General features: G+C 34.4%; 2 pseudogenes; both read left to right on the top strand.

Annotated features, from left to right (window-relative positions):
* The first annotated feature begins 35317 nt into the window (after nucleotides 1–35317).
* Nucleotides 35318–43063, top strand: LOC107921721 (uncharacterized; annotated as a pseudogene).
* A 3570-nt stretch (nucleotides 43064–46633) lies between these two features.
* On the top strand, nucleotides 46634–52465 carry LOC107920977 (cellulose synthase-like protein E6; annotated as a pseudogene).
* Nucleotides 52466–72089: the final 19624 nt, after the last annotated feature.

The raw sequence follows: 72089 nt of genomic DNA, 5'->3' as shown, positions 1-72089 counted from the left end.
GTGTGGCACACAGCCGTGTGGTACAAAAAGTGACCTTTAGGTCCTAAAACGTCCCTGAACATTTCACATATGCAAAACATGACCTAAAGTGCTATAAAGCCTATTCAAACTGCATAATTCCTTAATGTATCAATCAATTTACCACACTTTTAAACTATACCAATATGCCACAATTGACACATCAATAAAGCAACAAAACATACATCAATTCAATCATTCAAGTATCCAAATTGACTCAAATACAACCCTATAAATATGTACCAAATTTGTCAAGCAATCCAGTCATTATAAGCATAACATTCATCATTTCTCAACTACTTATTTACCACACCCATTTCATATCATACTATCGACTCACCATTCAAGCATTTAAACATATATACCCAAACCATTCCATAAGTTACCATCAACATGGATCATTGCCATCACACATATATACACACAAGTATTAGCTTTTCCAAATTAACCACTTAACAAAGTTTCCACCAAAATTATCATTCAAAATATAAATCACATTCAAGATTGACCAAAAACAATCACCTATATACATGCCACAAAATTGAACTTTAAACAATTAGAAGATTATTAAATCAACAACATGATATGTGAGCTTCTCGACAATCCGTCTGACATGTTCCGCAAGTTGACAATCTACAAGAAAAAGGGAAATAAGGGAGTAAGCATTACAAATGCTTAGTAATTTTACATTTATTAAAATAAAAACTTACCTCATTTTATGAATTTATACAACAAGTTATTTAACTTGACGATTTTGCCTAAATCCGATAACCCTATATCAACAAAGTGAGTTCATCCCCTAACCAATTCATTTAATAATTTGAACATTTAGCATTTCAAATAATTTTAAACCAATCGCATGAAAATCAACAACTCAATACCATTTAGAACATTCACATCAACATTTCAATTCACAAATACAACTAAAAGTCTCAATAGTATACATGTATCAATGTATACAAGCTTCAATTAATCAATCTAAAGATTATATCGTATCATTTCATTTTGTTGTCAATAGTACATCCAATTTCAATATAATGGAAGTCATTATTCCATTTTATTGTTCGAATTCTGCAACAAATTCATATATTTATCACGTTTCCATTTTGGCCCTTCGGTTGGTATATCCAATATTCATATATATCGTTAATAAACTTTGTATTACCATATCACAATTATCAATCCAGTTTATATCTCACAAGTCAAAAATCACATTATTTTCCATTTCATATCTATTTGCAATCTCAATTATCAAATAACACTTTTCAATTTAGATTTTGAATCTCATGATTGCGAGGACTCTATCATCATCGTTTCAATTATACTTATCTAACTTTTACCATTTATTCCCCCTATTAACTCGACTCGGACTTGGATGGATACACGAATCCAACCAACATATTAGTTGACACCTAGTGCCTTATCGGATAAAGCTGAAGTAAATAGTTTGCGCTCAGTGATCGTTAGTAAATTTGACACCTAGTGTCTTATCGGTATAACCAAAGTAATTTTGCACCCAGTGCCTCATCTACTCGTAGTCGAAGTAACCTTAAACTCTTTGTATCCTGTGGCATGCCAACTATATCCGACTCTGCCTGAACAATTGAAGGGTAACCATTTTCAGTTTATATTATAAGTCAATTTCTCAATTCAATTATATATGTTCAATAGTAGTTCTTCAATACATATCAATATAGCAATATAATCTTCTCAATACAAAATAAATTTTGTATTTACATCAATATAGAATAATCTCAAATCAATTCAATTTAGTCCTTACCATAAACAATTGATCAATTTCATACCAGCACAATTCAAGCAATTATAATCAATTATCAATTCATTTTTACTTCAAATATCAATTCATCATTTAAAGTTATAACCATCAGCTTAACATTTTTCTATGTTTTAGTTCAAAACTCATCCGCTGTACCAAATTTTGCACAATTCAAACTATTATCAAACAAATACAAATTCACAAATCAAACATAAAACAATTTAAGTACAATTATAATATGTGAACTTATCTGATCAAAACAACAACAAACAATTCTCTAAGGACTAATCAACAAAATTTTTCATTTCTCTATTTTTTTTCAATTTGGTCCAATTTTCAATCTATTCAATAATTCAATTCAATTTGTCAATTCCAAACATCTTATTTCATCCTATTATAAGCATATGTCAGTTTAACTTTATTGTTTGAATGCCCCCTAAATTTTTGCATTTTATTCAATTTAATTCCTAAAACTAAAACTAATATAACTTTCACATTTGAACTTCATTTTTGTTTTTGATTTCAATTATGTCCTTCTACAACTCTAAAACCTAAATTTACAAAAATCTCATGATAATCTCATCAACTTTTCATTTTAGCCCCTATATGCAAAACTAACAAAATTTACTTAAAAAATTAGTCTTTAAACATATCTAAGCTTATAATCAAACTATTAAACATCAGAAAGTTCAATTTTTATCAATGGTAACTTTATAAATCTTTAACAGTTTTGAAAATGGAGATACAAGTTAGCTGGACCCAATTGCAATGATCTCAAAAACATAAAATTTATTAAAAACGGAATTGGAAAAGCTTACCATGCAAGGTTACCAAGCTTGGTCGAATCTTGGCTGTTCAAAAATGGCTTCCTTGGTGTTTTAGTTTTGGTTTGAAAAAGAAGAAATGAAAATGGATGATAATGACACTTATTTGTTTTACTTAATTATAATTTTTACTTTATAATTGATTATTTTTAACAAAAAATACAATTTTTCCAAGCCACAACCATCCACTTTAAATAAAAATGGTCAATTTGCCACTTGGACGCTCAAATATTTATTAATTTATCCTTTCAACAAATAAAAATTAATATTGATTAGCTTTTATGGTTTTTACGATTTAATTCTTGTACTTAAATTTGACTATTCAATCACTAATATTTTCGAACCAAAATGCAATTAACTTATAATATGGGTCAATAAATATTCAATGGAAATATTTACGAGCTCAATTTTCAAAAATGAGATTATGATATCTCATTTTCCAAAACCGCTGACTTTCGGTATGAACCACTTGTACTTTAACTAACTGGCCAATTAATAAAATTGAGCAAATCACAATTCGCTATATCATTATAATTGACTTGTAAATATTAAATAATAGTATTTACGGGCTTACTCGTCAGAATTGTGGTCCCGAAACCACAATTTTTGACACCATTAAAAAATAGGTTGTTACAGTTATTGTGTATTGGAATACGTGCTTCTCTTCTATTGGCTTCTTAGACGACATTATTGGAAGGTATTCTCATGTGCTAGAGACATTACAAGGCACTCACCAAACTTCTGGAGCACGCTTTTTCTCTTTCACCCCTTATAAAAATGTGCATTTAGTTTTTGGTCGTTATACTTTCATTGTTGAAAGATCAAGAATTCTGCAATTTCATTAAGCTTTCTTTTGTTTTCTCAGACTCCTCATGTGAACATTGGCTTCTTCAATTACTTTCCCTTTACAAAAGCGTTGTGATTGCTTTTAGGTAAGCTTTGTCTTTTCTTTTTCCTTTCCTCTTTTCGTTGTTTCTCCATTCATTAACTATAATGTCAAGATGGGGTAAGGGTTGTGTAAGTTCATTGCAAAGCTCAAAAAGTAGTGGTAACTGGGCCTTTGGTGTATTGCAATACTTAGGAGAAGGAAGTTGAATTGTTATTTAGTTGTTATGATCTCCATATCAATAATTACGAGTTTGAGTTTATTTTTCCTTGAGGTTACAATACCTTAAGTGAGTTACATGCAACTATTGATGAGAGTCCTTTTTTCTTTCTATTGTTGTATGTGTTTGAGGCTGGATTCCACTTGTTGTTACATTCTTTTTTTGTGGAATGCTCCATGCATATTGTGTAACTCTTAGGCAACTTATAAGCTTATTTTGGCGGAATCTAGTAGTCGTGTTTTAAATTGTCGTATTCACAAGGAGCCTCCATAACTTGCTCCCTTTTAGAACCTTTTCAAAATTGACTCTTGTTGAACAAAAGGAAGATTAAAGTATGTAAGACATTTTGTATTTACCAAGAGGGGGCCTAAAAGAGAATTGGTCTTTGAACACATGATTAACTATTATAGTACCAATTGTTGGGTCTGGTGCCCTAAGTGTAATATTTTCGTCTATGTACACTTATAATTTTTTCGAACAGATTGATTAATAAAATTATTCAAGATTACATTAATACCTTTTGTATATTGTCCTCACTTGATTTTTACATGTAAAACAAAATAGAAGCAAATATTAGCTCAATGGTTGTCTAATGTTTAACTAATATTAAGCGATATTACGTGGTTGGATCGTAATACCGAAAGACAACTTATATTATTAGATGAACCTAAACATGTCTTTAGTCTAATCGGAAATGAGAAAATTGATTGAAATACCAAGATGTAGTCTATTAAGTCAAATTGGGGAGATGCATTGTATTGGGCATCGGAGTAGATGACTCTCAGAAAATAGAGACATAGATGTGATTGACGAAACTGACAGTACATTGGACTACACCCAAGAAGAATAGATCTTGAATCTATTTATGGATTTATTCATTTGTGTAGTTTATGAATAGATCCTGTCTTGAGTGTCTTTTTTTTCCCTACCGATGTGGCTATTTAGTTGGTGCTCGTGTCACGGGTTGCGAAATAAAGCTCGTGAATAATGCATTCTGAACGTCCCATAGAGGTCAACTGATTAAATGTGACTCATTTGACTCACTTGAACTGGCTTGATTCGTGGAACATATAGAGAAACCCATCTACTTGAAACCTCGGTGGCCCAGTGAAACACTCCAATAAAACTAGAGTTACCAGGGTAATTATTGTAAATCATAAAGGATAAGATTGTATAGAGTTTAAATCCATTAGAACTAGACCTGTCCATGGGCCGGGCGGCCCGGCCCGGCTCGACGGCCTGCCCGAAATATGGGAGGGTTCGGGTAAAAATATAGGCCCGAAATATGGGCTTGGGCAAAAATTGAGCCGGGCCTCGGGCAAAATTTTTTTGGCCCTGGCCCAGCCAGAAAATATATTAAATATATATTTTAAATATAATAGTTTTTTATTTAAGTTTCATTTACTTTCATTTCCTTATTGGCCAACTAATTTATCCAACTAATAGTTTTTTATTTTAAGTTTCATTTACTTTCATTTCCTTATTTTTAAATTATAATTGTTTTTTATTTTAAGTTTTTTTTATTTGTCCAACTAATTTATGTATAAATAAGAAATAGAACAGATTTGCTTATTGGCCAGGAAATATCAAAATAGATATAGAAATGGAATAAATAAATCCATGTATTGTATGAGTTTAATAATACATAACTCCAGTTAAAAGAAAGAGACCCACTCAGCTTACTAACAATTAATACAATCAAGTTTGTTACAAAATAATAATAATAAAATAATAATAATAAAACATCAAGTTTGTTTTACTAATCAAATGTTAGATTTTGTTACAACAATTAATACAAAATAATAATAAAACATCAAGTTTATTTTACTAATCAAATGTTAGATTTTGTTACAACAATTAATACAATTATTTCAATTAACAATTAATACAATTAATAATTTGATAATTTTACTAATCAAATGTTAGATTTTGTTACAACAATTAATACAATTAACAATTAATAATTTGATAATTTTACTAACAATTAATTTTAATAACAATTAGTTTTAATTTTATTAAAAAAATAATTTTAATTTTAATTAAAATTGAGCCGGGCCGGGCTAGGCTCGGGCCCCATATTTTTTCTCCGGACCGGGCCTGGACAAAATCTCAAGCCCGTATTTTGGGCCAGGCCGAGCCTGGGCCTTGGAGGCGGGCCAAAATTTTTTCTGGGCCCGGCCCGGCCCATGGACACCTCTACTTAGGACTCTTATCTTGTCAATAGGTACTAATATCAACTGTTGATGTAATTCGATTTATATCGTTGGATCTAAGGGAGCTTAACTATAAATAGAGGCATTCCCCCTAATTTGCAATCACTTAGTTGTAATCTTTCAAAGCAATAGAATATTTAGAGAGAATTTACTCAGACACTTGGGGTGCGCTATTTTTCTGTGCCTTTTTTGTTCGTTCATGGCTTTTTTTTTCTTTTGAGTTGCTTTTGCTTTGTTTTTTGTACCTTAGAGAATTTCTGGAACAATTCAAAAATTTTTTAGAGTAAGGCTGACTTAGGCGAATGTGAAGTCAAGAAATCACTAAGGGCCGCAAGGTTTGCCAAACTAAAGTTCTAGCCCTGTGACACTTGCGCCACCGACCTACCTTGTTGTTGAAAAAAAGGGGTTTGGAAAACTCAGCAGAAAATAAATATGGGGGAAAAACCAGAGTTTTAATTTTTTTTTTCAAAACAAGATCTTGGTTGTGATATCTAAAACAAGATCTTGGTTGTGATATCTAAAGTACTAAACACTTAACCAAAATTGTAGATTTTTTATTCGTCTAGGATAAGCACTTCAACCAAGTAGTCTTCTTCGCTATCCTCAAGCTCACGTCTGTTGAGTGTGGGCTCGCTTCAAATAAAAAGAAATTTCACAAAAATTACCAGTGGGGTAATTTTGCAATTTCTCTAAACTTTTGAGTCAAGTTATAAAACAAAAAATATCACTAGAAATTTTCTAGAATAATCTCTTTAGAGAATTTTCTCTTTACAACTTTCTCTTAAATTCAAGTTTGTGTAAATAATGACCCAAGACTCTCTTTATATAGGGAGAATTTAGAGAGTTCAACTATAATTAAACTTAATCATTTTAATATTTAAATTGATATAATATTTATTAAGATAAATACTTGATTAAATATAATATTAAATTTTATTAAAATAATAAAATGTTTATCTACAAGATAAAAATTAAATAAAATTTAATATTAAGATAATCACTTTAATATTAAATTAATAAAATACTATTAAGATAAGCATTTAATTTAATTTAATATTAAAATATTAAAATAATATTTTTTGGAATAATTAATCTGAAATCAAATTCTCTAATAGAGTCCCAGTAGGAGAGTAACTCTTCCACTGCTCAACCACTGACGGCCAACCATCGTCGGCCACCAGAAAGCCGTCGTCGTAGTAATCGGCACCACCGTGTTCGGTGATGCAAGTGTGACACCCTTATCGCACCCTGAGCTGGTTCGGTCCGGGTCAATGATGACCTGACCGGTCTGGTCTAGCCACCAGTTGGACCGTTGGCCCGATTTCACATATCGAGCTTGGTTTGTCCAATTTTTGGGTCTTGGTCTCAGTTTTGGGCTCTTGGGCCCAATTTATGATCTTAGGTCTAATTTTCAAGTTCAATTACCCATTGGGCTAATTGTCTGACTTGAAAATTAACTTTAAAAAAATATCATATTAATTTTAATTGATTTGATTAATTTAATTTTACTTTATCAAAATTAATTTTTCTAAAAATCATTTAAATTTTCCCAATTAATTTTTAAAGAAAATTTTTTAATCAAATTCTCTAGTTAAACAATTCTTACGACCACCTAATTTAATATATGCTTTACAGCTTGACAATGCTTTAGACCTGGATTCGCCTGATATTGACTGACCGTTCCTACTGCAAAATAGATATCTAGATGTGTGCAAAGCATCGCATACATAAGGCTTGCAACTATCGAAGCATATGGAGCCTTACTCTTATGCTCTGTTTCTTCCACTGTCTTAGGTCAATAATGTAAAGAAAGATGAAAAACCTAATGTAGTCAGCTGAACATCTGTTTTTGCATCAGTCATTGCTAAACGTTCCAGTACCTTATCGATGTATGAAGCTTGAGATAGTGCTATCATTTTATCCTTTCGATCCTTAAGGATTCGAATTCCATGAATATAACTAGCTTCATCCAAATCCTTCATGCTAAACTGTTGAGCTAACCATAGTTTAATCGATGGCAATTCTTCTACATCGTTTCTGATAAGTAGAATGTCATCAACATACAAAATGAGGAAGACTACCTTTTTGTCCTTTATATACTTTTAAACACAATGCTCATTAGCGTTTTTCTCAAATCCAAAAGTCTTAATCGTTTGATCAAATATTGTATTCCATGAGCAGGATGTCTGCTTAAGTCCATAAATGAATCTTAGCAGTTTGCAAATTTTTTGCTCATTTCCTTTGACAACATAACGAGTGGGTTGAGCCATGTAAATGGTCTCATCAAGATAGCCATTAAAGAATGTTGTCTTGACATCTATCTGTTAGATCTCGTCACCAAGAGTAGCAATAATGGATAGGAGAATGCGAATAGACTTTGGCATGGCTACCGGAGAAAAGGTCTCATCGTAATGGACGCATTCTTTCTGTGTGTAGTATTTCCCTACAAGTCTAGCTTTGTGTGTTTCCACTTTCCCTTCTGCATTTATCTTCTTTTTGTAGACCCACTTACACTCTATGGGTTTAATCCTAAACGGTAAGTCTACAAGTTCTCATACCGTATTGGATTTCATAGAATCCATCTTGGCATCCATACTCAGATCTTGGCATCCATACTCAGATCTCATACCCTATTTTCAGAGCTTGGAATCATCGTCTTACATAGTCTCATCGTATGTGAGTGGATCATCATACTCATGATTGGATTTTGCATTATAGATACTACCATCATAGATGAAAAAGTTTGGTTTCTTAGAAGGTCTCCCACTATGATGGATTCCCCTATGCTGCAGATCGTTTGTAGGTATTTTTATAAATTTCTCGAGAATTGAACTTGGTGATTGTTCTACCACTCGTGAAAGTTCCTCAAGTACCACTTTACTTTGAGGCTTAAAGTTATCCATGTAGCTTTCCTTGAGGAAAGTAGCATGAGTAAAAACTTCAATTGTATTATTTTCGGATTGCAGAATAATTTTCCCTTTGTTCCTTTTAGATATCCTACAAATATGCACAATTCTATCCATACATCTAACTTCTTTGCATCATTATCCAAAACGTGTGTTGGACAACCATATATTCTAAAGTGATTTAGAGCAAGTTTCTTTTCATACCACAGTTCATAAGGTGTCTTACAAGAAGACTTGGTTGGCACATCATTTAGGATATAGCAAGCCATTTGTATCGCATATCTCTTGAAGGAAGTAGGAAGTTGTGAATAGTTTAACATTGAACGAACCATGTCAAGTAATGTTCTATTCCTTCTATCAGTTACACCATTCTGTTGTGGAGTACTTGACACAGTCAATTGGGATAAAATCTCACTCTCTATGAGGTAACCTAAGAACTCATAGGGCAAGTATTCCCCACTTCGGTCAGACCAAAGATTTTTTATGGATAGGCATAATTGCTTTTCCAGTTCTGTACAAAACTTTCAAAATTTATCAAAGGTTTTGCTTTTGCGGTGCATTAGATATACATCCATATCAAGAATAGTAGTCGATAAAAGTCACATAATAATCATAGCTTTCTCGGGCACTGATGCTCGTGGGACCACATACATTAGTGTGCACAAGTTTTAAAGGTTGGTTGACCCTTATACCTTTCGCATTAAAAGACATCTTAGTCATTTTACCTTCCAAGCAAGATTCACATTGTGAAAGACTAGCTTCCTAAAGCATACTTAAGGGACCATATTTCACGAGTCTAGTGATTCTTTCTTGGTTAATATGACTAAGTCTTAAGTGCTATAGGTACCCCTCATTAGAGTGAGAAGTTTTAAGGTTTTTTTTTCACTATTTTAGTTTGAAACACCAAGTAGTTATTATGTTTGATAAAGTAAAGATTGTTTTTCATCCATTCATTATAGATTAAAGAACGATTTCTATAAATATCAATCCATTTATTGAATACCATAGTATAACTGTCAAAAAGTAAAAATGCTACAAAAATTAAATTCCTCTTAAAATGAGGTACATAAAAAAAGTTCTTTAAAACAATCTTCCGAAAAAAATCAAAGTATAAAATAACTTCTTCCACTGCTTCGGTTGAAACATAACTCCCATCTCTGGTTCATAACGAAAGGCTCCTATCACGTAGATTTCTCGTTTCACTATGTAGCACCTCAAACCTGACCTAGACGTTATGGTCGAATCTGACGTGTCATATTGAAATGTCTTTCGAAAGATTGGGCTCGTTGGTAAAAGTTTGTTTCTAAGTTTAAAATTAACTCCTTTATTATTAATTAACAAAACAAAAATGTTTGTCTTGTTGTTAGATATTGTTTTAATAAGTTAGTCTAAATCGCGGAAGCTTTTTAAATTTTATTGTTTAAAAACCCATGTATTTGAAAACAATAATTATTTTAAAACTCGTTTTCTCCTAACTAGCAGTTTAAAATATGTAAGCGACAGCCCAATTAAAAATTTGAACAAACTTAAAAGCCTTATTACAAAAACAAAACCCAACATATAAATTAAATTAAAATAAAAGCAAGTGTAAGCAGTTAAAATGAGAGCGTGAGTTTATGAAACTTAGTGTGTAGTCCCCTACCAAATAGCCAGCCTACAACATGCAGTAGCAGTCTTGGCCTGAGCCCTATGCAATAATAGTACAGTGTGGGCCATAGCCCGATACAGTAATAGTGTGGGTATTAGCCCAATACAGTAATAGTGTGGACCTTAGCCCGATACAGTAACAGTGTGATAATGTAACCCATCCCAGTCAAGCTAACACACCACTCCGTACCACCAACACCCCATGTGGGGATAAATTTGACCCACTCAGCCAACACACCAATATCCCAGCAAAGCTGCGAGTAAAAGTATCGCAGTGAAGGTGCCAGTAACAGTATATGTGGCAAACCCACCAGTACAGTATACTTCCCCAATATCAATATCCCAACCCAATGTAGTATGTTATGTCATAAATCATACATGTATGCAGAGTGTCTTATTCAATCATAAAGATACATATGATAGAGAAAATCAATCATACATACATAAGGCCATACAAACATTTCGACTCCTAGGAGTATAATAGACATTTTACCCTATAGGGGTATTTCAGTCATTTTACCCTTTGGGGTATATCGGTCATTTTATCCTTCGAGGGTATTTCGGTTATTTTACCCTTCGGTCGTAAGTTGGGATTATCACTCGAGTGATCGTACGCCCGTGTGGTCTCAAACGTCGTATTTACGGCTTTTCAATTTCTACCGTTCTACAGTTACAGTAGGGTGTTACACACTTGTTTACGAGAAGAGCGCAAATCCCCATGTACTCCAACCTAGATCCAAACATGACCCAAAGTTAGTCCATTAATCGCTACGGTAAAACGTTCTCTTATTAACACTTAATCCAAAAACACCATCTTTACCTTGATGAACGTTGAGCACAAAGATTGCGACTACTTCAAACCACTTACAAACCACCACTCCTAGAAGGAAACCCTAAGACTACAACGAGTAACACATTAAGAGGAAGAAATCAACAATAGGCAATCAAAGGATAAAAACAGAGAGTATTCGGTTTTAAGAAAAAAAAGAAGAGAACAAGTTTACTCAAGTGAGGAGTATAAACACTTATCGATAGCAAAAAACACTTATAGCACTGGACTGTAAAAGCAACGAGGAGAAGATCGGTGCAGGGAGTGACAGAACAGAAGAGTGATACTCGGCGAAACTACAGACAATAAGGGGAGATAGCTTCTCGATCAAAAAGAAAATAAAAAAGGTAGAAATCACAGACAGAAAGAGAAGGATATTCGGTTAAAGAAGAAGTAGAAAAAAGAAAGAAGATTCAGCCAGCAGAGAAAAGAAGAGGGAAAGAGAGAGAAGGGAGAATTCGGCAATAGAATAGAGGGGAAGAGGAAAGACAAGAGCAAAAAAAGAAAGCGAACAGACCCGAGAGGTACTTCCCAAAACTTGGCAAAATTCGGCACCAAAAGCTAACAAGTGAAACACGAGACTAACCTAAAATCGAACCAGACAGAGAGGAAAACCTAAAAACCCCCCAAAATCGAATATCTTTAGAACCTAAAGACCAAATTTGATAGATGCTACCCATAAAGATCTTCCAAAAGCCAAAAATGACAATATTTTTCCAGAAGCCAAAAACGACACACACTCCCCCTAATCAAATTCCCTGATTTTCTCCTAATATCACTCATCATATCCTTCCTTGATTTACTCCACCAATTCCTCCTCAACTCCCCCAACAACTCCATTCAAATTCCATTCAAACTCTCTTTAGCTATGTTTCAGTCCAACTCCACCTTCTGCACAGCTCAAGCAGCAAAAAAAAACTCCAATGCCCAACCCAAGACCTGAACCCCAGACTTCACAGTTACACAACACGCCACATTGCCATTATACCACAAACTCTTTTTGTATCATAAAATAAAATCTAATATTTATAAGGCCTAAATACAAATCCAGATTCATTTAAGAGCAAAACTAAAAATTTTTTAAAAGCCAAGACTTGAACCCAGACTTCTCAAACACTCCTATACACACCCAAATCACTTAGCCATTAAAGAAAATAAGCAATTTGTGTTAAATCATGAAAAAATTAAAGACTTAAACTTTTGGGGCGTTGCAACTCTACCCCCTTAACGAAATTTCAGCCTCAAAATTTACCTGATCAGAATAGATGAGGGTATTGTTGACGCATCGCCTCCTCAAGTTCCCACGTGGCTTCTTCTGAACTGTGATTACGCCAAAGCACTTTGACTAGCGAAATATATTTCTTCCTTAGTACTTTAACCTCATGGTCCAATATCTACAATGGCTCCTCCTCGAAGGTTAGATCTGGCCTAACCTCGATCTCCTCAATTGGTTCTATGTGTGTGGGGCCAGAGCGATAACGCCTTAGCATAGAGACGTGGAACACATTGTGGATCTAGTCTAATTCTAGAGGCAACTCAAGTTGATATGCAACCGGTCCCACACGCTTCAGTATATGGTAAGGCCCAATGAACCTAGGGCTAAATTTACGCTTCTGCCCAAACCTCATTATCTTCTTCTATGGAGAAACCTTCAGAAAAATGAAGTCCCCTATAGAATATTCAATCTCGACATTTAAGATCCATGTACGACTTCTGTCTATCAGATGCTTCCTTCAATCGGTCTTGAATTAGTTTTATATTCTCTTCATATTAGAAACCAACTTTGGCCCCGAAACTCGCCGCTCACCTAGCTCAGTCCATCAGGTAGGAGCACGACACCTACGACCATATAACACCTCGTACGGTGCCATTTGAATACTGGACTGGTAGTTATTATTATACACAAACTCTGCTAGCGGCAAATAATTCTTCTAGTTACCTTGAAAATCTATTACACAACACCTTAACATGTCCTTCAATATTTAAATCACCCTCTCCAACTGACCATCTGTCTGGGGATGAAACACAGTACTAAAGTCCAGTCTTGTACCCAATGCCTCGTGTAACTTCTTCCAGAATCGAGACGTGAAGCAAGTATCTCTATCTGATATAATGGAACTCGGTACTCCATGCAGTCTTACAATTTTAGCCACATACAGTTTAGCCAAATTCTGTAAAGGGTAATCAGTACGGACCGATATGAAATAGGCCGATTTAGTCAATCGATCAACAATAACCCAAACCGAATCCTTCTTGGTAGGCGTTAAGGGCAGCCTACTCACAAAATCCATGGTTACTCTCTCCCGCTTCCAAAGTGGAATTCTAACTGGCTATAGTAACCCTGAAGGTAACTGATGTTTAGCCTTCACTTGATGACAAGTTAAACACTTACCCACAAAATCCGTAACTTTACACTTAAGACCAGGCCACCAACATAACTCACGAAGGTCATGATACATTTGATTCTCGCTGTGGATGCATAACATAAGGACTACTATGCGCCTCTCGCAGTATAGGCTGCCTGTAAAAAACGAGGAACCAATGACTCATCCAACAACTGTTTACCCTTATTCTGTTCAGTCTACGCTGGTCTAACTTGCAGCTCAGCCAACAAACTACCATCATCAAACAAGTTGAGACAAGCAAACATTGCTCTCAAATCAGATACAGCCTTACGGCTCAGTGCGTCAACTACCACGTGAGCCTTACTAGGGTAGTACTCAATCGAGCAATCATAATCCTTAAGTAGCTCTATCCATCTTTGCTGTCTAAGATTCAGCACCTTCTGAGTGATGAGGTACTTGAGGCTCTTGTGATATGTATAGATAATACACTTCTCACCGTACAAATAATGCTTCCAAATTTTCAGTATGAAAACTACCGCGGCTAACTCTAAGTCATGAGTAGGGTAATTCGCCTCGTGAGGCTTAAGCTACGGAGACACATAAACAACCACCTTACTCTCCTGCATCAGCACACAACCCAAACCAACGTGTGATGCATAACTGTAAACAGTGGATTCCTTCCCAGACTCTGGCTGTATTAACATAGGCGCCTCAGTCAGAGCTTTCTTCAATTTCTCGAAACTTTCTTTCTGCTTATCGGTCTAGTTAAACGATACCCTTTTACGCAGTGACTTAGTCAGAGGTGCAGTAATTAAGGAAAACCTCTCAACAAAACGTCTGTAATACCCTGCTAGACCCAAAAAACTTCGAATTTCAGATACAGTTTTAAGTGGTTTCCAATCCAGTACAACATCAATTTTTCGAGGATCAACCCTAATCCCTCGGCAGACACCACTTGACCCAGAAATGTCACTTCTTGCAGCCAGAACTCACATTTACTGAACTTAGCATACAATTATTTTTCCCTTAAAATCTACAGAATAATTCAAAGATGTGCATCATGTTCATCCTCGGTTCTCAAATACACCAAGATATCGTCTATAAATACCACCACGAATCGATCAAAGTAGGGCTAGAATATTCGGTTCATCAGGTCCATGAAGGCAACTGGTGCATTCGTCATCCTAAACGGCATCACTAGGAACTCGTAATGACTATAACAAGTCCTAAATGCAGTCTTATACAAATCAACCTCCTTAACTCTCAGCTGATGGTACCCAGAACGAAGATCTATTTTAGAGAAAACCGAAGCTCCTTGCAACTAATCAAATAAGTCATCTATCCTTGGCAAAGGATACTTATTCTTGATAGTCAATTTATTCAATTACTTATAATTGATGCACATACGCATAGTCCCATCTTTCTTCTTTACGAATAACACCGGTGTTCCCCATAGAGACACTCTAGGTCGAATGAATCCTCAATCCAATAGTTCTTGATTTGAGCTTTTAATTCCACCAACTCCTTTGGTGCCATCCTATAAGGGGTGATAGATATTGAAGCTGTTCCTAGTAGGAGCTCAATTCTAAATTCAACTTTGATGGTCGGAGGCAACCGAGGGAGTTAATCAGGAAAAACATCAGAAAAATCCTTAACAGTTCTGATATCTTTAACAGAAGGACCCTCAGAATCAGATGCACCAAGGTAGGCTAGAAATGCCTCACAAGCCTTGGGAACCAATTTTTCGGCCCTTAATGCAGAGATCACATTAGACAGAAAGTCCCTTTGCTCCCCAATCATAGCCACCTCATCATCATCAATAGTCTTTAACACCATACACTTAGCAGCATAATCGAAACTTGTACGATGTTTAGCCAACCAATCTATCCCCAAGGTTTAGTCGAATTCACCAAACGGTAACTCCATCAAATTCACTAGAAATATAACTCCTTGAACCTCTAGGGGTACATCTCTGAACAACTTCTCTACCCTTACTGATTGTCCAATGGACTTAACATAGTCATCTCATTAACAGTACTCTCACACATGATACCCAAAATGCCAAACACAGTGCATGCAATATAAGAACGCATAGACCCGACATCAATTAAAGTAGTGTAAGGTACATTATAAATTAGGAACGTATCAGTTATAACGTCTGGAGCGTCCCCATCCTCTCGACGACGAGCAGCATAGACCAGTGCTGATTACCTCGCCTCAATGTTACCAACACTTCTATCTAACATTCCACGACCTTGTCCTACACAATTTCTGCTTCAAACCTGCCCACAGCCTCTCGGTGGCTGCTGACCACCTCTCACTAGCTGAACAAAACCCTGACCTGCAACTTGCATCTGAACAGGCCTCTGAGAACAATTTTTAACTTGATACTCCATAGACCCACATCTAAAACATTCCCTAATCTTCTTCTGGCACTCACCCAAATGATGTCTCCCACAATTAGCACAAGGTTGTGGTCTTACAATGGGAACCCCAACTCAGACTGGCCCATCAAACCTGGCCTTCTTTTTAGGCCTTCTAGAAAAACTTGAGGGCTCTGAATCCTTCTTACATCTGGTCGTATTCTTCTCATGATTCTGGCGTTTAGAGCGCATCACATCCTCAGTGATTTTCATCTTTTCAACTAGGGCATTAAAATTTTGCTCTCTTTGCGGAGCTATCAGAACTCGCAACTCAACCTGGATGCCATCCTCAAATCGCACACAATGTTCATATTCAATCGCCACTATCCCACGAGCATAACGGCTCAGTCGCAGAAATTCTGCCTCATATTCTGCCATAGTTTTATTTCCCTAGATCAAACTTAAAAATTTTTTTCTTCGGGCGTGACATAACTTGCACCCATATGCTTTCCTTGAAATGCCGCCTTAAAGAAATCCCACGTTAACCGGTCGGCCTGAGTACCTTCTCTCACAATAAGCCACTACTGATAGGCTTATCTCACAGTAAAGACACTGCTCCTTTAAGTTTTTGCTCAGAATTACAATCGAGATCGTCCATTATTCTCTTTGTGGCTTCCAACCAGTATTCAGCCACATTAGGGGCTACTCCAGAAATACTCTTAAAATTTTTTGCTCCATTCGACCGGAGTCTTTCCGAAATCGGCCCATGGCCCAAAGCACCAGTATTGGTCCCTACGACCCTTTCTAGAATGCGAAGCATAGCTTGGGATAGTGTATCATTCCCAACCACTCGATCAAATGATCCTGTTTTAGTCACCGATAAAGTTGGTGCCTCCTTAGCCCCAATATTAGGCATGTGGCCTGACGCTGAAAACCCAGCCCTAGCACTTCCTCGGCCTCTACCGTAGCCACGCGTACCCTTTCCGTGAGTACCCTTAGTGCTCATATCGAGTAACGTATAATCTGTTTACAAATTTTTATGCATTAGTAAGTAATTCTTGTATTTATTAATAGATGTCTTATGAAAAGTAGTAGTCATAGTTTTGTTTTCGTAAAACAAGAGTCTCCTTACAGTTTCCAGTTTTCCTACAGTCTCAGTTTACTCTAACTAAAGAGTTTCAGTACAGTTCTGTTATTTATGGTAATCTCTCAATGTATACCAGTTCAAGCAGTCTACAGTATAAAGAAACTTATAGATTCGGCGCTAGAGACTCAGTGTATCACACTTGTAAACCTTCTAAAACACTTCAAAAATAGTTTTCAGAAATTGTAAATATTTTCAAAACCCATTCCACAGTCAAGTTTTGTAACCTGGCTCTGATACCACTAAATGTAGCACCCTAAACCCGGCCTAGACATTACGGTCGGATTTGACTTGTCACATTGAAATGCCTTTCGAAAGATTGGACTCGTTGGTAAAAATTTGTTTCTAAGTTTAAAATTAACTCATTTATTATTAATTAACAAAACAAAAATGTTTGTCTTATTATCTGATATTGTTTTAATAAGTTAGTCTAAATCGAGGAAGCCTTTTAAATTCTATTGTTTAAAAACCCGTGCCTTTGAAAGTAGTAATTATTTTCAAACACGTCTTCTCCTAACTAGCAGTTTAAAATAGATAAGCGAAAGCCCAATTAAAAATTTAAACAAACCTAAAGGCCTTATTACAAAAACAAAACCCAACATGTAAATTAAATTAAAATAAAAGCAAGTGTAAAAAGTAATAGTTGTGTGGCCACCTCCAAGTCCCTCGCAGCACCGAATCGCCTATGGCTCAGGATTACCTGCACAGTTAAAAGGAGAAGGTGAGTTTACGAAACTCAGTGTGTAATTCCCTACCAAACAGTCAGCCTACAACATGCAGTAACAGTCTGGGCTTGAGCCCTATGCAGTAACGGTACAGTGTGGGCCTTAGCACGATACATTAACAGTGTGATAATGTAACCCGTCCCAATCTAGATAATACATCACTCTGTTCCATGTGGGGACAAAATTGACCCACCCAACCAACACACCAATATCGTAGCAAAGCTGCCAGTACAGTATACTTTCCCCATATTAATATCCCAACCCCATACAGTCTGTCATGTCATAAATCATACGTGTATGTAGAGTGTCATATTCAATCATAAACATACATATCATAGAGAAAATCAGTCATACATACATAAGGCCATATGGACATTTCGACTCTTAAGGGTATAATAGTCATTTTACCCTATGAGAGTATTTCGATCATTTTACCCTTCGATTGTAAGTTGGGATTACCACTCGAGCGATCGCACGTCTGTGTGGTCTCAAACGCCGTATTTATGGCTTTTCGATTTCTATCGTTCTACAGTTACAGTAGGGTGTTACACACCTGCTTACGAGAAGAGCGCAAATCCCCACATACGCCAACCTAGATCCAAACATGACCCAAAGTTAGTCCATTAATCCAAAAACTTAATCCAAAAACACCATTCTTATATTGATGAACATTGAGCACAAAGATTGCGACTACTTTAAACCACTTACAAACCACCACTCCTAGAAGGAAACCCTAAGACCACAGCGAATAACACATTAAGAGAAATGAATTAATAATAGGCAATCAAAGGATAAAAATAAAGAGTATTCGATTTTAAGAAAAAAGAAAAGAAGAGCACAAGTTTACTTAAGTGAGGAGTATAAACACTTACCCATAGCCAAAAACACTTACAGCATTGGGACAACAAAAGCAGCGAGGAGAAGATCGCAGAGTGTGGCAAAACAGAAGAGTGATATTCGGCAGAACCACAAACAATAAGAGGAGATAGCTTCTCGATCAAAAAGAAAATAAAAAGAGGTAGAAATCAAATACAGAAAGAGAAGGATATTTGGTCAAAGAAGAAGAAAATAAGAGAAATGTGATTCGACCATCAGAGAAAAGAAGAGGGAAAGAGGAAGAAGAGAGGATTTGACAACAGGATGAGAGGGGAAGAAGAAATAAAAGAGCAGAAAAAGAAAGTGAACAGACCCGAAAGGTACTTTCTAAAACTTGGCAAAATTCAGCACCAAAAGCTAATAGATGAAACACGAGACTGACTCAAAACTAAAGCAGACAGAGAGGAAAACTCAAAAACCCCTAAAATTGAATATATTTAGAACCTAAAGACCAAATTCGACAAATGCTACCTTTAGAAGAACTTCCAAAAGCCAAAAATGACAACCTTTTCCCCCTCAGCCGAATTTTCATGCCTTGAATTACCCTAAACGACACACATTCCCCCTAATCAAATTCCTTGATATTCTCCTAATATCACTTCCCATATCCTTCCTTGATTTACTCTACCAATTCGTCCTTAACTCCATTCAAATTCCATTCAAACTCCCCTTAGCTGTGTTTCAGTCCAAATCCACCACCTGCACAGCTCAAGCAGCAAAATAAATACTCCAATGCCCAACCTAGGACTTGAACCTTAGACCTCACAATTACACAACATGCCACCTTGCCACTAGACCACAAACTCTTTTTGTGTTATAAAGCAAATAGTAATATTTATAAGGCCTAAATACCAAAGTCCAGATTTATTTAAGAGCAAAACTAAAAATTCTGCAAAAGCCAAGACTTGAACCTAGGCTTTTCAAACACTCCCATACATACCCAAATCACTTAGCCTTTAAAGAAAATAAGTAATTTGTGTCAAATCATGAAAAAAATTAAAGATTTAGATTTTTGGGGTGTTACACGCTGAACCCCTTTAAAGAAACACACACATGATTCATGGCTTCAAAATCAATAACCCAGTTGTCAATTGATTCTTCTACTAAGCAAGTTTCAACCACAAAGAGTTCTATACATTTTCTCTTTTTGGCTAGGTAATCTAAATACTCATAGCAGTTTGATCTGAAATGCCCTTTCCTGTTACAGAAGAAACATTTGATCTTTTTAGGATCTTTTAACTTCTTAGCCTTCTTCCTATTCACACAATGTGGAACCGTAGAATTAGTCAGTTTTTTCTTTCCCTTAGCTTTCTATTTCCCCTTAGAGGATCAGAGTCCCACAACTAAGTTTGCTTTAGGTTTTTCCTGAACTAGCTTGCTACCATTCAACATCAACTCATAATATTGTAATTCCTTCTTAAGCTGAGTCAAGGTAAGTGCCTTGTTCCCCAAATTTTAAGCGGCTTTAAAACCAACAAACTCCGTGGTTAAGGATTTGAACACTATTTCAATTTGCGTGTTCACGTCTAGTTCAGCCCCATTATCCTCCACTTTTGACAAGAATCCTATAAGTTTAATCATATGTTCTTTGACCGGAGTGTTGATTTTCTGTTGAGAATTCATCAAATTTGTAATAGTGAATTACCGAGCTAATGTGACTTGGCCTCCGAGCAAATCCTCTAAATTTGTCATGATCTCTTTGGCAGTACAAAAATTCTTATGTTGCTTTTGGGTCACTAACATATAACATCAAGCAATCAAGTCAGAATCTCTCCAACGATTTCTCACTTTGTGCTTAGCTTTAAGAGGGCACGTTTCGTCAAGAGCAAATATTTGTTTTTCAGAGCTGATAACTATCAGAAAGTTCCGTTTTCATTCTTAAAAGTTATCCCCATTTAATTTATTCATAGTAAGAATGCTAATAAGAAGAGTAGAAGACATATTTGAACTGAAAAAATAAAGATTCACTAATTACTATCGTTGTATTAATAAAATATTTTTCATTTTAGAAATATATCAAGGATGCAGTCTGATGCATGCGTCTTGTATTAAATCCTTGAAAAAAATTTTGTTGCTACGATTATTCTCACACCCATCAACCATGTCGCATTGGGGTTCTATGATTAGCTAGCAAGAGTATGGATTACATCCAATCAATTCGTGAATCTTAATTCTCAATACTCCATACAAACTAACGACCGTTTAATGTTTGACCATCATCTTTAGCTTAAATATTGTTTGTTGGGAAACTATTTAATAAGAGATGATCTTGAGTGTGTAACCATTGACTCAGCACCCATCATGAACATGCTTTTATTTGTGAGTCATCTTGAGATAGTCTCTTTAAAAGTTATGCATGACTAATTGTCCTTAAAAAGGAAATCCCATCTAGTGAACCCACTTGACAAAGTTTACCTTAGGGTGTAGCCAGGGTAGGAACCGACTCAAAACTTTATCATGCTATCACTAGGGACCTTTAATGAAGGCTGCAGGTCTTATTGAATGACCTTCTCCCACTTAATATTTAAAAAACATGCAAGGTTTTTTTATCTTAAATTTCAAGAATGATCATACGATAGTCATTGTGGCATTCTTACCTAATCTAAATGACATGCTTTCAATATATGCATGGCATACTATGACAATAATACCCATTCACAAGAATCAATCAATCTTAAAATAAACAATTTTGAAATTTTGATTCTCCACAGTTTTTCTTTTAAAGGAAAAATCGAAGAAGTGAATGAGAACCGTGCACCAGATAGGGCCCTAGGAAAAGGAGGTGAGTAAAATTTGACCGCCTAAAAACCAAGTCTTTCCTAGCCAGAGTCAATCCTAGACATGCACATTCTCATTACCACACTTCTCACAGTTATCGAATAACCTAAATAAGTGAATAGAACAATAAAATACATGTCTTTTCTCATTACCACACTTTCATATTTTTAATCGGTCAACTGTGGATCATCTCATATATATATCACAATTATAACATTACATAATATAATTATTATAAACAATTATAAAACAGATATATAATGAGATAGGTAATTAAAATAAAATTGTTAGCCAAGGTTTCCATGGTTATATTTCTAGAAAATAAATGGAAAATTAAAATATATAATTTTTCACCACAATGCATTCATTAGGTCTTCAACCGCCATCACATATTTTCCCCGTCATGGATTCTTTTTGAAAAAATTACATTTAAGTCCTATGTCTGTTTCGACTCGTAAGAATTCTATGAATTTTAAAAAATATAGCCCTACGTGGAGATGATAGTTCACGGTCTATTTCTTAAGAACCACAACCTCGACAAAAAATAATTATATAACAAATATATAATATCGTATTCATTTCTATATATAACTCAAAACATGCAAAAGATCTAAAGAATGTCACTTTCTATGTAATCAAGTCATTCAAGAAACTACTGAATGTTGCACGGTTTGCCAGATTAAAGTTCCAACCCCATGACACTTGCACCACCGGCCTACCCTCCATCTCCATTCTTCTCTCCCGCTTGGAAAGTTTGGAGCCCTTTCCTCTAGTTTTCTTTTTCCTTCAACTGTTCTTTCCTTTTTTTTCTTTGTCGAATCTTAGTTGTCTTTAACCATCAACGGACTGTAAGATGGTGCTGCTCGGCCCATTTAGGTCGAGGTTGTGATTGGCTTCTCTTGGAAGTCTCATTAACAGCCATTGATTTTTGGGTTCTTTGGTTCTCTCAAGCAAAATAATAGACCACCATCGATCTTTTGGTAGTCAATCATGTTTCCAATCTTATCCCATCTTAACTAGATCGGTGGCGCTGATGTTGTTGGATGCCATATTATTTTTTTGCAAGGTTGCCTTTTCTCAATTTTTTTATTAAAATGACTCAATTTTTTATTATTATTTATAAAAATGACTCACTTTTTCAATTAAGTACATAAATGACCTGAAATGAACAGTGAACATGGATGGTGCCAATGAGATTAGCGTCACCACCTTGCCACATCAGCCAATGATTGGTCAGTAGAATAAAACAATGTTTTTTTGGGTGGCTCTAATTAGATTCTCGTCACCGATCCTCTGTTTTTGTTTCTCCGTCTTCCTCCATTTGAATTGTCTTATATCTCTTTCTTTACCATTAGCCTTGATTCGAAAAAGCTAATGAAAAATGAAAGGAAGAGAGGAAGAGAAGAATGCAAGGCAAATGAGAGAAAGAGAATGAAAGTTTTCCAGAAAAGCTATAGGGAGAGGGAGAGAGAGAGTTTTTTAGAAAAAAAAACTTTTTTTAATGAGAGAGGGAAAGGTTTAAAAGAAAATTGAAAAATGGGAGAGGGAGACAGAGAATTTTCCAAAAAAATAAAGAAAACATTTCAGCATGCAAACATAATTTTTCATAAAAAAATATATTTTCTATTTAATGCTAATTAATCCCTCTATTTTCCATAAAAGGTGTTGGGGAAATAAAACTTTTTCTTTAATTTTTCTAGAAAATTCTCCGTCTCACTATCTTATTTTCATTTTCCTTTTAGACCTTTCCCTCTCTCATTCAAAAAAATTTTTTTTTCTTGAAAACTCTACCTCTCCATCTCCCTCTCTCTATAACTTTTCTGAAAAACTTTCCTTCTCCTTCTCTCATTTGCCTTGCTTTATTCGGTATATCTTTTCTTTTCATTTTTCATTAGCTTTTTCGAATTAAGGCTAACGACAGAAAAGGAGATATAAGACAGTAAAAATGAAGGAAGACGAAGAAGCAAAGGCTGAGGAGTAGTGATGCCAATCTAATTGGCACCAGAAAAAAATTGAAATGGGTGACGCCAATCCATTTGGCACCACCCAAAAAATTTCTGCCTTCTATGAAATTTGGGTATTTATACGGGTAATGCCAAATATATTATCACTACCCAAAAAAATTGTTTTTTGTTCTATCGGCCAATCATTGACTAATGTGGCAGGATCGTGACACCAATTTCATCGGCACCACCCATATTCACTATTCATTTCAAGTAATTTTTGTACTTAATTAAAAAAGTATATAAATTTTATAATTAATAAAAAAATCACTTTTATAAATAAATAAAAAAACCCCCTTTCTCCATCTTGACTAAATTCATGATTAAGTAAGCTATTGGAGAAGATGTGGGTTGTAATCCGCAATTTTTACTAGTCATAGGTGGCTTAGTGATGGCTTTTTATCTGATCTACGTGTTTGATTTGACAGTACGATTTCAACTTCTTGTTATGCATTTTTTCTTAATGCTCAATGACATCTATAACTGTCTTGGGTAAGCAGTCGAGATTAGACAGAGAATCGCCTCTCACACTCGTTGATGAAAACATATCTTGTGTGTTTAGAAACGAATAGAGGTGCTCATGGGTCGGACGGCCTGGCCCGACCCGACGGCCCGCCCGAAATATGGGAGGGTTCGGGTAAAAATATAGGCTCGAAATATGGGTTTGGGTAAGAAATTAGGCCCGTTTTAAAAACGGGCCGGGCCTCAGGTAAAATTTTTTTTTGGCCCGGGCCCGGTCCGACTCGGCCCGAATTTAATTAATATAATTTTTTTATTTTGTCATTAATACATTTCCCATTTCCCTTCCCTTCCCCATTTCCCTCCGACCCCAGATAAATCCCTAACCCCTTCCCTCCCTTTTTTTCCCTCAAATCAGATCCAACTCCACCTCCACTGATTCACGACTCCACGTCCATGACTCCACGACTCCATGGTGCTTCACTATTTCTAGCCTTCTTCGTCTTCTCAAAGGCGAGTTTGCTGTTAACTTTGAATTTGTTTTTTGCTTTGTGCTTTTTGATTTTCATTTTTATTCGAATCAGTTCCCCCACTTGCTTGTGACCGTAGATGTATAATTTCATTTGATGTATTTGTTCTTTTCTTACTTGTGACCTACTTTTCTAGTAGGAATTCTTCTGTCTACATACTATTATCGCTATTACAGAAATAGCTTAAGTGATGTTCTTATCAATATTGGTTCTCCTATGCTTCAGTAGCTATCCTTCTTTCTGTCTCTGCTATTGGATGTCATAGGTTAGCTTGCGGATTTTGGTTGGATTATTTTTCATTTGATGTATAATTTCAGATATTTGTTGAAAGCCCAAATGCTAAAACTTCAATTTTGATTTTATTATTATTATTATTATTTGGCTTTGGATTTATAGGTAGTTAGGTACTTTCAATTCTGGGATTATTCTACTTTCTGAATCACTGAATTGATTTTAGCTCCTAAAAAGCACATATTTTTAGGAACCGGGATAGTGCTTGATTTTGACTTTGATCCTTTACTTGAAGATTCATTTTAGATCTTTATTTAGTTGGAAACTGCTGAGAGATTGTGTTGCTTAAATCTCCCTTGCAAACCCTTTTTTCTCTTCTATTTAACGCATAAATTTTGCTTTATTTGGATGTGAAATCTGTTTGAAGATCTAACTAAAACTCATGTTTTTGAGTGATTTTTTTGTTTTTTTTTGTTTGTTTTATCCCAGAACTTTTTTCACTACTGGGAAAGAATACTTGGGTATGGAACTATGGATCAAAGATCAATGAGAGTAATAGTATGGATCAATTTTGATATTGTTATCCTTTAAAAGCATAAAAATGTAATGATATGATAAACTTTAAAATATTTAAGTTAAAAAGTTAAAAAGTTAAAAGTAATTAAATTCTTAGTTAATTGTTTGTAATTACTTGTATAATCATTTTTTATTTTTAAGATTTGATTGTTTGTAATTAAATTCAAATTAATTGTTAGTAATTAAATTCAAATAAGTAATCTTATTTTATTTTTTTGTTCATTATATACAAAAAAATTACAATTTGATATTTGATATAAATTCAATAACAATTAATTTTAATAACAATTAGTTTTAACTTTTAAGTAAAAAAAACCGGGCCGGGCTGGGCCGGGCCCGGGCTTAATATTTTTTCACGGGCCGGGCCTGGGCAAAATATCAGGCCCATATTTCGGGCCGGGAAGGGCCCAGGACTAAGAAACGGGCTGAAATTTTTATGTGCCCGGCCCGGCCCATGAGCACCTCTAGAAACGAACAAGTTCAAACCAACAGTGTTTGCTCCTAATCTGCCTACACCCAAGTTTACATTCACTGTTCTCATCTTCTATATGTTATTAGTCTTTATTAGATTATTATTACAGCATTTAAACTGGATCGGTTTATGATTACTTTTTTACTTATAAAATGGAATGAATGATAAAATAATTAACTTAGTAATTTAGACTTTAGAGGGGCGGCTACATTTCCTTTATTATTTACTAATATTGCCCCCCATCTAAATTACATCAATTAATATAATTAGTTAAGAACTAATGACTTTTCTTTACAAAAAAAAAATCATTTTAATCATTCTTTTATTTTATTTTATCTCTTTTAGTCTTTAAATTTACATATTTTCTCAAATCACCTTAAAATAAATCGAAAAATTAACGTTTGTTAACTTTACAAACGTGGAATACACGTGGATGACGTGGTAGCATTTAATTAATTTTTAAATTTTAAAATAATATTTAAAAAATTAATTAAATGCTAATGTGGCATAGCTGATGTGTCATCCACATGTATACCACATCTGTAAAATTAAAAAAATATTAACATTTACATCAATTTTAGAGTGATTTAACAAAAAAATATTAATTTAAAAATTAAAAAGATAAAAAAATTAAATAAAAAATTAAAATAACTTTTTTTCTTATAAAATTGGATACTCAAATAAATGATTTTGCCATTAGTTAATTACTTCATCAAACTTTTACTAGACATCTCCTATGTAAACGTGTAAAGACTTCAAATTTGATTTTTTTTTATTTCAATAGATTATTATTGATGAGTTAAAAGATAATGAGAGAAAATTAATATATTAATAATTTTTATGCATGATTGTAAGCATTGTGAGAATTATTTGTCGTTTTCATAGTCAAAGAGTATTCTCTTTCTTCACTTATGTACAAATATGTAAAAATATAAACAATGTAATTAATTTCACATCTTTTTGGTCATATTGGTTGTGTGCACTATTTTAATAATTAATTCAAATAATTTCATCTATATATTATTTTGGTTCATTTCGTTTAATTTTAATTGTATATTGATTGAGTCTTAGTTCAGTTGGTACTAATATTATTATCAATGCAAGAAGACGTGAGTTTGAGTGCGCTAAAGTGCATTATCTTCTTATTTAAAGGTTGATGAAAGATTATAAGTAGTTCTAGATATTATATAAAGAAAGTTAAATCTAATTTTGGCATTGGAGCAAAGGCCTTTGTATTTGAAATTGCAATTTATACCAAAATTTATGAACTCTACAATAGTCAGAAGAGCAACCCCAACATAAAAAATTAATGTACATAATAAAATATTATATATGTTAGGATTTGATAATTTGTTTACATTGTTTGGATAATAAATCCCATTTCTTTAGGGATATTTTTTTGTTTGATTTATTCAAAGTTGTTGAGTCACAGACTCCTTTTCTTTCTCTTTTCAGTTGTGATGTACGGCTATAAAAAGCTATTTTCTCTTTCAATAATGGATGTTCAATTCTTTTCAAAATTCTCTTTATTTTACATTTGGTATCAAAGCTTCCTCATGAGACTTGATTGATTTGAAGCAGCAACTCTCTACATGATACTTTAGGTGATTGAAGATGGCAACAAAAAGTTCCTTTGTGCAGCCTGTTGTTCCAAAATTTGATGGACACTATGACTAATGGGCAATGCTCATGAAAAACTTTCTGCGATCAAAGGAATATTGGATCATAGTGGAAAATGAGGCACCTACAGCAGCAGAAGGTAGAGCCTTAACAGAGGCAGAGAAGAAACAGGTCGAGGATCAGAAGCTGAAAGATTTGAAGACAAAGAACTATCTATTTCAAGCATTAGATAGTTCAATCCTTGAGACAGTCCTTAATAAGGATACATCCAAAAGTATATGGGATTCTATGAAGCAGAAATTTCAAGGTGCAACAAGAATAAAACATTCACACCTACATGCTCTGCGAAAGGAATGTGAGATTCTTGAAATGAAGACTAGTGAATCTGTCAATGAATATTTTGCTCGAACTCTCACAATAGACAACAAGATGAAAACAAATGGTGAGAACAAGACAGATGTTGAAGTGGTCTAAAAAATTCTAAGATAATTGACTTCCAAGTTTAATTATGTTGTGTGTTCCATTGAGGAATCTAAAGACACAAGCATCTTGACTATTGATGAATTATAGAGCAGCTTGTTGGTGCATGAGCAACGCATCAACATGAGTTCTTTAGTTGAAGAAGCACAGGGGTTGAAGATTTATTTTAGGGAACAATTTGGTTCAAGAAGTCGAGCCCGAAGTGGTTACAAAGGAAAAGGAAGGGGGAGAGGCAGACAAAGTCTTGATAAAGCCACTGTGGAATGCTACAAATGTCACAAATTAGGACATTTTCAATGGGAATGCTCAAGCAAAGAGGCAAACTATGCAGAAAATCAGGATGTGTAACAGCCCAATTTAGACCCTAATCAGACATAGCGATTTTGGGACCACAAATTCGAGTAAAAAAATATTAATATTATTTTGTGTGTTTAATATGTGTGAATTTGATTGTGTGAAATTTTCGTGTTTTAATTTTATCGTTTGAGTGACTGATTAAAGAAAATGGCTTAATCGCGTAAAATGAAAATTTAGGGGTAAAATCTAAAAGCACCTAATTGTTGTTGTCTTTTTAAATGGGAGGTTTAAAGATGCAATTAGACCAAAAATCAAGATAGTGGGTGACTAAGGACTAATATAACCTTAGTATATATATTTTTTATTAACCATTAAAGGTTATGTTAGTAATTTAATAAACGAATAATATATGTTAATTTAAAGCATAAAATGTTAAGTTAAAAATTGATATCATCTTCCTTGGCCAAAACTAGCAAAGAAGAAAACCATTAAAACATACTTAGGGTTTAGCAAGTTACAAGCTTGATTTAAGGTTAGTTTTGTTTTTGTTTTTGATAATTTTTACGTTTTTGAGATCGTTGCTTCAAATACTTCAAAACCCATGTCTTAATTTTGTGAATTTTTGATGATTTAGAAATGTGCTATTGATGAATGCTTGAGCTTTGTGATGTTAGTTGATGAAATATGAAAGATAGGTGTTAGATTAACATGTTTTGTCTTTGAATTTTTGGTGAAATTGAGTAAATAGGGCTAAATTGTGAAAATAAAATTTTGAGGGACTAAAATGTGAAATAAATGAAATGTGTGGACTTGTATGAAGACAATGAATATTCGACCCTAGCATGGTATGTGCACATTTTGTGTATTTTGTGTTTTATGCAATATGGACTAAATTGCAAAAAAGTGTGAAATATTAGGGGCAAAATGGTAATTTTCCCATTTATGTGTTTTTGGATAAAATTGAATTAATTGATGAATAAAAATATTTAATTTGAATATGTTTAGATCGAGAACCAAAGAAAATAGATTTAGATCGAGGGAAGTCGAAGGTAGTCAAGTAGTCGATTGTATCCGTCGATATCCGAGGTAAGTCGATAAGCAATTAAAATTTGTTAAATTCATGGTATATAGTAGATAGATGATATATGGAATTATTAGATGTATTAGGGGGTCTTGGCTGAATATATATTTGTTGAAAGAGGCAAGTTAATTGAGTACGATTTAACTGATATTTAATGTCTGTAAGCACATTTGAACCCTAGAAACTGTATGGGATTTTCTGATAAGTGTTTTTGTGTAAGACCACGTCTGGGACGATGACATCAACTTGTATTTTCATATAAGACCACGTTTGGGACGATGGCATCGACTTGTATTTTCAAGTAAGACCCTATCTAGGAAGTGACATCGATTTGTGATTGCATGTAAGACCACGTCTGGGACGTTGACGTTGTACAAATCTTTCGACTATTTGCGTATCCTATCTAATTTCGATTGGTTCAACAGGTAATGTAAATGACTATGTTATGTATTTGAAATATATGTGCATGTATAGGTTAGTTAAATAAATATATGGAATTAAGGTAGGTTATTTATTTGGAAGTATATATGGTATGAGTATACAAGTTTCGAATTGTTATGGTTATATATATATATGCATAATTTGAATTTCGGTTGATAACTATTTTGCTTAAGGTAAAAGTTTATAAGCATTTATACAAGAACTTGATTGGTTATTAGTTTACATGTATATGTATATGTATATGTAATAAAAGTGTGATTATAATTATATATATAATATCTTTGTATATTAACTATGTGCCTTTAATTCTTACTAGTTAAATATTAGTTATGCTTATGACTTACTAAGCTTTATAAAGCTTATTGTGTATTTGTATTTGTGTACCTCTGTTTTATAGATCTTGAAGTAGTTACGAGCTCGGGGATCGTCAGTAAAGTCTATCACACTATCGACCAACTACGGTATTTTATAAGCTGAAATCTCTTTTGAAATTATGGCATGTATAGGTTGGTTGGGAGATAACTTATTTTAGAAAATGCATGTATTAAAGCCATGCGAAAATGGCTTAAGCATTTTGTATCTATGTTAGATTTTGGTTGAGTTATGGCTTGATTATATTTTGATCATCATTTAATCTTTTATTGATAGTACTTATAAGGTAAGGTATATATATGATCATGGTAGTGTTTGAATTATGATCATGGTGTGAGTATATTTGATATATGTATTAAGTTACGTAATGTTTGGTTATGTGAAATTGGTTGGGTAATGTATACAATGTGTTTGTTTTAGTAATTAAGAAATTTTAGTTCATGACTTATAAATTGAAATATGATGAATTGGTTGGCAGCTACTATGTGATCGGCTATGATAGGATAATTGAATAAATGTAAGTTTGAGATACGTATTGAACTATGACATATGCTTTGTTATTTAAATGGATGGTTCGATTATATGTGTTTAAAACAAATAAAGGATATGTCGTATATGCATTGGTATTGGGTGACCAATTTGGTTAGTTTGATTTAGATATATATTAGGTATTTAATGCAATAGACAAATTAGTATTATTTTGGCTACATCAAATTGATTACTTAATAGAGAATACTTGCTATGCTCATGTGTACAATCGGTTTTAAATAGGGCGAGTTGGTTTAACCACATGATAATATTATAAGTCATGCAAATTTGGTTATGGTATGAGCTTATGTTATATAATTAAATATAGTGTAAATGAATTTGGTATAATACATGATTTTTAGATGTAACAGAATTTATGAATGTGAATGTTTAGGCTGAAATTTTATGTACTAAATGGTACCTTTTATATATATATATGTATATATTTAAGAAATATTATATATATATATATATGTATATATTTAAGAAATATTATATAAGTACAAATGCACTATGGTTCTTAAGTTTTATAATGTTCGAATGTGCATTAGTTAAATTTTGTAATGACCCTGAGGTATGGATTTATGAAATGGTTAATGGTTTATAATATATATATATGCATACATGTGTGTAAAATAGTAGTAAATTATTGGTATATGTTTGAATAGATATGGTGTTCTTGATTTAATTGTGGTTGTAAAATGAGCATTTTATTTCTTTTGAATGGTTGGAATATGTATTTGGTTTAATTATTAAGCATGCAAAATTTAGTATAATTGTTTCGTCTTATTTTGTATATGCTGCTAAGTTTGCGGAAAGAAAAAAAAAGAGAAAGTCTCATGTCTGGTAATGCCTCGTAACCCTAATCCGATGACAGACATGGGTTAGGAGTGTTACAGGATGTAGGGGTGAGCATTCGATTGAATCGAATCGAATCGAATCGAAAATTTTCGAGTTAATCGAGTTTTCGAATCTCATTTTATCATCCTAACTTTATTTGAAGTTTTCTAGAATCGAGTCGAGTGAGATGGAATTCGAATCGAATCAAATCGAATATATTTGTTCGAGTTAAATTTTAAAAAATAATTTTGGGTCCTTGTAACCATTGTCACCCATCGTAATAAAATTTGTCCACCTTAATCAATTTTTTTATTAACTTTCATCACCTCATAATTTATTTATTAATTTTTTATATACTGGTTAGCTTCTTTGCTTGCTTAGTTGTTTCAATTATCTTCAGATTCTTGTCACTATGTATTTTGGAATTAAAAAATATATTAAATGTAAAAATATGATTTTTTAATAAAATTTATTTTAAAAATAAAATGTGAAATTGATACCAATATAAAATTTTAACACGAATATTTTATGGCATAATTAATAATTCAATTTTAATATAAATATTCAATATGACTAAACAATTTAATAATATAAATAATATAAAATGTGAAATTTAATTTAATAATATAAATAGTAGATATAAATAAAATTATTACTATTTATGTTTAGTGATTTTTTTTGGATAATTTTGATTTTTTATTTGAGAGTAAAGGGTGAGAAGTAAAAGTTTAGGGGAAAAATAAAAAAAATTTGGGAATAAAAGTTTGAGGGAAAGTAAATAGGGGGAGTAAAATTTTGGAGGGAAAATATTAAAAAAAATTAGAGGGGGGAGGGTTTGGGGTAGATGGGAGGTGGGATGGGAAGGGAATAAAAGTTTTAGGGGAAAAGTGGGAGGGAGTAAAAATTTTGGGGGGAAATAAAATGTTTTGAGGGTTTTTAGGAGTAAAATTTTGAGAAAAAGTAAATGGGAGAGTAAAATTTTGGTGGGAAATGAATTTTGGATAGATTGGGGGGTTGGGAGAGGAGGGGAGTAAAAGTTTTGGGGGGAAAGTGGGAATGAGTAAATGTTTTGAGGGAAAAGTAAAAAGGTTTGAGAGTTTGGGGTAAAAATGTAAAATATTATAGTTTGATATTCGAGTTATTCGAATTATTCGAGTTATTCAAATTCGAAAACTCAACTCGATTTGAACTCGAAATTTAAAAAAAAATTCGAGTTGATTCGAATAACTCGATTAACACTAATAACTCGATTCGTTTAACTCAAAATTCAAATTTTTTTTTATTTTTTCGAGTCAAATCGAGTTTTGCTCACCCCCAACAGGATGAAATACTCTTGATGGCATTTTTGGATGCAAAGGATGTTAATAAAGAAGATGCATGGTTCCTTGATTCATGATGCAGCAATCACATGTGTAGAAACAAGGAATATTTCGTCAATTATGATGAAAATTACAAAGATAAGGTGAAGCTAGGCAGCAACACAAGCTTGGTTGTAACAAGAAAGGGAAATGTAATATTACTAGTGGATGGAATGGTGCAGATCACCACAAGAGTTTTTTATGCGCCAAAATTGAAGAATAATTTGCTGAGTGTGGGGCAGTTGCAAGAGAAAGGGCTGGCTGTTCTATTTCAACATGATAGATGCAAGGTATATCACTCTGAGAAAGGGTTGATCATGGATACAAAGAAGGCTTCAAATCGAATGTTCAAGCTACATGTTACTGCACTAGCTGTTTGTTTCAGCATAACCACAGAAGAAAAGGTTCAGGAGCTCTGGCATTGCAGATATGAGTACTTGAGTTATAAAGGTCTAAAAACACTTCAGTAGAAGAAGATGGTCAATGGTTTACTGGAACTCAAGTCTTCATTAGAGCTTTGCAAAGAATGTATGGTAGGAAAGTACTACAGAGCACCATTTCCAAAGAAAAGCACTTGGAGGACGGCGCCAATTCTTCAAGTAATTCATGCTAATAACTATGGACCAATCAAACCTGGTTCAAATAGTGGAAAATGTACCTAATTACTTTTATTGATGACTTCAGTAGAAAAACTTGGGTTTATTTTCTAACAGAAAAAGCAGAGGCTTTTGTTATTTTTCAAAATTTTAAAGTTCATGTTGAGAAAGAATCATATTCGGTTATCAAATGTTTGCAAACTGATCGTTGAGGAAATTTACATCACATGAATTCAAAAAATTTTATGATGACAATGGCATTCAAAGACAACTAACAATTTCATATACGCTGCAGCAAAACGGAGTTGCGGAACGCAAGAACAGAACCATTATGAATGCGGTATACAACATGCTTTCCACAAAGAAGATTTTGAAAACCTTATGGCATGAAGCAGTCAATTAGAGAATACATGTTTTGAATCGAAGCCCAGTTTTTGCTGTCAAAGATCAGACACCAGAAGAAGCATGGAGTGGAGTCAAACCCTTAGTTGAGTATTTTTGTATTTTTGGTTGCATTTCTCGTGTTCATGTGTTTGATTCTAAAAGAACCAAATTAGATGATAAAAGCATGATGTGTGTTTTATTAAAGGCCAGTGAAGAGTGAAAAGCTTATAGACTTTACAATCCAAACTAAAAAAAATTATAATAAGTAGGGATGTTGTGTTCGAAGAAGATAGGGCATGGGATTGAGATGAAAAATATGAAAACATTGTTGTGTGTGACTTAGAATGGGGAGATCAAGAAAATGCAGCGACTTGAATTAATGAGACTGAAGAGGAAGGTGAATCTGAAGTTGATGCAAACATAGGGAATCGTTCTTTTGATGTTTCAATTGGAGATGATGCTTCAAGTACAGATGAAAAGAGAAACAGGGCACCATTGGCTTGGATGAGGGATTATGAGACTAGAGAAGGGCTTTCTGAAGAAGATAATGAAGCTTATTTGGTAATGTCTACAACTGATGATCCTATTCAGTTTGAAGAAGCTATTAAAAGTGAAAAATGAAGGAGAGCAATGGATGCAGAAATGGAATCAATACAGAAAAATAATACACGAAAACTAACAGAATTACCAAAAGGATCAAAGAAGGTAGAAATGAAGTGGGTTTATAAAACCAAATTTAATGAGATTGGAAAGGTGGATAAATACAAGGCTAAACTTGTTGTGAAGGGGTATTTTTAATGGTATAGAGTGGATTATACTAAAGTATTTGCCCCTATTGCTCATATGGAAACAATTCGACTGGTTGTAGCATTTGTAGCTCAAAGAAGTTCGACTATCTACAAACTAGATGTGAAATCAGCATTTTTACATGGTGAATTAACTGGAAATGTTTTTGTAAAGCCGCCAAGTGGTTATGTTCAACTAGGAAATAAGGGGAAGGTCTATAAACTAAAAAAAAACACTTTATGGACTTAAACAAGCTCCACGTGCTTGGTATAGTCGAATAGGTGCTCATTTCATGAAGGAAGGATTTGAGAAATGCGATTATGAACATATTTTGTTCATAAAAAGGCGAGACATGAAAATGGTAATTGTTAGTTTGTATGTTGATGATCTCATTATTTCTGGTAATGGTGAGCAGATGATAATTGAGTTCAGAAATTCTATGAAGAATGAATTTGACATGATAGATCTTGGGAAGATGAGGTATTTTCTTGGTATTGAAGTGTTGCAAAAATCTGATGGCATTTTTATCAGTCAAAATAAGGATGCATCAGATGTGCTGAAACGTTTCGAAATGGATAAGAGTAATCCTGTTCAGGCTCCATTAGTCCCTGGATTCGAGCTTTCAAAGGATAAAGATGGAGTCAAAGTGGATAAGACTTACTAAAATCACGTTGTTGGTAGTCTTATGTATCTTACTACAACATGGTTGAACATGATGTTTGTGGCGAGTCTTGCTAGTAGATATATGGAAAATCCTACTGAGCTACATTTGCAGGTGGTGAAACGAGCTTTGAGATACTTGAAGGGTGCAACTAAGTTTGGAATCTTCTATAAGAAGGGAGAAGAAGATGAACTTGTTGCTTACATTGATAGCGACTATGCTAGAGATATAGAAGATAGAAATAGTACCTTTGGTTATGTGTTTTTATTAAGCTCAGGGGCAATTTCATGGTCTTCTAATAAGCAACTACAAGTTAGTTTGTCCACCACAAAAGCTGAATTTATTGATGCAACATCATGTGCATGTCAAGCATTATGGTTACAAAGGGTGTTGGCGAAATTGGACAAGAATCATGAGAAATTGATCACTATTTTTTGTAATAACAGCTCGGTAATCAAGCTATCCAAAAAACTAGTAATGCATGGTCACAGCAAACATATTGATGTGCGTTTTTATTTCCTTCGAGACCTGACAAAGACTGCAGCATTAAACTAATGCATTGTAATTCACAGGATTAGCTAGCAGATGTGACAACCAAACATCTTAAGCTGGATCAGTTTTGCAAGCTGAGAAGATTCTTGGGTATCTGTACAGAAGCTGGCATAAACTAAATGCTTCAAGCATTTTTAGTTTAAGGGAGGAATTGCTAGGATTTGATAATCTGTTTGAGGTTGTTTGGATAATAAATCCCATTTCTTTAGGTATATATTTTTTGTTTAATTTATTCAAGGTTGTTGAGTCATGGACACATTTTTTTCCCTTTTCAATTATGATGTACGGCTATAAAAAGTCATTTTCTCTTTTAATAATGGATATTCAATTCTTTGCAAAATTCTCTTTACCTTACAACATACGTATTAGACTATGAAATACTCACGATGAGAGTGAAAAAATATAATAAAATATATTTGATTAAAAACTAAAGTTACATATTTTATGTAACTAATTTGGTATATTTATGAGAATGCACCACTAATTTTGCCATATTTATTGAATTTTGTGCAGGAATGTAATTTGGGGCTAAATAGAAGAAAAAGGAAACAATTGGGCTGAATTGAAGAAAAAAGCGAAAAAGGAGGGCCAAAGAAGAATTTTCCAAGATTAATTAGCTGAAATTTTTGAGTTAGTGGGAGATTATTTTGGGATTTAATTTATTATGGGATATTTTTCCTTAATTTCCTATGACTAGTTGGCTCCTAATTTAGTAAATCCACTAGTATAAATAGAGCTTGTATTGTTCATCAATTCATCAATCAAAAAACATTTAGCTTTTATCTTTCAAATTATCTCCTTTCTCACGTAGCCTTTGCTATTTCTTAGTTTGTTTTCCTTCAATTTTTAATTTCCAGTAACTAATCACCAAATCAAGCCATTTGCAATTCTTTTTTTTAATTTATTTCCAAATAGTCAACCACCCCACTTTAATATATTCCAACCCCCATACTCAATTACATCACCCATCTTTTCACCATTTCTACCTTATTTAATTTATCAAATACCAACATGTCCCAAACCTTAGCCAAGTAAACCCATTTTCAGCTTTAGGCCGAAATTAGCCTCGTCAAAACCCGTGAGTTACGAACCCGAGCCATTTAACTCCTAAAATTCCAGTACTTATTACTTCTCCGAATTAAGAGTATGATTTTGTCAGCTCATAAAGTCAGATCAACACTAAGTCAAAAAAGACATCGTTTGATTTGGTGTGATTAGACGTACAGTTGGAATTTCGAAAAGAACGTTTCTAATCGGTTTTCTGTGAACACATTGGCATGCCAAGTGGAAATTGCTGTTTGGTTCCGTCAAGGGAAGTAGTAACCGGATTTAAATGTCCGACGCGGTTGAGAGCATTGGTTCGAGCTAGGCTCTTCTAGAATGCAAAGCTGCCAAAGTTCTAAATCACGAACGTTTCGTGGTTGTTCGATCGGTAAGAATTAGTTATTGGACGTTCCATAACTAATTTACACAAGGAAGAGTTGGTGTCCGATGCGTCCTTGGTAGCTATAACTAGCTTATTGGAAAAGAGGAGTTCATCCAATTTTGAGGATCGGTTCAAAGACGAGGGAAATTCGTGTCTAAAGCTGAGCTCATTCTAATTAATTTTTCTTAATATTTATTTCACGGTTTTTATTATTTTGTTTTCAACTATTACTTTTGACGTTATTTTTCTGTTTATTTCAGGTTTTCAAATTTTTATCCCCCCGAACGTCTTGGGCACGACAGCTGCCCCGACATAAATCTGGTCAAGCGAGCAACAATTAGGCGTAGGTCTATATTGGTGGATTCGACCCTACTCCCTATACTGCTTAAATCGCAAATTAGGCATAGGTCTATATTGATGGATTCGACACCCATCAGTTTTGGCGCCGTTGCCGGGGACTGGCAACACTTACAAATTATTTAGATTATCTTCATGACCAGATCTTCATCCGGAGATCTCGAATACAACCCAGAGATCGAAAAATCAGCACGAGCGCGACATAAAGAGACGAAAGTTCTTAAACGTGTAAAAGCAATTGAACATGGAAAACAAGTCGAAGTGGTTGCACCTGAGACCAAACCACTTTGTGAAACAAAAAAGATGGAAGACAACCTCGGTGAACCAGAAAGGATGGCGAACCGAACCATTCGTTAGCTAGCCGCTGCTCCCAATGAGCAAACACCGTTATGCATCAATTATCCAGCCGGAGAAACCCCGTTCGAGTTGAAGTCAGGCTTGATTCACCTTTTGCCCACTTTTCGAGGCCTAAAGAATGAAAACCCACATACCCACTTGAGAGAATTCCACATGGTCTGCTCAAGCATGAAACCACAGGGAGTAACCGAAGATGAAATTAAACTTCAGGCCTTTCCTTTTTCTTTAGTTGATACAGTAAAAGAATGGTTATTTTACTTACCCCTCGGTTCAATTACAACATGGGATGACTTATCTCGTGTTTTTCTTGACAGGTTCTTCTCAGCATCACGAGCAGCTGAACTAAGGAGAGACATAGTGGGAATCCGCCAATTGGAGAGTGAATCGCTCTATGACTATTGGGAGCGATACAAGAAACTGTGTGCAAGTTGTCCTCAACACGGTTTGACCGAGCAATCACTTCTTCAGTATTTCTACGAGGGTTTGCTCCCTATGGAAATGAAGATGATTGACGCTGCTAGTGGAGGGGCGCTTGTCAATAAGACTCCTCAAAGGGCAAGAGAATTGATATCCACCATGGCGACAAATTCTCAATAGTATCAGCCGAATTCAGAACCCACAAGACGGGTTAATGGGGTAAACGTTTCATCCTTAGAAGATAAATTGGATAAGCTCACTAATATTGTCCAATCTATGCTTACAGAAAAGAAGAATCAGACCCAACTATGTGGAGTTTGTACTACATCTAAACATCCGACGGATTTGTGCCCAATCCTTAACGAAAACTCAACGGCACATGTCGACGCTGTCGGGGGTTTTCTGGGACCTCCACAAAGACGATATGATCCTTTTTCTAACACCTACAATCCCGGGTGAAAGGATCATCCCAACTTGAATTACAGAGCTAATTCCCGATATAATCCATCATACCAACCGAGACCTTTGCAACCACCGCAACCGCCACCCAAGCCGAGCACATCTCTAGAAGATAATATGGAGAGACTTGCCGTTGATGTTGCAAAATACCAACAAAGGACAGACGCATCAATACAAGAGTTAACTAATCAAGTTGGTAATCTCTCGATGGCAGTTAATCGTTTGGAATCTCAAGGTAAACTACCTTCCCAGACAGAGCCGAATCCTCGGTAGAATGCAAGTGCAATAACTCTTCGTAGCGGAAAAATTCTGGAACCAGTTCCAGACAAAAGTCTTGGGAAAAGCAAATCCCTGATCGAAAAGCCAAACCAGAATCAGAAATTCAGAAACAAGTTGTGGTGCCACCTCCTTTTCCAGGGAGACTCGCGAACGATAAGAAAGAAAGGGAAGAAAAAGAAATCCTCGAAACATTTAGGAAGGTGGAGGTAAATATCCCTTTGCTCGACGCTATCAAACAAATCCCTCGCTATGCAAAATTTCTCAAAGAATTGTGTACTAGCAAGAGGAGGTTACTAGGTAACCAAAGAGTAAATGTAGGAGAAAATGTCTCTACAGTACTGCAAAAGAAAGTTCCGCCCAAATACAAGGACCAATGTATGTTTGCTATTTCTTGTAAGATAGGTAATGTAGGCATTAAGAAAGCCATGTGTGATTTAGGGGCTTCCATTAATGTTATGCCTTATCCTATATATAAGATGATTAACGCGGGTCCTTTGAAAAATACAGGAGTTATTATCCAGTTGGCGGACAGGTCAGTCGTCTATCCCGAAAGGTTACTTGAAGACGTCCTTGTTAAAGTTAACGAATTAGTTTTCCCTGCAGATTTCTACATTATTAATATGGAGGACGATAACTCAACTAATTCGTCTAACATTTTGCTTGAAAGGTCATTTTTAAGTACTGCAAGTACAAAAATTGACGTTCGGAGCGGAACACTGACAATGGAGTTTGATGGTGAAATCGTGAAATTCAATGTCTACGAAGCGATGGGTCATCCTAACTCACTATCAAATATCTCTAGCATTGATATTATAGATTGTTTAACTCAAACTTATTCTGAATATCATGATTTTGATGAGTTAGAAACTATCCTTTACAGAAGCATTGACATGGATGTTTTAAGTCACTTCGACGAATTATCAATTATAAAAGATCCGTTGCGAGAAATTGTCAAACATTTAGAGACTCAACCATCGTCGATGAATCGAGGTAACCAATTTGAACTTTTACCTTCCCAAACTAAAATGTTGCCTTCGATTTTGCAGCCACCAACCTTGGAGCTTAAAGCATTACCGGACCACCTCAAGTACGTCTTTTTGGGAGAGAAAGACACTTTACCGGTGATAGTGTCAAACAAACTAACCAAAGACGAGGAGGAAAGTCTAGTTCAAGTTCTGAGGGATTATAAGGAGGGTATTGGTTGGAAAATAGCCGACATAAAAGGGCTAAGTCCATCCACCTATATGCACAGAATTTCCATCGAAGATAACACGAAACCAAAAAGAGATGCTCAGAGGTGCCTTAATCCACCCATGATGGAGGTAGTGAAGAAGGAAATCTAAAAATTGTTGGATGCTGGAATGATATACCCGATCTCCGACAGTGATTGGGTTAGCCCAGTTCATGTAGTGCCCAAGAAAACTGGCGTGACAGTGGTGAAAAATTCGTCAGGAGAGCTAGTTCCTACCCGAGTCCAGAATGGATGGAAGGTTTGCATCGATTATAGGAAGTTGAACGCAGCTACCCAAAAAGACCATTTTCCACTTCCTTTCATCGATCAAATGCTCGAGCGATTAGCTGGTAAGACTCATCATTGTTGTCTCGATGGATATTCAGGATTTTTCCAAATTTCGGTGGCACCTGAGGATCAAGACAAAACAACTTTCACGTGTCCCTTTGGAACGTTTGCGTATAGACGAATGCCGTTTGGACTCTGTAATGCTCCGGCCACTTTCCAAAGATGCATGGTAAGCATATTCTCCGATTACATCGAGAAAATCATTGAAGTCTTCATGGATGACTTCACAGTATATGGTAACTCTTTTAACGAATGTCTCAATAATCTTGCTAAGATATTACAAAGATGCCTAGAATTTAAGCTTGTTTTAAATTATGAAAAATGCCACTTCATGGTTGACAAATGGTTAATTTTGGGTCATATAGTTTCCTCAGAAGGTATTGAGGTCGATAAAGCAAAAACGAATATTATCAACTCATTACCTTACCCCACATCTGTGAGGGAAATTCGTTCGTTTCTTGGCCATGCAGGATTTTACAGACGATTCATAAAAGACTTCTCGAAGACCGTGCAACCGCTCTGCAGTCTGTGACAGAAGGATAAAGAATTTAAATTTGAGCAGACTTGTAAAGATGCATTTGACGTACTGAAGCAGAAATTGGTCTCCGCCCCCATAGTGCAACCACTGAATTGGAACTCCCCGTTTGAAATCATGTGTGATGCAAGTGATCGAAGTATGGGAGCTGTTCTTGGTCAAAGAATAGGGAAAGAGACTTATGTTATCTACTACGCTTCGAAAACTTTGGATGCTGCCCAAAGCAATTACACAACCACTGAGAAAGAATTATTAGATGTTGTGTTTTCTTTAGATAAATTTAGATCTTACCTGCTGGGAACTAAAGTGATTATCTTTTCTGATCATGCAACTTTGAAATATTTGATAGGGAAGAAGGAGGCAAAACCTCGACTAATTAGGTGGATTCTACTTCTGCAAGAATTCGATTTTGAAATTCGAGATAAAAAGGGATGCGAAAACTTAGTAGCTGACCATCTGAGTCGATTACCGATTCTAGTAGACGACACACCATTGAAAGACAACTTCCCAGATGAAAACCTATTTTCAGCAAATGCGGTTCATCCTTGGTACGCAGACATAGTAAATTATCTCGTTACAGGTACTGTTTCTTCGGAATTACCAAAGCCTAAAAAAGATAAGATCAAAAAGGATGCTCGATATTACATTTGGGACGACCTTTACCTTTGGAAGCATTGCTCCGACCAGGTAATTCGACGGTGTGTAGCAGAAACAGAGGTACAATCTATCTTAACTTTTTGTCATTCTTATGCATGTGGGGGACACTTTGGACCTAAACGCACCGCACATAAAATTCTCCAGTGTGGACTATTTTGGCCAAGTATATTTCGTGACGCATTCTTATTCTGTAAAACCTATGAAAGATGCCAAAAATTCGGTAATCTTAGCCGTCGAAATGAGATGCCCCTTACTCCCATCCATATTTGTGAAATTTTTGATGTGTGGGGCATCGATTTTATGGGTCCTTTTATTTCTTCTTTCGGTAATTTCTATATACTCTTAGCTGTTGATTATGTTTCTAAGGAGATAGAAGCAAAGGCTACTCACAATGATAATGCTAAGACTGTGGTTGATTTTCTTAAAAGTTCTATCTTTTCCAGGTATGGCACCCCACGAGCATTAATTAGCGACAGAGGAACTCATTTCTGCAATAAACTCGTAAGTGCACTTATGGAAAAATATGGAGTGACTCAACGAATTGCCACTGCCTACCATCCACAAACAAATGGACAAGCTGAAGTGTCAAATCGAGAAATCAAGTCCATATTGGAGAAGACTGTTAAACCTAACAGAAAGGATTGGAGCTTGAGACTAAATGACGCACTTTGGGCTTATAGGACAGCTTATAAGGGACCAATAGACATGTCACCTTATCGACTTGTTTTTGGTAAACCGTGCCATCTCCCAGTCGAATTAGAGCATAAAGCATTTTGGGCAATTAAGCAGTGTAATATGGAGATGGAGACCGCAGGAAGAGCTCGAAAGTTGGACATTCAGGAACTCGAGGAAATTAGAAACGATGCATATGAAAATGCTCGAGTTTATAAAGAAAAGACAAAGGCATTCCACGATAAGATGATCACTAGGAAGCAGTTTTCAATAGGACAAAAAGTTCTCCTATATGACTCTACCTTAAAAATTTTCACTGGTAAGCTTCGATCCAAATGGATAGGTCCATTTACTATCACTAATTTATTCTCAAATGGTTCAGTGGAAATTCAAAGCAAAGAAACCCGGAAGTGTTTTAAAGTGAATGGTCAACGATTGAAACCCTTCTACGAGAATTTTCAAACGCACACGATTGAGGAGATTGTTCTCGAGGAGCCCAGAATTTGAATAACAGGTCGTCGAACTAACGACGTTAAACAAAGCGCTGTTGGGAGGCAAGCCAAATTTTCTTTTTCCTTTATGCAAATAAATTTTTTGGTAAAATGGAAAATGAAAATGTATGCCAAGGATTAGTTCTGTCTAAGGAAAGACTTGGTACTTAAGTATGTCCATTGTGACTCACCTCTCTTTCCTGGGAACTTACTTGGTGCATTTATCACAACTATTTTACCAAATCTCGTAATCTTGGTTTTTAATAATTTATTTCTCGAGTTTATAGCTTAGCTAATAAATTTGAAAAAAAAATCCTATTATTATTATTTATTTTACTATTTTATTTTATTTTTATTTTTATTTTTGCATGAAAACATTCCAAGACAAAATTAAATTCCACATGTCAACCCACAAAATTCTTTTTTCAGTTAAGGCCCACTCTACCTACGAGACCGCCCTCCACGACGTTAAAATACATGGATAGTTTCTTTTTCTCTCTTTCTCCTACTTATCTTTACTTTTATTTTTAAATTACATTGAGACAATGTAAAATAAGTAGGGAGGAGGAAAATATAAATTGATTCTAATTTTCTTATCTGTCATCGCTATTTTTGCATGTTTTCGGTAAAAGGTAAAACTTTTCTTTTGATAAATTGGGATGGTACACTTATGGTTTGAACTATTTAGCTATTTAATTTTTACACATGAAACTTTTTAATAACCTAGACTTAGTGGGTAAGAAATTTTTGGGAATTATGAGTTTCCTTGACTGCTTACCTTTTATCATATGTTAAATCTTTTCAACAAAAAAAATAAGAAAAATAAAAAATAAAAATAAAAATACTCCTCTGATACGAATGTTAAGAGTGAAAAATTGGGGTTGTACATCGGGCTGAGTAACCGGAACGTGGGGCTTGGGTTGTCATTACATCTCGCGTAAAAAGGTTCGTGTGGCTACCCAATTTCTTTGCACTCACTCCGCTAACAAGTTATCATGAGTAGGGCGAAATAACCCGCTTAGAGACATCTGAATTGAGTAACCGGAACATGGTGCTTGGGTTGTCATCATGTCTCGCGTCAAAAAATTCAAAAATGCTCTAAGTACAAACATAATAAAATGAAAGGTAAGCCTATCAAGCTCTCATAAATTCTGAAATATATTTACTTACTTATTAGGCTAGGTTATTTGAGATGTTAATGTGCTAGGATTAAATTGTTGAATTGTGCAATCTATGAGGGTCAAGTCCTATTTTGGAGAAAATTTTTCCTTTTGCAGAAACGTACAAAATGCTCGAGGACTAGCATGAGCTAAGTAGGGGGGATTTGATTAAATACTAAAGTTACATATTTTATGTAATTAATTTGGTATATTTATGAGAATGCACCGCTAATTTTGCCATATTTATTGAATTTTGTGCATGAATGTAATTGGGGCTAAATAGAAGAAAAAGGATACAATTGGGCTGAATTGAAGAAAGAAGCGAAAAAGGAGGGCAAAAGAAGAATTTTTCCAAGATTAATTAGCTAAAATTTTTGAGTTAGTGGGAGATTATTTTGGGATTTAATTTATTATGAGATATTTTTCCTTAATTTCTTATGACTAGTTGGCTCCTAATTTAGTAAATCCACTAGTATAAATAGAGCTTGTATTGTTCATCAATCCATCAATCAAAAAACATTTAGCTTTTATCTTTCAAATTCTCTCCTTTCTCACGTAGCCTTTGTTATTTCTTAGTTTGTTTTCCTTCAATTTTTAATTTCCAGTAGCGAATCACCAAATCAAGCCATTTGCAATTCTATTTTTTTAATTTATTTCCAAATAGTCAACCACCCCACTTTAATATATTCCAACCCCCATACTCAATTACATCACCCATCTTTTCACCATTTCTACCTTATTTAATTTATCAAATACCAACATGTCCCAAACCTTAGCCAAGTAAACCCATTTTCAGCTTTAGGCCGAAATTAGCCTCGTCAAAACCCGTGAGTTACGAACTCGAGCCATTTAACTCCTAAAATTCCAGTACTTATTACTTCTCCGGATTAAGAGTATGATTTTGTCAGCTCATAAAGTCAGATCAACACTAAGTCAAAAAAGACGTCGTTTGATTTGGTGTGATTAGACGTACAGTTGGAATTCCGAAAAGAACGTTTCTAATCGGTTTTCTGTGAACACATTGGCGTGCCAAGTGGAGATTGTTGTTTGGTTCCGTCAAGGGAAGTAGTAACCGGATTTAAATGTCCCACGCGGTTGAGGGCATTGGTTCGAGCTAGGCTCTTCTAGAACGCAAAGCTGCCGGAGTTCTAAATCACGAATGTTTCGTGGTTGTTCGATCGGTAAGAATTAGTTATTGGACGTTCCATAACTAATTTACACAAGGAAGAGTTGGTGTCCGAGGCGTCCTTGGTAGCTATAACTAGCTTATTGGAAAAGAGGAGTTCATCTAATTTCGAGGATCGGTTCAAAGACGAGGAAAATTCGTGTCTAAAGCTGAGCTCATTCTAATTAATTTTCTTAATATTTATTTCACGGTTTTTATAATTTTGTTTTCAACTTTTACTTTTGACGTTATTTTTCTGTTTATTTCAAGTTTTCAAATTTTTATCCCCCCGAACGTCTTGGGCACGACAGCTACCCCGACATAAATTTGGTCGAGCGAGCAACAATTTACAGTAAACCCAGTCTCTGAGGGATCGACCCTACTCCCTATACTGCTTAAATCGCAAATTAGGCGTAGGTCTATATTGGTGGATTCGGCACCCATCAATATTATTAAAAGTTTATATAAAATATTGAAATAGTAAAAATAAATGTTCAAAATTCATTGGGTCTTATGTTTAAAATTTATTATGATTGAATTTTTATTGATTTTATATAAAAAAGAAAAAATAAAAATATCCTTATAATAATATAATTTTGTGTATAAATGGTATTTTAGTACTTTCTTAACTGAGTTTGCGCCTAGTCTACTCGTTACACAAACTCAGTTAAGTGCTTTATATAAGTATAGATAGATACCAAGAATTTATTAACTTTAAAAAGATTAAAAACCTTTTAAAAATATCAATAAATCTAACATGACACACCAAAACATACTGATATTGACACATTCATTGATGTGCTACTAACAACCTTGATATAAACCTATTTGCATATCGAGTTATTAGTCCAAACTCGAAGTCCAACCTGATATTTAGAAGGATTTAGAAAAATAGACATTAGGCAAGAAAATTATGCATAATATGACTTATTGTCACGCTAACTCAATTAGGAGCATAATATAGATATAGATAGATACTAAGAATTTATTAACTTTAAAAATGTTAAATAATTTTTAAAATATCGATAAATTTAAAATAATATCAGTATGTTCATTTCAATATGATTCGACCTGGCCAGACTAGTTCATACATCTATTACTATTATTTTAAAAATCAATTGAATTAGTATCACGCATTAACTAAATACCAACACAATTGAAATGTAAAAAAAAAAATTATTTTATAACGTAACAAACATCACTAAAATATTATTTTTATATAAAATCTAAAAATATATATGATAAAATCTGAACATAAAGCGCACTAATAATTAATATATTACCTTTTATCATTTTAACCCTCATCAATTTTTAAATATATTTGTTAAATAATTTATTTTTTATTTATTAAATAATTTCTCATGAATATATGTTTGTGTAGTACTTTTACTCCACTAGGACGATTATCGTGTATATATTATATAGCTTAGTTGATCCATGTAGTGTTAGATAAGTGAGAAAAGGATAAGAGATGGGGGGAACACCACAAGCGGTGGAAGAAGAGATACGCAAACTGCCTCTTTTCAAGACGGAAGAAGCAAAGGGCAAGGTTGCTTTCAGTTTGTTTTCGTCGTCGATATTGGTGGGGATATGTTTGATATGGGCCTATAGATTATCAAACCTCCCCACAGCCGGCGACAGAGGTCGGTGGCTATGGATCGGTATGTTCTTCGCCGAGCTCGGCTTCGGTTTTTACTGGATCCTTACTCAAGCTCTTCGTTGGAATCTTGTTCGTTACTATCCTCTCAAATTCAATCTCTCTCAAAGGTTTGTCTACCTTTTATTTTTTCCTTCTTCTATTAAACCTAATCATAATATTCCTTGAAACATCTGTGTATCCGTTGTTTAAAAAACAAAAATGGTTTGAAGAAGATGATACGACTACGAGTTTTAAGTTTAATTCAATGAATTTCATAACCTCGAGGTTTTGTTTTTCGAGTTTATCGACTTTTTGAAAATTTTTGAGTAAACTACAATTAAGTTTGCTAAATTACTTATTTTTTGTCACTCTAACTTCAAAAAGTTACAAAATGATTATCAAACAATGCGAAAGTTTACATTTAAGTTACAAGGCTTTTAAAATCACTATTATATAGCTTTCTTTATTCATACCGCTTACACAAATCAAAAGCTCACCTCTCATTCTCTTGTATAATTCAATTTTTTGTTTCATAAAACAGTTTTGAACATTACAAATCTATGAACTAAAACTCAAATAGTTTTTTTCTTGAATCTCCAACACTGACCATCAATCGTTAACTAAACTTTAAAAAAAATTAACTTTCCAGTGATTTAAATAAAAATCTTCAAATAATTCAATAAAAATATTATAATTTTTTAAAATTGAATGATTAAAATGTAAATTTATTAATAGCTTAGTCACGAAAAGCGAGTTGATTTAATTATTAATGTATCTGTATAAAATTTGAATGTGTTTAATTAATTGAATTTTAAATAAAAAATAAAATCTTAAAAAAGTTTCACTCAAAAATTCACTCAAATTACATTAATTTTCCATTTAGGTATTAAATTTTTGTTATAAAATATATATAAATTATCGATTTTGTCTCATTTTATTTAAAAAATGTATATCATTTAACAAACATGTCACGTGTTATATTTTTATTGCTTGGCGTCGTATATTGAGATAAAATGAGACTAAATTAATAATTTAAATATCTAAATAAATAATAATTTAAAGATTAAATTTGAAAATTTCAAATAAATATAAAATGAAAAACACATTTAAACAGCCTGTCTGTAGTGGTGGAATGACTCTAGGCTTATTCTACCTTTGTTGTTTAAATATATTTGACCACTTATTGCCAAATATTTAGTCAAATTTTTAAACACGGTTTTTTCTTATTTTTTAACATTAATTGTGTTATATGTTTTTATTATATTTATCTTTTCGATATAATATCTAAAATTATTTATAGTTTCTTCTCAACTTTTAAATAGTAAAATAATACGTTTCAGCGTATTTAAACTCAGATATTCTTATATTGACAACAATATCAATATCGATTGAGATAAAATTCAATCGACTTTTTCTTTTATATTTTTAGTATTTTAAACGTTTGTAAATAATTAAATACATGATATTCAAAATAAGTGTGCAACATAAAACAAAAGTATTAACTAATAATAAATTGGCATGTAGATCCATCCAACTCAGTAATGGACAAAAATAATAACAAAAACAAAATCTTGAAATGTGTGTTACTCCGTAAACTTCGATGGTTGTCTTTTTTCTGTATTCAAAGGCCGATTACGTAATATATCGATTTAATACCAAATTTATAATTTTTAGAATTTATAAATATTTTAAAGTTGTTAATTTCTTTTTTATATTTTATATAATATTTTGATTTTATGTACTTTATATATTATTATAAAAAATTTAAAGAATTTTTTATAATAATATATATTTATAATAACATGATAATTCCTCATTAAATAAAACAAAAAATAACGAAGAATTTATGAATAAATACTAATAATTTTATTTTAACACAATTAAATAATTAATTATAAATAAATGCTAAAACCTTAAACCTAAATCTAAGATCCTAGACCATTAAATTCAATATCTTAAATTTCAGAGTTATTAGTATTTATTTATAATTAATTATTATTTAATTATATTTAAATAAAGTTATTAGTATTTATTTATAAGTCCTTCATTTTTTTATTTAATGATAAAGTGTCATGATATTATTCACTGATAGTGCATGAGACTTATGCACCTACGGTGCATCAAATATTACTCCATATTTGAAATAATAAATTATTATTATTTCTTTAAAATTTTTAAATATGTTATACAAATAGGAATTATTTTTATGTTTATTTTAAATATTAAATTTGTTATTCCAAATTTTCTATTGGTCATAATACAAACATCAAACATTCTAAAAATAAAAAATATATATATAATATTTTAATTGATACATGTTACGTAATGTTTTGATTTTGATTGATGTCATGAAATCAACAGCTCTTACAAGTTACCGGGCGTGGACATATTTGTATGCACGGCGGATCCCACGGTGGAGCCACCAACTTTGGTGATCAACACCGTTTTATCAGCGATGTCGTTGAATCATCCCACTGAGAAGTTAAGCGTCTATATTTCCGATGATGGCGGATCCCAACTTACCTTTTATGCGCTATTGGAGGCCTCTCGTTTTTCCAAGCTTTGGATACCGTTTTGCAAAAAGTTCAACGTTGAACCCAGGTCACCCGACGCTTATTTTACTCACAATTTTGACCTGCATGAACACACTGCAGACGCTCAACAGCGGCTGTTCATCAAGGTAAATATTAAATGTTTAAATAGGTTAAAATTTGTTGTTAGTCCCTGCATTTTAACAAAGTTTGAGGTTTAGTCCCTATACTTAAAATTTAAATATTCTTACCTTTTCTATTTAACAGTACTGATCCAATTATTAAAAGTACTAACCCAATTATTTAAGTTGATTAGGCTAGTTCATATATACAACATGGCATGGCAACCAAAGGAAAAATTTCTTGTTAGCCCCTCAAAATAAATTAAAATATTCAATTAAGCCTTTTTCGCCATTGATTAAATAGATTTTTTTTGTCTCTTCAAAAGATTTAATAATTCAATTTAATCTCTTTTTTTTACACATTTTTTAGCTTTCGCCCCCGAAACTTTTATAATTTTATCTTGGCTACCTAAACAAAATTACTGACCACGCATCTGCATAATATTGATGGAAAACAAATATATCAGGCTGAAAATTTAAAATTGAAAAGGTAAGAAGATTTAAATTTCAACTTTTAAGTACAGAAACTAAATCTCAAACATTGCCAAAATACAAGGACCGGTAGTAAATTTTGACCTATTAAACAAGTATTTTTGGTAGCATGTAGGAAAACAAGAGTAATCCCCCAACATTTGATTTGATTTTAAGATTTAATTTTTTTTTTCTTTTGATTTTGAAGGAACAATATGAAGATATGATTAAACGAATAGAAGCAGTCATTAATAAAGATAGTGTTCCGGAAGAACTAAAGAACCAACACAAAGGATTCTCTGAGTGGGATTCTAATGTAACCAAGCAAAATCATCAGCCCATTGTGCAGGTATAAAAACACGTACATATTTTTTCACCTTGTCTATAGATTTTAGATAATTTATCATTATTTCTTGAGAATTTTTTTTTCAGATTATTATTGATGGAAGAGACACCAACGCTGTAGATAGTGATGGTTGTCGATTGCCTACATTGGTTTACATGGCACGAGAGAAGAGACCAGATTGCCTTCATCACTTTAAAGCTGGAGCCATGAATGCACTGGTATAACTTAGTCTTCGGTAAGAACCGGTTTTTAATATCACATGTGTTGCATATGATTTTACGTATTCGAATGATGCAGATAAGAGTGTCGTCTGAGATCAGCAACAGTGCGATCATTCTCAATTTGGACTGCGACATGTATGCGAACAACGCGGACTCGATTAAAGAGGCTCTTTGCTTTTTCATGGATGAGGAAAGAGGCCATCAGATTGCTTTTGTGCAGCATCCACAGAAATACAATAATATTACCAAGAATGATCTTTATGGGAATTCCTCCCCAGTACTCAATAAGGTTGGTTTTATGGTAGAAGATAATGGAAATGTTTATGTTCTTCACTGATTGCTTGGTTTCATGGTTTTGAAGGTTGAACTTCCTGGAGTAGGTGGTTATGGTTCGGCCTTATACTGCGGCACTGGCTGCTTTCACCGACGAACGAGTCTTTGCGGAACCAAGTGTTCTGAGGAACATAAAGGGTTATGGAATTCAGAAACTCGAAAGGATGATAACAGGACGGTTCATGAATTGGAAGAAGCATCTAAAGTTCTTGCTAGTTGTGGCTTTGAGAAGGGAACTCAATGGGGAAAAGAGGTATATTCAATGTGGCTTGGTATAAACATAGAGATTGCAAAGAGTTCAAAGCACTCGCTAAACACACTAAACCCGAGTCTTGAAACAAATTATATTACTTGATGACTAAGCAATCTTATTACTTCAGATTTCTTACCTAATATACCAATAGAAAATAACATTTGGGTCCATATTTGGTTGTTTGTTTATGCAGATGGGATTAATATATGGGTGTCCAGTTGAAGATGTGGTTACAGGCTTGGCAATCCAATGCAGGGGATGGAAATCAGTTTATTACAATCCAGACAATACAGCATTTATAGGAGTTGCTCCACCAACCTTGGACATAGCTCTTGTTCAGTTCACCAGGTGGTCTGATGGGCTGTTCCAAATTTTCTTATCCAAATACTGTCCCTTCATCTACGGACACAACAAGATCAAATTGGGTGCTCAAATGGGTTACTGTGTCTATCCGTTATGGGCTCCATCTTCCCTCCCTCTCCTCTACTACGCGATCGCACTTCCCTTTTCTCTGTTCCAAGGCATTCCTTTATTCCCCGACATACGGAGCAGATGGTTTATACCCTTTGCCTATGTGTTTGTATCCAAGAACATTTACAGTTTAGCCGAGGCTTTAATTTTGGAAGCACATTCAAAGCATGGTGGAACCTGCAAAGAATGTGGGTACATAGAAGGACAACATCCTTCTTCTTTGCCTTCATTGATTGCATAGTGAGACAATTGGGATTGTCTCAAACGACATTTACTCTCACGGCCAAGGTCGTCACAGACGATGTCTCGAAGATGTACCAGCAAGAGATCATGGATTTCGGGAGCACTTCCACCATGTTTACTGTTATATCAACGTTGGCAATGCTGAATCTTTTCAGCTTAATTGGGGTAGTAGTTAAGGTGTTTATGGGGGGATTAGAGTGTAAGGACATGGAAAAGTTGGTATCGCAGGTTGTCCTTTGTGGGCTTACGGTGACAGTGAATGGACCAGTGTATGAAGCACTCTTTGTTCGCAAGGATGAAGGCAGCATACCGGGTTCGGTCATGTTCAAGTCCATAGTTTTAGCTTCATTGGCTTGCCTTATCCCTTTATAAATTAGATCAGAGATCAAAGTACCAATTTCCATTGTATTGCTCGGTGCAGACTGTTTCAATAGTAAATAAGAACATTCAACTCTCTTTTTTATATGGGTGAAAATGTTGTTGTTTAATGTATTGAATAATCTTGTTGAATCATAATTTTTATTTATGAAGTTTATTAATAAATATTTTATATTTGAATTTTTTTTCCTCTTGAAGTTTAGTTCTTTATTTTTATTTTAGGAGGATAATCTTTGTATTTTACAGATTTAAAATATAAGTTTAATTATTAATACTATTAAAATTCTTTTACTAAATTCAAGTTCATTATAACCACATTTTTTTAATTACAAGTGAAATTTTTTTTAAATATCAAAATATTATATCGACAAATTTAACAAAAAAAAACTCAATAACATACAAGTACATCTAAATTTTAAAATATTAAAAAGTAAATGGATCAAATCCCTAAAAATAAAAATAAAAATATTAAATTTCAAACATTTGAAGAGTATAAGAACTTATAACATATTTTAACCTATATATTGCTCATATTTGAGTTTTTTTACCAACATAAAATAAAAAATAATTTATTACGAAAATGGTATAATATGTAAATTAATTATAAAAATGGGTCGTTTTCTATGGTGTTTTTGGGTGTCGCCAACCTATCAGGTGACACCGCCCTAGATTTCCCTCCAACTTCTGCCAATCATTCTCGTGAAGTAAAAAAGTGATTTTTTTTCAAGTGATGCTGTTGCCAACGTGTCAGGCAACACTAAAAAATATATGAATATTTATAAAATAGTAAACAAATATTATACGAATACAAAAATATATATATTTTGTAAAGTAGTGTGACTTGACACATTGGCGGAACAAGTTGGAAATTAAATATATATATATTTGCATTCATATAGTATTTGTTTACTATTTTAAAAAATATTTGTATTTTTTTTATGTTGCTTGACATGTTGGTGATACCACTTAAAAATATTATTTTTACTTCACCGAAATGATGGGCAAAGCTAGAGAAAAATCTAAGGTGGTGCTGCCGTCAGGTTGGTAGCATCTAAAAATATTGTAGAAAACAACCCATTTTTATAATTAATCTACATCTTTTGTCATTTTCGTAATTAATTATTTTTTATATAATTAAAAAAAATCTCTTATATTTCAATAGCCTTTTTATGTCATTTGCATCAATCAACAGGATAGAGCATAACATGGTTAAAATCAACTTGATTACACAGTAATTTGCTCTAATGTCGACTGAAAATAGCAATGGTTCTCGTTCGTCGAAGGTTCGGAATACCAAAAAAGCATGGTTTCAAGAAACAGAAAGAGAGAAAGTGTAATGACTCGAGAGTCAAGAGTGTTGAAAAATGTATTTCCGTTCCTATAAACTGGACCCGTAAATATTTTTATTTAATATTTATGGAGTTATATTAGAGACGAATTAATTTCTGGATTAGTAATTTTTATGAAATTAGGAGTTATTAAGGTACGGAGACTAAATCGCGTAAGGGTTTAAAGTTGAATTATAGATTAAGATAAATAAAAGGGGACTAAAGTAGCAATTATACCTCTGCTTAAGTTGTAGTGGGCGGCATTAATGATGTATATTATAAATATATATGTTAACTTAATATATATATATGTTATAATAAATAACATGAACTTAATGAATTATATATAAATAATTATTATAATATTAGTTAGTGGAATAAAAAGAACCAAAACACATTTCTTTATTTTATTCTCCACGCAAACCGAAAACAATTGAAGAAAAGAAGAGGAGGATTCGGCCTTGGTTTAAAATTTTCAAACCTAAAATTGGTTAGTGCAATTTAGTCATTTTCTTGTAATTTCTACGTTTTTGGAATCCTGGTACTTAGAACTACCCAACCCATGGTATAAATTTCAGTATTGTTTAAGATTTTAGATATTGCCATTGTTGAATAGTTTAAGTATTATGGATTAATTTGATAGATTCTAAAGTTAGAAGTGAAAAGGGGCTAAATAGTGAAGTTAATTGTTGATTTTGAGCAATAGGGACCAAGTTGAGAAAAATTCAAATTTAAGGGATAGAATCGAAAATAGGGAGCTAAATTTAGCTTATAATGAAATTAGAATACAAATTTGAGGTTAAATATGGAGATTAAAATTAGTCTCGATTTAGGGACTAAATTAAAGATTTAGCAAAATGTGGTATAAAAATTGAAATTTAATGAAATTTTGAGTTGTGTATTATTAATCTATTGTAGTTATTTTATTCCGTAGCGAACGTCGTCCTGGATTCCTCGAGTAAGAAGAGGAAAGACAAGGTCGACGTCTAGTAGCTCGTAATATACGGTTCGTATTTCTATTATCTAAACTAAACTAAAAACTTATGCATATTGATATAATTGTCATGGTAAGCATTAAGGTGAGATTTGTTATTTGATTGCAATATTATAATTGATGGTTGTGGAATTGATGGTTGTGTATGAAAGCAAATGTTACATGATTGAAAACTATGTGTATTGAGAAATTATGGCTACTATTAAATTTAATATATGTTTATATGTATGTTAATGTACATATATAAAATTGGAACATTGGTTGCATTGAAAAGTGAAAGGAAATTCTATTAACTATTTCGGGCTGAGTCGGATATAGATGGAATGTCATAGAATAGGAAGAGTTCAAGGATTTCTTCGACCTCAAGTTGATGAGGCACTGGGTGCCAACTTGTTTCGGTTTAACCGATGAGACACTGGATGTCAACTTATATAGCGTTGGGCGTAGTTATTGCTTTGGATTTATCCGATGATGCACTAGGTGTCAAACTGGTGTGTTGGTTGGATCCATATATCCGTTCGAGTATGAGTCGTGTTAATAGAGGAAATTAAATAATAAATTTATGTGTTTGATATTAAGATGGCAAAGATGATAAATGAATACAAGATGAGAAATGAAATATGAAATGATGAAATGAGATGTGAATTTTAAAATGAATTCAAGTATTGATCAAAGAGATGAATCATGTCATTACATGAGTTGAAATATTCAAATGTAATTGTCATGTACCAAAACATGTGGAATCTAGTGGATGTGAATAAAGAATGAGCAAATTTATGTTATTGATTTGAAACATATGTTCATAACATTACTTGTTGCATTCTTACATTTTAATTACTTATATCAAGTCTAAATTGTTCGGATTATAAAAATACCACAAAGTTATACTCAGCATGCAGTTTTGTTTTCCGTGCACAAATTAGGTATTTTTCAGCTTACTGTCGGTTCAGCATCCAACAACGATCCCGAGCTCAAGTGTGGTGATGTTTTATTTTGTAATGGCATGTAACTAGAGGGTCCTTTGTCAATGTTGTTGATGTGATGACATTTTGGTGTAACAGCCCGTTTTTGAGTCTGATCGGAACAGTAGTTTTGGGACCACTTAACCGAGTCAAAATATTTATTTTATTATTTTAATAAGTTTTACAGCATGAAAGAATTATCGTGTGAAAGTTTCGTAAAGAAATTTTTATCGATTAAATGTTTAATTCAATAAAAAGGATTAAATCGCATAATGCATAAAATATGAGTTCTATTAGTAAAATGGCTTAAATGATTATGGAATTAATTATTTGAGTCCTTGCATGGTAAATATACCATTAATTGCATGGGTGGACAAGTATGGGCTTAGTGGAAAGGATTTTTATGGTTTATATTAAAGGTTAATTTGGTAAAATGGTTATTAATATTGAATTAAAGTAAAAAGAAAATAGAAAGTGGCAGAGTTCCATTTTTTCTCTGCACGATTTTGAAGTTTAGAAAGCCAAAGTCATGGCTTTTACATTCGGCCAAGCTTAAATTCTCAATTAGGGTATGGTTTTTAATCCGTTTTTAATAATTTCTACGTTTTTGAGCTTGTTGTAGCTCAATCTAGCTAGCCCATACTCTAATTTCTGAAATTTTTGATGATTTTGAGTTAAGCCATTGTTGAATGCTTGGTTGTTTGGATGCTTAATGGTAGAATATTGTTGGTTGTTAATAGATATACAAGCTTTATAAAGTGATTTTGTCAAAAATGTAAAAGAAGGGGATTTATTTGTAAAAGATAGAAATATGGTAGTTAGAAATGTGAATAAAATGAAAATATGGGCTGCTATTAGGTTAAGTGCAATTCGGCTATAATGGGTTTTTGTTTAATTGTGTAAAATTTTGCCATTTTGTGTGAAGGAGGCTAAATTAAATTGAATAATTACTGAAAATATTGAATTGTTATTATATAGATCAAGATAAGCAAATATCGGAACTTGATCGAGGGAAACAAAAGTTAGACGAGTAGACGAAAGTATCTGAGCAAATACGAAGTAAGTTCAGCTAGAATTGAATTATTAAATAACTGTAATTGTCCAAAAATGAATGTCTGTAAGTTGAATGAATAATCCATTTGAATTTTAAATTACCGGTATACTATTATATTACTGTTTACATAAACGCAAATGAAATGTTGCAAATACTATATACGTTATATTGTTTTGGTATGATAATAGGCACTGAATATGAAATTTTGAGTACTTAAATGTATGTACTTAATTATATTAGATATATATATACACATATGAATTGAGAAATTGAGTTATTGATTTTTCATTGCTTAATTGATGAAATTGGATAATACTGAGCTCGTTTGAACTTTAGAAAATCGTCGGATACGAGTGACTTGTCACTAGGGTTACCGTTTGGTCGAGCTCCTGCATTTGTTACAGACTCACCACAGTTCGTATGAGCTTACCGTTTCAGCTTTATGGAGCTTTCCGTTTCAGCTCGATAGAGCTTACCGTTTATCAGCTCGGAATGAGCTTACCGATCATGGCTCGAAAGAGCGAAAATGACAATGAATTGATGAGTTTCTGATAAATAAACTTATTGTGTATCACCCGTGTATCCCTCGATGTTCTAATAGGTTCAACGGGCATAATTATTGTTACTGATTATATGAATAAGCTATGCAATTATATGGATGAATTACCGTTGATATGTATAAGTTACGGTTGATACGGATAAATTTATGTTATTACTGATGAATTACAGGTTATACGAATAGGAAAGAATTGATATAAATGTTATATGATTTACATGATTTAAAATTTACATGAGATACATGATTTACATGGATTGTTTGTTTTATGAATATATGAATTATAGGGACGACATGATATATTTAGCTATATGACTAACTCGTGGATGGTGATGTGAATAGACTTTGTGGACAAATGAGTTGATTTTAATTGTTTTAATACTTAAATGTTAAATTGGTAAGTTTACTTCTATATTATACGGCTTACTAAGCTTAATGCTTACTTCATTCATTTTCTTATGTTCTATAGATTTTAGAAGCTAGCTTGATTTCGGACGAGGTCGGAGATTTGCTATCACACTATCAAAACGATTTTCGGTACTTTTGGACCTAATGTAAATAATGTAAATATGGCATGTATAGTTAGTTTTTGGTATGAATTTTGGGTTTTGATCAAGCTATGTGATATGGCTTGAGTTGGAAATGTTTCGTTAGAATGGAAACATTATGTGTTATGTTCATTTTGGGTGCACTTTGATAAATGGTATTTTGGTATAATTGAGTATATAAATGCATTGGTTGCGATTTGAAATTTGCAGGGAAGGTTCAATAGTTATAAAGGGGTTATATTCAATTTTTTTTAAAAAAATGAATGAAGTCAATTAGTAAGAATTTAAATGAATTTATTATATATGTTTGTTATTTATTTAAGAATTACTGTAGATTGTCCGAGAAATCCGGTAATGCCTTGTAACCCGATTTTAGCGACAGTTCGAGGTTAGGGGTGTTACATTTAAATTGGTATCAGAGCTACGGTTTAGTCGATTCTAGGACTACCGTAGTATTTACGAGTCTAGCTATACATGCCATATTTAAACTGCGATAGTGTGATATCTCCTGGCAACTTCTGAATTATGTTCTATATAGTAAATGGATCCAAATCGAGCAACAGTCGACGATGTAAAAAGTAACGCGCCAGCTTCCACTCAAGGAACTGCGCCTTCTGAATCAAGCCCTACTACGGGCGGTCAAGGAGAAGCTAAATAAGCTTTCTTCCAAATGATGTCTGAATGGTTTTCTGAATTTGTTCGAGCAAACCCGGCTGCTCAACAACCTCTACCCCTTCTGGTTCCCCAACCAAACCCTGAAAATATACGAGGTACGAATCTTTTGCGATTGAATAGACCTCCTATTGATAAGATACGAAAAAACAGGGCCGAAGAATTCAGAGCTTCAGTTAGTGATGATGCTGAGAGGGCCGAATTTTGGCTTGAAAATACAATCAAGGTTTTCGATGAATTAGCCTGTACACCGAAAGAATGCTTAAAATGTACTATTTCATTGTTGAGAGATGCAGCATACCAATGGTGGAATACTCTAAAATCAGTTGTTCCGTGAGAAAGAGTTACATGGGATTTTTTTCAGACTGAATTTCGAAAGAAATATATTAGTCAACAGTTCGTCAACCAGAAAAGAAAAGAAATTCTTGATTTGAAAAGGGTCGTATGACGGTAACCGAATATGAAAGAGAATTCGTACGACTCAGTAAGTATGCTCGTGAATGTATTTCTACTGAAGTTATCATGTGTAGAAGGTTCGAGGATGGGCTGAATGAAGATATTCGATTGTTAGTCGGAATTCTTGAACTGAAAGAGTTCGTTGTTCTGGTTGATAGGGCTTGTAAAGCCGAAGAACTTACCAAAGATAAACGAAAAGCTGATTTTGAAGCAAGAGATTCTAGAAAGATATTCGCGAATAAACCGCATCAGTCTGGATCAAAAAAATTTAAAGACTTTCATACCCGTTCTACTACTTCAACGGGTATATCAATTAGAGAAAGAGATGCTAGATCATTCAATCCGAAGCCCCAAACGACATCCGTTGCTAGTGTGGGAAGCGTGAGAAATATGGGACCTGATTGTACACATTGTAAGCGAAAGCACTATGGTGAATGCCGATTGAAAAATGGGGCATGTTTCAGATGCGGATCGTTAGATCATTTTTTACGAGACTGTCCGGAGAGATCTACTACTGATAGAGAGGAAACAATTAAAGTGAGTAATACTATTACCAGGGGTAGACCACCCTGAAATGCAGAGAATCAAAGTGGAAACCGCAATATTACACGAGATTCAAATGTGAGATCGGAAACACCTGTCCAAGCTTATGCTATACGCGCACGCGAGGAAGCTTAGTCGCCTAATGTTATTACCGGTACTTTTTCTCTTTTTAACACTGATATAATTCCGTTGATAGATCCAGGATCAACCCATTCTTATATCTGTATAGAACTAGTGTTTAAAAAAAATTTACATGTTGAGTCTATAAAATTTGGAGTTAAAGTATCGAATTCGTTGGGTAAGTCAATGTTAGTAGATAAAATTTGTAAGAAATGTCCATTGATGACTCAGGGATACTGTTTTCTGGCTGATTTGATGCTCCTACCATTTGACGAGTTTGATGTGATACTGGGCATGGATTGGCTGAATATGCATGATGCAGTTGTAAATTGTAGATGAAAGAGTGTAGAACTGAGATGTCAGAATGGTAAATTTCTTCAGATTGAATCTAATGATTCGAGTGAATTACTGGTTGTGATATCTTCTATGCGAGTTCAGAAATGTGTAAAAAAGGGTTGTGATGCGTATTTAGCATATGTACTGGATACTAAAATGACAGAATTGAAGATTGAATCTGTACCGGTTGTCAGTGAGTTTCCAGATGTATTTCCAGAAGAACTACCGGGTTTGCCGCAGATCAGAGAAGTTGAATTTGGCATCGAATTATTACCAGGTACAACACCGATATCAATAGCTCCGTACAGAATGGCACTTACAGAAGTGAAAGAGTTAAAAGTACAGTTACAAGAGTTAACAGACAGAGGATTTGCAAGACCGAGCTTCTCACCTTGGGGTGCTCCGGTGTTATTCATTAAAAAGAAATATGGATCAATGAGAATGTGTATTGATTACAGGCAACTGAATAAATTAACTATAAAGAATAAGTATCCTTTATCGCGGATCGACGACTTATTTGATCAGTTGAAAGGGGCTATCGTATTTTCAAAGATTGATTTGAGATCAGGCTACTATCAGTTGCGAGTTAAAGATTCAGATATACCGAAGACTATCTTCAGAATACGGTACGATCACTATGAATTTTTAGTTATGTCTTTTGGTTTGACTAATGCTCCTGCAGTATTTATGGATTTAATGAATCGAATATTCAGATCGTATTTAGACAGATCCGTTGTTGTGTTCATTGACAACATTCTGATCTATTCTCGTGATGAGACGGAGCATACTGAACATTTGAGAATTGTGTTACAGACTTTGAGAGATAAACAGTTATATGCTAAATTCAGCAAATGTGAATTCTGGCTTTGGGAAGTCAGATTTCTAGGTCATACTGTTCCAGCGGAAGGCATCAGAGTTGATCCGAGTAAAATATCCGCAATTATAGACTGGAAACCACCAAAAAATGTATCTGATATCAGAAGTTTCCTGAGATTAGCAGGATACTACCGGAGATTTGTAAAAGGATTCTAGATGATTGCAGTACCGTTAACTCGATTACTTCAAAATGATATGAAATTCAAGTGGACTGATAAGTGTCAACAGAGTTTTGAACAGTTGAAAGCACTGTTAACAGAAGCACCGATTTTAGTACAACCTGAATCGGGTAAAGAGTTTGTGATTTACAGTGATGCATCACTAAACGGACTGGGTTGTGTATTGATGCAAGATGGAAAAGTTATAGCTTATGCTTCCCGACAGTTGAAACCACACGAGCAGAATTACCCGACACATGCTCTTAAATTAGTTGCAATAGTAGTCGCATTAAATATTTGGCGACATTATCTGTACGGTGAGAAATGCCAAATATTTACAGATCATAAAAGCCTGAAGTATTTGATGTCACAAAGAGATTTGAATCTGCGACAACGGAGGTGGCTCGAATTACTGAAATATTACGAGTTTGTAATTGATTATCATCCGGGAAAAACTAATGTTGTAGCTGACGCTTTGAGTCATAAGTCTCTATTTGCTTTGCGAGCAATGAACGCTCAGATGATGTTATGTGATGACGGAGCTATTCTAGCTGAATTAGAAGCTAGACTGATATTTCTGCAACAAATCTGCGAGGCTCAAAAAAATGATAGAGAGTTGCAAGCCAGACGAATCCAATGTGAGTCTAATCCTGATTCTGAATTTAGTATTGGAACTGATGATTGTTTAATGTTCCGGAATAGAATTTGCATACCTAAAGATACTGAACTAATTTAGAAAGTTTTGAGCGAAGCACATAGTAGTCGTTTTTCTGTTCATTCGGGTAGCACTAAAATGTATAATGACTTGAAACAGTTGTACTGGTGGTTGGGAATGAAACGAGATATATCAGAGTTTGTATTGAAATGCTTGATCTGTCAACAAGTAAAAGCCGAACATCAAGTATCGTCAGGTTTATTACAGCCAGTGATGATTCTGGAATGGAAATGGGACAGAGTTACTATAAATTTTGTATCGACATTACCTCTGACTCCAAAAAAGAAAGATGCAATCTGGGTTATCGTTGATCGATTGACAAAATCTGCTCATTTTATACCGGTGCGTACAGATTACTCCCTGGATAGATTAGCTGAATTGTACTTATCTGAGATTGAACGATTACACGGTGTACCATTGTCTATTATCTCTGATAGAGATCCGAGATTCACATCGAGATTCTGGAAGAAATTACAAGAAGCTTTGGGAACGAAATTTAATTTTAGTACAGCCTTTCATCCTCAGACTAACGGTCAATCTAAAAGAGTTATACAGATACTTGAGGATATGTTGTGTTGTTGCATACTTGAATTTAAAGGTAGCTGAGAGAAACACTTGCCTCTAATTGAATTTGCATATAACAGCGGCTTCCAAACGAGTTTGAAAATGGCTCCGTATGAAGCTTTATATGGTCGTAAATGTCGGACATCGTTATACTGGACAGATTTAAGTGAGAAAAAGATTCACGAGGTTGAATTGATTAGAGAAACTGAAGAAAATGTGAAAGTGATTCGAGACAGTTTAAAAGCAGCCTCAAATAGACAGAAATCATAAGCGGATTTGAAATGTAAAGAAATAGAGTTTCAGGTCGGAGATCGAGTATTCTTGAAAGTGTCACCGTAGAAGAAAATTTTTCGTTTTGGCCGTAAAGGAAAATTGAGTCTGCGATTCATCGGGCCGTATGAAATTGTTGAAAGAATAAGGCCTGTAGCATATCAACTATTATTACCGTCTGAACTTAAAAAGATACATAATGTTTTTCATGTTTTGATATTACGTCGATACCAATCCGACCCATCACATGTGACCTCTCCCGTTGATGTAGAAATATAGTCAGATTTGTCTTATAACGAATAACCGATCAAAATTCTGGCCTAAGATAATAAAGAATTAAGAAATAAACGTATAGCACTTGTGCAGGTTCTTTGGCATAAACACAGGATAAAGGAAGCTACGCAGGAACCCGGGGAAGCTATGCGAAAATAGTACCCTAATTTGTTCACCGGTAAGATTTTTGGGGACGAAAATCCCTAAAGGGGGAGAGTTATAACAGCCCGTTTTTTAGTCTAATCGGAACAGTGGTGTTGACACCATTTTTTCGACAAAACGGGGTCGACTTGGATTTTGAAAATGAAAACGGGAATCGCCACCAATCCTTTTTTAATGAGGTGTGATTGGGTCACCTCGAAAAGTGGTTATTTATTAAAACAATAATTTTGTTCTACAAGATTCAAAAAAACAGGTTCGGGAGTTGGTTACGTACGAGGAAGGATTAGCACCCTCGTAACGCCCAAAATTGGTACCTAGTTGATTAATTAGTGTCTTAGTGTCAAAGATTGGAAACTTTGAAGAGTTTTAATATACGATCCCTTGTTAAAAAAACAACTTGTGTAAATCAAATTATAAGTTAAGACCCTCTCATTCCGGAGAGAAAAAATGTCATACCCAATGAGTTAGGGCATGATATTTCACATCCTCAAAAATGAACTTGTCCTAAAAAAACTCATGCAATAAAATTCAAAAGGGTATTCAGTTGTTTAAGTCAGATGAAGAAATCGTAGTCCAATACGTTAGGGCACAATTTCTCAAAATCCCAAACACTGAATATTGCCTTTATTATTTTTTAGAAAAACCTCATCTTGGGAAAACAACATGTCATATCCAATGCATTAGGACACAATGTATTGAATTCTCGATACGAGAATACATACCGAAAAATTTATTTATTCAAAAGATATTTGATTCGACTATTCGGGTTTGGAACAAGAAATCATGTCCCGTAAGTTAGAACACGATCTTTTGTTAATTCCTGAGATCGTTTAAAAATTTATGTTTGAAAAGATTGTGTACTTCGATTTATTGAGAAAATTGAAACCTGTAAGTTAGGGTACGATTTCTCAAAATTTTGAGTATGAAATATCGCTTTATTTTGAAATTATCATTTTTACGTATTTGGGTAAAAATTAATGCAATATTTAAAATAAATGCATGAACAAAGGGTTAAGTTGATAGAGAGACAATTTACAATATGGTGAGATAATTTTCGAACAACATATTACACGAATGAATTCCCATGGCATGTAAATATGAGTAACCAGAATAATACACATATTGACAATAATTACACAACACATCAAATACAAACATTAATGATCAAAGCAAACAAAACGAAACAATATCTAAATCAATTTAAAGAAAATTATAGCTCAAAAAGAATGATTTGTAAAGATACTTCAAAATAAATAATAAACGATCCAAACAACAAAATATAAAAAAACTAAAATTAAACAACAACGAATACAATTAAAAATAAATAATATATAAAAAATAGTTTTAAAATATCTACGTACATAAATTTTGAAAGATATACATATATAAGTTATAATAAATAATGTATAAAAATTTAGATAAATTTAATGTGAAACAATTTCAAATAAAATATAAATATTTTAAAAAAAAGAGCATTTTTTCGATAAATGAATAAATTAAATGACTGAGGATGAAGTTGAAATGGGATTAAAAATTCAAGGTTTAATTGGCAAATACAAAAGAAAAGGCTGCAAGGGACTGAAATAAAGCGCGCACCAGGAATTAGGGACCGATTGGGAAATATTCCCAACCCTAATGCGCATCGTTTCAGCGCAGACCAAAATAAAACATGCAGAAAATTCGTGGGGCCAAAATGTAAAATAAACGAAGGCCGGATTGCAATATACCGCAGAAACGGAGGGGCTGAACATGCAATTAGCCCCTCCTAACAAAACACACGGATCTTTAACGCCACTGGGTCGGGTCTTCAGGTCAGTCATGAAACGACGTCATTTTGGCCATTATTGCCTAAACCCAAAACGGCATCGTTTTAAACCCAATATAAATGTCAAAAAACAAAAAAAAATCAATTTTACCCCACCCCATGAAAAAAATCAGAGAGCCTTCAAAAACTCTCTCAACCTCTCCAAATCCGGCCAACAGGGGCGTCGGTCGCGCCGCCGTGGCCGACGGCCGGCATCACACTAGGGTATTTCCGATCAGCGCGTTGAAGCGCGTTCAAAGACCGAAACCTTAGATGGGGAAACAAAGAGAAAGAAAAGGTCTTCGCCCTTTCCTAAACCCAAATCCGACGATAGCGAATGACCGATTCAGGTATGTTTCTTTCTCCTTTCTTTACTTTATTAATAGTTTCCCTTTTTTGAACAGATTTGTAAATAAATAAATAAATAAAAATAATGAATAGATAGATCGGAAAAAAAAAGAAAAAGAAATAGGGCATTAACCTCTGTTTTATTTTATTTTTGATATTCTAAAAGTGTCTGAACCCATACAAAGAAAAGGCTTGTGGATTTTATAGCCAAGTTACAAACGTTTAATCACCGTTTCATTTGTCGTTTCCTATTTGTTCTTTGTTCTTTTGTCTTTTTACATGTTTTTTTATTTGGTCTTTTCTGTTGCGTGTTATTCTTTGTTTGCAGGTGTCAGGAGGCCGACGGTCAATGATAGGCGAGTAACGGTGTGCATGAGGAGTGGCAGAGGCAGTACGTGCGACGCTGGGCATTGGGCAGAGGCATGCGGTACTTGAGGGTTTGCTTCTCTGCTGAATGTCTGTGGGCTGCTGTTGATTTGGGCTTAGGGTAAATTTTTCTTTAGGCCACTTGAGCCCACTATTTTTTATTATTTTTGGTTTTATTTTGGACCCGGGCAGATTTTGGGCTTTACAGCTGTCCCTCTTTGCTCATTGTAGTGCAACGAGAATGGAGCAAAGACTTTTAAGAAAGGCTAAATTTGCCCGGTCTCGTCGAGTCTTGACTTCTTGGTGCTGCTCCAATCCATTGCGTCTTGTTGCTGCGATTCACTCCACTGCACTTCAGAGAGATACGGCTTGTAGCTTCAATCCACTCTGCTGTAACTTCATGGGGGACGGGATTCGTAGTTTTAGTTTGCTCCACTACAACGTCAGGGAGATAAGACTTGTTGCTTTAACCTACTTCACTGCCATGCAACGTTAGAGGTATAGGATTCATCGTTTTAATCCGCTCCACTGCAACTTCAAGGAGATATGATTAGTAGCTTCAATCTGCTTCACAGCAACTTCAGGGAGATAAGATTGGGTATCTTTAACCTGCTTCACTGCAACTTCAGAGAGATAAGGTTTGTTATTTCAACCTGCTCTACTGCAACTTCAGAGAGATAAGGTTTGATATGATTTGCTCTACTGCAACTTCAAAAAGATAAGATCAGTAATTTATAGCTTTAATATGTTCCACTGTACCGGCAGGGAAGTAAGATTCGCTGTTGTAGCTTCAATCTATTTAACTGCAATGTCGAGGAAACAAGATTCACCGTCGTAGCTTCAATCTATTCCACTATACCGCCAGGGAAGTAAGATTTGTCGTAGTAGCTTTAATCTATTTAACTGCAATGTCGGGGAAACAAGATTCGTCGTCGTAGCTTTAATCTGTTCCACTGTACTGCCAGGGAAGTAAGATTCACCGTTGTGGCTTCAATTATAATGTCGGGGAAGCAAGATTTGTCGTTGTAGTTTCAATCTATTCCACTGCACCGCCTGGGAAGTAAGATTCGTCGTTGTGGCTTCAATCTTTTTAATTGTAATGTCGGAGAAGTAAGATTTGCTGTTGTAGCTTCAATATGATCTACTGCACTACCAGGGAAGTAAGATTCACCGTTGTGGCTTCAACCTTTTTAATTGCAATGTCGGGGAAGCAATATTCACCGTTGTAGCTTCAATCTATTCTACTGTACAGGAAAGTAAGATTCGCTGTTGTAGCTTCAATCTTTTTAACTACAATGTCGGGAAAACAAGATTAGTCGTTGTAGCTTCAATCTGCTCCACTGCACCACCAGAAAAGTAAGATTCACCGTTGTGGCTTCAATCTTTTTAATTGCAATGTCGGGGAAGCAAGATTCATCGTTATAGCTTCAATCTGTTCCACTGCACCGCCAGAGAAGTAAGATTTACTATTATAGATTCAATCTTTTTAATTGTAATGTCGGGGAAGTAAGATTAGCCGTTGTAGCTTTAATCTGCTCCACTGTACCACCAGGGAAGTAAGATTCACAGTTGTGGCTTCAATCTTTTTAATTGCAAAGTCAGCAAAGCAAGATTCGCCATTGTAGTTTCAATCTGCTTCACTGCACTGCCAGGGAAGTAAAATTCAATGTTATAGCTTCAATCTTTTTAATTGCAATGTCGGGGGAGCAAGATTCATAATTGTAGCTTCAATTTGTTCCACTACACCGCTAGGGAAGTAAGATTCGTCGTTGTGGCTTCAATCTTTTTAACTGCAACCTCAGGGGTATGAGTAACTCCATTGATCTGCTCTCTGGGGAATATAACCTGTAAAGTCCATTTTATGAACCTATTTATGCCTAGTGTTTAGGATGTCATGATTAGAATGAATCAGATGCTCCTAACTAGATGTGTATGTATGATATTTGTAGAATGTCATGAGAATGATCCCTTTTTAATGCTTAGGTTGTCATTACTCACTATTCATCAAGGTTCTATCACTAATGTCTTCTTGTTCAGCCGGTATCTTTGACGGAAAAACCAAAAAAATAGTCGCAATTTAGACTATTCTTTCTCCAATGCCTCTAACCCTTAAGTTGGTTAGTTCTAAACAATAGCTCTGCTTCAGACCCTTGTACTATTTAGAAGCTTTCAGAGTAATATGCAAAACTTCTTTTGCTTGAATATTATCAGTCCAGTAATCGTTATTTCAATGAAAAATGCTTGAAAAAATTATCAAAATGGACAAGATGAAATTTTGTTGAGAGCGAAGCTCGAAATGAATAAATCAATCAATATAGCAAATTTTGCTAGAATACAAAATGAGAATAAATTAATCAAGATGACGTATTTTGTCAAAAAATATAAAAAATGAATAAAATAGAAATAGGTGCCCCAGATATCGTAGCATGAGCTTCTCTGCCCCAAGCTCCTTGAAGACCCTTTTGAACCTGACATGTGTTTAGAAGTCCTAGAAGACTTTGATGATGTCCCAAAAGATAGCATCTCTCCTTCTTGCTAATTTTGGAAATAACAAGACTAACGCATGCTCCACCTTCGATCAAAACTTGAATTGTAACACCCCGAACCCGAAACCGACATCGGAGTCGAACACGAGGTGTTAACTGGCTTTAACCCCTTACAAAATTTATTTTCCAGACACTGCCCAATCTGTGTACTAGTCGTTTTAAAAATCATATCTTGAGTTTCGTAACTCGAAAATCAGTTTCGTAATTTTTCCCAGAAACTAGACTCATGTGCCCATCTATGTATTTTTTTCTAGAATTTTTGGTTGGGCCAATTAGTACATTTTATTAGTCAAAGTCCCCCAAGTTGCAGGGGTCGACTACACTGACCTTTGCCCATTACGACTTGGATATCTCCCTGCACGGGGCTTCAATACTGTTGCCGTTTGTTTCTATGAAAACTAGACTCAGAGAGGAATCTGTACATATATGGTACGACCCCTAATTATCTCTGGTTAATTTATAATGAATTTCCAAAGTCGGAGCAGGGATTCCAGAAACCGTTCTGGCCCTGTCCCACTAAAATCTGAATATCTCTTAATATACTGCCCATATGATCTTTTTGTTACTTCCTCATGAAAGCAGACTCATCGAGCTTCGATTACATAATTTATTCATCAATTAATTCCACTCCTACTATTTTTAGTGATTTTTCAATCTCATGACACTGTTGCTGCCAGCATCTGTTACGAAAGTAACTAGGTCCATTTCATGCCTACCCTTGATCCACTTCAAACTAACATTCGTGCCATTTTCGCATGGCTTAAAGTTTACATGCCATAATTCAAACACAACGTACTAGCTTATACATGCCAAAATGATCTTCTAAACACACTAAGAAGAAAGTACCAAAACTTGCTATCCGGTGTGATGACTTCGATGACGGCCCGACCCCGCAAAAATAGATGAGTCCAAGCAACCTATAATGGGTGACAAGGAAACATCGAGTGAGTTTATAACTCAGTAAGTCATAAGCAATGCACTACCATCTATCAACAACATTATCACAAGAGGAAACAAAATGGAGCGAGACAATTTACTCCATCCATACCGAACCATACCATAGTTCCTCCAACCTATCAATTCAATTTCATATCAATTCATGCATTCACATTCTATATACTCATCAATAGGACATTGAAGCAATTTCATAAATCGATTTATTTTCGTTATAATCAAACGACTATACAGCCTTTCACCCATCCTACGATAATTTTATGTACGTGACTTCAAGTATATATGTCACATAGGTTCGAACTTACCGAGCTCAACACCAAGTATAAGCATAGCACCTATTAGCCACGTACTCAAGACACTTACCCGACCCGCCGTCCGCGATCGACTCAATAGTGTCGCACACATAGTGTCCATAATGATTCACGAATGTATATTGAGCCCGCACACTCAGTGCTATACAATCAACTCGCACACTTAGTGCCACGTAATCAAATCGCACACTTAGTGCTACATAGTTAGACTCGCACACTTAGTGCCGCATGGTCAATTCGCACACTTAGTGCATCATATTCATTTCGCACACTTAGTGCAACATAGTCGAATCGCACACTTAGTGCTGTACAATTTAATCCCGCGCACTTAGCGCCAATCTCATGGTCATAAATGATTATCCCGCACGTTTAGTGCCGAGATCAACAACTCAGTACATCTTACCTCTTTTCATTCATTCAACAATTTCATCATCACATACGTACATGCATATATATATATGTATATTTATTCATTCCAATCAGCATCAATACATACACATTATGACCATTTGAAATAATACCCACTACATGCTTAATGACTTACTTTATGTTGGGTAAAATAATTCCGAGTCGGCTACTCGATGACCTTCGATTTCCCCTTGTTGGACGCCTCTCCTTTAGGTTCTTGAGCTTAAATAATACAAATAAGAGTATTCAATATTTAACCCAATAACATGAATTTATTTATCACATTCGGCAATCACACATCATTAAATTTTCAAACCAAGACGTCATTATATGACCACATATACACATATCCATATACTTAAGCTCAATAATTATAATGTAATATCATGTACCCACTTTAAGTATATTGCCGAATATACTTAATCATACATGCACCTAACCAAAACAATTTCCTAAAATCTTCATATCATTTATACACTAGGCCGATTGCTCTCACCAAGTTCACCTATATTCTTCAACAATTACTTCATTGATCAAGCACATATTCGGCTAAGAAATGGCAATTTTTAGCAACCTTCGATTTAGTACTTAACTTTTACCACATATCAAATAACTCACTTCCTTACTCATGTGACCACGTATATTCGGTCATGCATACACACATAAAATCAATTTGAAGACTCTATCAATCCAACATACATTCGGCACCTTCATCCACCATTCTACCAAGCATGTAATATTCAAACACAACCAAACTCACATTCGGCCCTAGCTCATAACAAGGTAGCCGATTCTTCTTTTTTTTATAGTTCAAACACTCCTCTATCATCATTCACCTAACTTTAACATGAAACAACAAAACTCACCATTTCTCATCCAAATAACATGAACAACAACCATTCCTTGAACACTTTCTCATGACCGATTGCTCATGTTATCAACAAGATTCAAGGTTTGAACATGGGCTATTTAAAACATGCATGCATCTCTAAGACAACATTAAACATACCTTGGTCTAAAGGACCACCTTGGCCGAATCTTGTTTCCCCTTCTTCCTCTAGTTAGAACAATTGCAAAAGAAAGAAAATATGAACACTCCTTCTTCCCTCCTTATTAAGCATTCAAACTCCCTCATTTTTCATGCCACAACATCAAACACTCTCCCTAGGCAAGCAATGGCCGAATCCCTCCCAAGTTCCTTTCTCCCCTTCTTTTTCTTGGTTTTTCGGCTAGGTGATGGCAAGTATGACACCCCTTTTTTTTTGTTCCCTTTTCTATTATTAATCCCATCATTTGTTCACCAAAGAAACATTTTAAATTAGAATGAGTGGAGCATTATCACTCCTTGGCCGGCCACCATAAATTTTATGGGCAAATTGACATGCAAAACCATGCTTCCTCAACCTATTATTAATTAATCCTTATAATTCATCTATCATCTTTCCTAACTTCGTCAACTAGGTCCTTTTTGAATGAATTCACAATCCTAATGCTAATATTAAGCATTTAATTTCTCATACATTCACTGTCACACAACAATTTATGCAATTAAAACACGAAAATAAATTTTTGGCTCGGTAATGTGGTCTCGAAACCACATTCCGACCAGGGTCTAATTTGGGTTGTCACATGAATTGCCCATTCCTGGGTTTTCAATTCAAAACCCCTTTGGTCTCAAGGCGCCCTTTTGCGGATTTTCACCTTGGCCTCTCCTTTCATTTCTTTTTCTTTTTTTCTTCTTTTTCTTCTTTTTCTTCTTTTTTTTATTTTTTTATTTTTTTCTTTTCTTTTTGTAGAATATTTTGATTGAATATGAACTTATAGATTTAGGCGTGTCATTTTTATCCCCTCCGATCAAAATCAACACTTTTCCAGATAAGACCCTCCACATAAGGTCCTTCCCAGTTTGGCATCCACTTTCTTCAGAAGTCTTTTGAAAGGGGATGATCTTCTTCAATACCAGGTCCCCCTCATGGAATTCTCTAAGGCGAACATTCTTTGATGAGCTCGCATCATTTGTTTTTGGTGCATTTGACTATGACGGATAACTTTGAAACTTTCTCTTCAACCAGGATTGGATCCAAAGGCTCAAAGAGAAGGAATTTCTGCTTTAATGGGCAAAATCGCCATAAGCTAAAGCGAAAGGCGTTGCCCCGGTAAAGGTTTTTTGGTTTTTGGTTTTTAGTTTTTTTGTTGTTTTTTTTCATCTTGGGGCGATATGGTGTTAATCTTGAACAGACTGTAAACTTTTAATGTTGTGCTGTTGTTCAAATTCAATGCATTGTCTGATATGAGCCTTTTGGCATTCCATACTGACATATGATTTCTTTTTCAAGAATTTGCTGACCGTCGTCTTTGTGACATCGGCATATGAAGCAGCTTCTG

Source organism: Gossypium hirsutum, chromosome D01 (assembly GCF_007990345.1).
Source record: "Gossypium hirsutum isolate 1008001.06 chromosome D01, Gossypium_hirsutum_v2.1, whole genome shotgun sequence".
In the NCBI taxonomy this organism is placed as follows: domain Eukaryota; kingdom Viridiplantae; phylum Streptophyta; class Magnoliopsida; order Malvales; family Malvaceae; genus Gossypium; species Gossypium hirsutum.
The sequence above is the reverse complement of the archived record's forward strand: the minus strand, read 5'-3'. Positions and strand labels throughout refer to the sequence as shown.